Source organism: Nansenia antarctica, assembly GCF_963989245.1.
Source record: "Nansenia antarctica genome assembly, chromosome: 2".
Lineage (NCBI taxonomy): Eukaryota > Metazoa > Chordata > Actinopteri > Argentiniformes > Microstomatidae > Nansenia > Nansenia antarctica.
The window spans coordinates 37,682,819-37,754,907 of NC_137675.1; the positions used below are offsets into that span (position 1 = coordinate 37,682,819).

At 43.9% G+C, this 72,089-nt stretch overlaps 1 protein-coding gene across 1 annotated transcript; it reads right to left on the minus strand.

Moving 5' to 3' along the window:
- Positions 1-10,540: 10,540 nt before the first annotated feature.
- spsb3a (splA/ryanodine receptor domain and SOCS box containing 3a) lies at positions 10,541-46,262 on the minus strand (the record flags this gene model as incomplete). Its single annotated transcript, XM_080523987.1, has 7 exons — positions 46,131-46,262; positions 37,364-37,508; positions 36,415-36,610; positions 36,042-36,229; positions 11,544-11,646; positions 11,324-11,449; positions 10,541-10,932 (listed from the first exon to the last, which is right to left on the minus strand). The coding sequence occupies exons 2-7, from the start codon at positions 37,487-37,489 to the stop codon at positions 10,541-10,543; spliced, it is 1,131 nt and encodes a 376-aa protein (XP_080380113.1). The 5' UTR covers positions 37,490-37,508; positions 46,131-46,262.
- Between the last annotated feature and the right edge of the window lie 25,827 nt (positions 46,263-72,089).

Genomic DNA, 72,089 nt, shown 5'->3' on the forward strand with positions numbered 1-72,089 from the left:
GCCAAGTTAAAGGCAGATAGATGTTCTTTAAAAATATTCTGATCAACCTGTAATTTGCTCTTTCTCCATCTGCGCTCAGCTTTCCTACATTATTTATTTCACTGTTACACCATGGTGCTCTCCTCTTGGCTCCAACCTTTTTTAGTTTGGTAGGTGCCAGGGAATCTAGGGCCATTTTTACTTTATTGTTAAAGTCATATAAAGTGGGAGTTGTGTGATTACTGTTCATTAAAGCTTTGAAATTCTCAGCCACTGCAGGGGTAAGATAACGTTTTTTAATAACACGTTCAGCATTATTTTCAGCTTTACGTGTTACAATGGTAAAGAAAATACAGAAGTGGTTTGAGAGGGCCAGGTCGCTGATACCTGATATTGAGACCTTGAGAGCCTTTGTAATCACTAGATCAAGGGTATGGCCATGATTGTGAGTGGGTTCATTGATATGTTGGATAAAATCCATAGATTTCAAGAGGTCAATAAAATCCCTAGCCCTCGGGTCAGCCTCATTATCAAAATTGAAATCTCCAGCGATAATAATCTTATCATAATTGGGATGGATAATGGACAGGAACTCAGAGAAGTCAGATAAGAAGCCTGGTTTCGGCGGCCTGGTTAGGCGGCCTGTTTCTGGTAGGAAGCTAGGGGGGGGGGCCTGGTTTCGGCGGCCTGGTTAGGCGGCCTGTTTCTGGTAGGAAGCTAGGGGGGGATAAGTGATAAGTGATAAGTGAAGGACAGGAGTCGGGTTTGTTAGAATAGATTAAAGGTTATTGATAAAGTATTGTGTTGGACCTTGTCTCTGGTGGCTATCGCGGTGAGTACTGCTGTCTGATTGTCTGTGGTCCAGCCTTCAATAAGCACTGTGCAGCTTCCTCTGTCAGATTAGGTGGATGTCCAGCTAGACTTTTTTAGTTTTTCCTTCGGGCACCCTGTTATTATTTTGCCTTTCTTATTTTCGGAGCGAATCCTGGGTTGGGATACAGTTCCCTGTTGGGGGTAGACGCCTCGTGCCCGGCAAGCTCCAGAAGATAGGTAGGGATAGTTTTCTTCGGTAGGACGGGGGAAGTTGTTTCCGGAAGGCTGGGCTTGTTTACAATATCGTGTGATATCCGGCATCAGTATTTATCGCGTGGCTGTCGGTGGATACGGTCAGGAAGTAAAAAAATACAGGATAACTAAGCTATTTGTTTGTAGCATAGCATAGTTTTGCCTTTGATTGTTCACTGGGTGAGATGTCAGTGTTTGATTTAGACGCGTTTGTGGCTAATCCTACTCTGGGTCAGGTGGATGACTGTAGGAAGGAGGGTTTGCATGAGATTGCAAAATATTTTGGCATGTCTATTTCGCAAGCTCTTGTTAAACGGGAACTAAAAGCTACTGTCATAAATGGGCTCATACAGCAGGGGGTGGTTAGGGATATGGAAGTAGCGTCCTCTGGGGGAAAACAGGCTGAGCAGTCGCCTGGTCCTGCTACTCCCGCTGTGGCGCATAGGGCGGAAGAAAGGAAGGCGTTCACTTTACCACCCTATTACGCTCCCTCCACAGGAACATCTCCTAGCCCTACGCTAGATGCCCGGCTTAGGTTGCGTTTAGCTCGTCTCCAACTGGACAAACAGCGAGAGGAACGTGACAAGGAGCGAGACTTGCAGGACAGAGACAGGGAGCGAGCCTTTCAGCTTGAATTGAAGCGGTTGGAGGTGCGTGAGTTAGGGCCAATCCCAATTCCCTTTTCTACCCCTATGGCTCGTTTTCGAGTGTCACTCGATTCGAAGGCAAGGCGTTGTCCAAAAATCACGTTACCAAGCGCCTTTCTCAGAACAATTCGTCGTCTAGAATCCAAAAATCAATCCATCATAGTGGTGGTCAAAAACGTAGAAAGAGGATCTCTTGGGGACACGGCCACATTTGCCCGTGAAGTAGAGATGACAAATAAGCGGAAACATTTCTCAGTAGAGTCGAACGGTGATAGATCATCATCCTTTACGCGTATCCTTAACTGTTACATTTCGCGTGTCATATGCCATCAGACATGGAAATATGTCAATGCGCGGCTGTCATGCACAAATCAGCTTGTAACATTAGACACACTTATATCGGCATGATAACGTTTTGTTGTTGTTGTGCTTGTTATAAAGAAAAGGTCTATAATGCATTGAAATGAATGATACAACCCATTAATAATATTACATAATAACAACTGCTCGGATTAGATTGCGGGTGGAAATAGGTCAAAATGCGCATCATACAAGTCAGCCGAACGTTTGATAGATAACTTTACATATGTACCATCATCCACTGTCAAACGCCACAGGTAATAATTGATTTATGATTGTACATCTCTGAAATGCTCGTTGCGTTACTGTAACGTTAGACACAGCACCGACATAAAAGCGATTTTTGGGTTATGCGTGTTATAAATAAAAGGTCTATAATGCATTGTAATGACATTAAACTAAGACAATAAGATGGTTATCATAATTTTTCAAATCTTTATTAATAAGTAATTACAGAGAATTAAAATGACATTTCCGCATTGAATAGAGCGACATAAGATTTCTGTAGATGATTCGCAATGCATCCTGGAATCAAGGGGTAGCGTACCCCTATCCCTTCAAAGCTAGTCTGGTCCTGAAATCGCTCGAAACGAAGTAATAGTTAGCCCTCCCCCTTACCCCTAGCCCTCGATGAAATATGAATTGGGACAGCCCTCGCCCTAAACGTGAACGCGCAAATCGAGCCATAGGGGTGAAAACGAAGGGCTAGGGGTGAATTGGAATTGGCCCTTAGTCTAACCCTGGCGAGCGCCCTCCCTCCGGCTTCAATGTGAGTAAAAATGTTTGTTTGGTCCCTGTATTCCAGGAGTCCGAAGTAGAGTCTTACTTCGGGGCGTTTGAGTGTATGGCTGATGCCATGAGCTGGCCTAAGGACGTGGGCCACGCTCCTGCAATGTAAATTAATTGGTAAGGCTCGGAATGCTTACTCTTCTCTCTCTCAGGAAGACAGCCACGACTATGAAAAAGTAAAGAGCGCTGTCTTGCAAATGTATGAGTTAGTGCCGGAAGCTTATAGGCAGCATTTCCGAAGTGTCAAGAAAACGGCAGGGTCGTAACAGGCCACATATCTATCTAATATCTATTATCTGTACATTTTCACTATTCTATCCAGTGTGAATAGAAATAATCTAAATGATTAATAGACATACTGTATAGATAGACATGCATGCAGGCAGGTAGTCAGACAGATATTTTTTTTGACAGATTTCAGGGACAGACAGTGATGAGATTCCATGGGTGCAAGGAGAACATTTAACAGGATGACGAACCACCATGTTTTGGATCTAACGATGCTGCTGCTGCTGTGTTTTGTGCCTCACAGGAAATGTTTCAATGTTGCTCAACGAAAGGAGAATGAAATTCAAATTGAATTTGAATGAAATTAGCATATGACACTGCTGTTCCTGTGGTCAATGCTTCATTAGTTAGTAGTCACTGTTAAAATATTGCATCTCTTCAGTGATTTCCAGTTCTTTTTAACTACAAATGTCAATAAAATCTAGTTGTGAGATTTCACAACTGTTCGGACTTAACGTCCATTGCAATGGACATGAAATAAAGCAAATAAAGTTGACTTAGTGTTAAATAAACTTAAAGCAAATAAAGTTGATGAAAATAAAAAATAAATGTACATATGTAGTATGAGTAAGAAAAAAAGAAACATGTATGTAAGCCATCATCAATTAAGTTTCAGGTGTGATTTGGCATTACAAGTTGTCAAGCTGGCACCAACCTTTATGCCACCATGCTACCATAACAGAAGGTATACAATAGGTTACGATGGCACAAATTTAAAAATCACAAACTAAAAAGATGGTTGCAAGAATCATCCAGAAAATGGTCAAATTCTACTTTTTCAATACATGGAAATTACCAAATTACCAATTTAGCAACCATGGCTACTAAAAACATAGTGTTGCGCAGCACTCTTTAAACTGAGGCCGTTAGTCTCTTGCTTCGGGATACAACACAACAGTCTAACCATTTGATGTGGGGCATCTGCTGAATGTAGCTCACCAAAGACAACGCAATATACTTTCTGACTGACACACCACATCAACTATCAAGCAGGAGGAGAGCACTTGACCCCTCCCCTAGACCATCGTTTCTCAACGGGGGCGTTCAGACAACATCGGGGGGCGCTGGAACAGATATTTTTAAAAGGGGGGCGTTGAGGTGTTCGTGGGGGGCGTTCGCGCATTAAGTGGTGAGAGAGAGAGAGAGAGAGAGAGAGAGAGAGAGAGAGAGAGAGAGAGAGAGAGAGAGAGAGAGAGAGAGAGAGAGAGAGAGAGAGAGAGAGAGAGAGAGAGAGAGAGAGAGAGAGAGAGAGAGAGAGAGCCACAGCAGCAGCAGCAGATCCTGAAAGGGGTGTGTAGCGGAGACACCGCGGAGAACTATCCCGGAAGGGGAACAGCTGGGCGGGACGCGGAGTTCGAGCGGACATTATTATTATGATTATTTTGGATCATCTCTCTCTCCAGCACGCCTGTGACATTGACTAGCCTGTGAAACTTAATAAATACGTGCTTAATACACTCTGTGTCGACCTCCCTTAACGCCGGTGACGTAAGCCTGTCGTGCCAAATACTCACTCCCCGCGTATACACACTACCCTCTGCGCTTACGCATTCACTTTATTCGCTTCCTTTCAATACAGCTTATTTAATTTAGTTACAATTAGTGCTAATACCATACCACCATATCAGAACATCACAGCAGGAACAACCTATCTCAAAAAAGCGATCGTAGTCCGGAAAGGGCTCTCTCGCTTACCAATAATCGAACCTAGAGAAATCAGCTACGAATGTCCCCTCCCCTCGCAGGTTCATCACAGTATATTACATAAATGTATTACTGTTAAGTGTTGTTGTGGATGTTATCCCTAGTGCCATTCTGAGGTTAGCATTGCGATGTGTTCGTCTTAACGTTTACAAACTAAAATATACGATCGCTTTTTTGTGATATGTTGCTTCTCTGATGTCCTGGAAACTAACACATAAGCACTCCGAACAGCTGTCAGCGTCTTTTGTTGCTATAGGAAACCACTACTCTGTCTGCTTGCGATTGATCAGCTGTCAGCAGTGTTATTACGGGTACGTTCGTAAATGCATGAACGGTCAGTTCGCTCGGACAAAACCGTGTTTTCAGTCAGAGCACCCATCTCTGAGCGCTCCCAGAGCGCAGAGCTCTGAACTTTGGAACTTTGTTAAGTTTTGATATGTTTTGATATGAGAAATTCGAACTAAGTGGTCAGTTTATGAAAATAATACCTTAGAATACTAATAAATATTAAAATAATAGCCCCCTAGCGTTTGCCGCCATATTGTGACACCACCGCCCCAAAGTCCAATAAAAAATGAATAAATATTAGCATCATAAAACAGCAATTTGGCGAAATGCAACACCAGCACACTTGAAAAAAAACTAACAATGTTAGTTGTAATGTACAGTTCTGCAGCCTACTGTTTGTTCTGCATCGGACATGTGTGAAATTGCTGCTGTTCCGTAGCGTCTGTTTGTATTCTCTGATCTTGTCTGAGTTGTCTCTGGCCCAAAAAAGGTTGAGAACCACTGCCCTAGACCCTTCGCATTTGTAGGCCCAGTGTTTCGAAACGGATTGGATTGGATTAAATCGTATAATTGGGAATTTCAAAACTGGAAAAATCCAGATCAAGATTGCTGTTTTTGCGTTTTTCAAAACTCAAAGTAGTGATTAGAATTGTTTTCATGACGAGAATCACAATAATCTTGATCCCACTGAAATGGTGGATACAGGGTGGATTTTGATGGTCAAAGTCAAACAACAGATAAAATAATGTTGGGGGAAAAAATAATATACATGTTAAATACAGGTTAGTAATAGTATTTCATGTAGTGTGAATTATCCAGTGAGATGTTTTTTGTTGTTGTTAAATATTTTATAGTATGAGTTATGCAGATAAGTGAATACATTTACTTACAAGTGACATGCAACCTGTCTTTTTTATGCCTTCGCTACCTTTCTTCACTCATGTCTTTTTGGTTAAACAAAATGTTGCTACATTACCTCACCAGTAGATAGCAAGATAGAGAGACCTATACAAAGTACAAAACATCCAGATTCTGTAATATTGATCTTGTGTTATCTGGGTCAGAATGACCTATCCTTTAAAGTTTTGAAATAACAAAAAAAATGACTAAAACTCAGCCAAATCAATCTGATCCTGTATAGCAAAGAATGGGATTGGGCCCAGTATTTCAAAACATTTATTTTTTACTGTTTTCCCCTGCTTTTATATCCATTATATATATATATATATATATGTATGTTTTTATATTCACTTTATGTTCTTATTCCTGTTGTAAAGCACTTTGAGCTGCATTTCATGTATGAAAGGTGCTATATAAATAAAGCTTTACTTACTTACATTTAATCTAGATTATAATGATCCAAATTAGTTTTTGTGATCAGGATCGTTCAGTCTGTCAGATTTTGACAAGTATAGGGGAAATCAGACAGCTTGATTTGATCCTGGATAACAAACATGTAATAATAATAATAATAATAATAATAATAATACGTTTTGAATTACTGGGCCCTGAAGATCTGGAAGGATTGGACAGGTATACTGAAGATGGTTCCACCTGGCCAATCAGAGGGCAGGATGGAGCTCATGACCATGTTGCTGATGTTACAAACATAGAAGATTAGCCTGACTAACGGCCAAGCTCCACCTGCTGCGTTGCGTCAACTCGCCATCGACGTTGCGTCAACTTCCCGTTGTCCAAGCTCCACCTGCAGCGTTGCGTCAACGTTGCGTCAACGTCAACGTTCTACTCTAGCTCCACTGGCATTTTTTGTATACGGGAGTAATTTCACCCTTGACTGCAATTATGTCCACAACAATAACAACATCATACAGAACATTTTCCAATCAGGGTAATATTTTATCTACATATTCCCAAATAGATAGTTGCTAGTTCAGTAGATGTTCAACTAACTGTCAACAACATTTCAACTAACTAACCACTAATCCTAAACCTTGCCCTAACCTTAAATCTAACCCTATCCTTAACCATAAATCTAGTTACATATCAACAGAGTTGCAGTTGATAGTTTGAGCAGCTGTGGATCATCTATAAGGGAATAAAGTGTGACCCCAGTCAAGTAGGAATTGTCATACTGTCATATGCGCCGTTCGTCGTCCATTCCTGCAACAAGCTTTCAAGCACCTGTGGTGATTGACGCCCCACGTGGGCGCCGTGGGGCGTCTCATTGTGCCGTCTGCGTCCATCCACCGTCAAAAATCAAACTTTTTTGAATGTCTACTTTGGACGCAGCCATCGGACGCAACGCTGACGCAACGCAACGCAGCAGGTGGAGCACCTTTCATTGATTACAATGCATTTGATCCCAATTTCGGACGCAACGCACATTAGACGCAACGCTCGATGGCCATGGTGGAGCTTGGACAAACTACTCAGTCATGTCCAGTCCCCCTAGCCCTTACCCCTCTGATGTTCACAGATCTGACTGGACTGAGACAGAGTCAATACTGTGGAGATGATGCCATCTAGGGTAGTGGTGGATAGTGAGTTGAACAGATGATCAGAAGGTCATGAGTTCAAATCCCACCTGGGAACACCACCACTAGTGTGCCATTGACTAAACACATGAATGTCTAATTCTAAATTGCTTTGGATAAAAGCGTCTGCTAAATAGTTAAAATGTAATCTAGCCCCCATTTAACCCAATCCCTTCAGATCAATCAAACTTGAATGGTTAGAAGTAGAGAGTGACATATATGGCTCTGGTTCAAAGGAAATGTCACCAGGCCACAGCAAAGTGTAATTTGAGTTTTGCATGTAAATAAATCAATGCAAATGTCCTATTGACGTCATGGAAGATGTACCCATAAATCTGTATTACATGGAGATCTCAAGTTGGGATCCAGCCCAATATTTAAGAAATGCAATTCAGACCTCGGTATCAAATTACTTGATATTTGTTTGAAAGTGATGGGGATGACGTTTCAATGGCCAAGCCCTCACATGGAACACACATGTACCTATTCATAACTGGTTAAAAGGGCACATCTTTCCAAGTAACATTCTACGTGAGTCTATCTGTGGAATAGAGAGCCCAGTACATACATATCATCTCTTTCTCCAACACATAAAACACTGCACTTCTACACTAAAAAGCATATTCATAGAAGAGTCTTTAATAAAAAGAGATGTTTAGTCTCAGCCATTGCTGAATTTGTGTCCAGGAAACAGCCCCCCCCTAGAGCAACAAGAAAAAAACGCCAATATATTTGCAGAGACTTGTACTGATGTCGTTTTTACTGAAACGAGAGTGATGCAGTCATGTTGTGTGAACTTACAATGAGACAAGGAACTGTCCCGAGTATTTCGAAGTGAGGTGAAAGGCAGTAACAGTATGTGACCTTGTTGATACCTTGCTTCTTGTGCGCAGGCCAGGCGCCACTTGTCGTCACGGGATACTGAGGAAGTCAGTAACCAGGGTTCTCCCCAAATAATGGAGGAATGCTGTGAACTTGGCGGCGCCACTATGTAAATATTTCAAGGCAACATATTTAGTAATTAGAGTAACTATCTCTGATCTTTTTTTGTAAAAAAAAAGGAAAATCTTGAAAGTTGCTCAGTGATTTGCACATTTTGACATGAATACGCAAACCCTGGAGAGAACCCTGGTAACAGATACCATACCAGATACCAACTAGCAGTTAGACTGGACTCACCTTGCCTTTGGCCAGGTACAATACACAGACAAATAAAGATAAGGCTGCCCTTCACAAGCCTTATGGGCCACTTAAGATAGACTATCCATCGAGCTTTTCACATACAAGGAGAAAGCATAGTGAAAAACATGTACATTGCACTTTGTTTCTATTTGAAAATTGACTCCATGTTATTGTTGCATATACTGTAGTATACACAGAGGTTTAGGTGTCCTGTTCCTCATTTATCACCAGGTCACCTCTCTTCCGTTCCTCCATTAACAATATTGACACACCCGCAACTATGCTGGCTTACACAAGCAAGCAAGCTTTTCTCAAAAACATATACAGTGGGGGAAATAAGTATTGAACACATCAACATTTTGTCCAATAAATGTATTTCCAATTAGCCTATTCAAGTGAAATTGGCACCAGACTCAAACAATCCAGACCAAAAATCTAAACATTAAAGTCCATATGTAAATAAAGTTATGTGTAATCAAGTGGAATGAAACAGGACATTTTTTTTTTTTGTTACCAAGGTGCCACACAACAAACATCTAATGATGGGTAAAAGCAAAGAGCTGTCTCAAGACCTTCGCAACTAGATTGTTGAAAAACATGAAAACGGAATTGGCTACAGACGTATTTCATAACTTCAGAATCTTCCAGTAAGCACCATTGCGGGCATTATCCGTAAGTGGAAGCAACATCACTCCACCATCAACCGGCCACGCACAGGAGCTCCTCGCAAGATTTCTGATCAGGGAGTCAGAAGGATACTTAGAAGAGTATCCAAAGAGCCAAGGACCACTAGGAAAGAGCTCCAGAAAGACTTGGAGGCAGCAGGTACAACTGTGATAGAAAGGACAGTAAGCAATGCACTCCACCGCCATGGTGTCTGTGCACGCTCAGCCGGCAAGACTCCACTACTGAAAAAAAGACATGTTGAAGCTTGTTTAAGGTTTGCCACCCAACATTTGAAGCATCTGAAGATCCAGATTCACAAGAGGACCCCCGCAACCTTCAAGACAATCTGTGTAGAGGAATGGACCAAAATTACACCTGAATACTGCGGGCAATTAGTTATTTCATACAGAAAGCGCCTTGAAGCTGTCATTACAAACAAAGGCTTCTCCACTGAATTAATTTCAGTTAGTGTGTTCAATACTTTACACATTACTTTATTTACATATGGACTTTAATGTTTAGATTTTGTCTGGATTGTTTGAGTTAATACCAAAGTCTGGTACAAATTTCACTTGAATAGGCTCATTGGAAATACATTTACTGGACAAAATGTTGATGTGTTCAATACTTATTTTCCCCAAATACAATACTGTATTTGCTAGGACTTGGACACACCTTGGCTCGGATACCATAAAAGTGTGATACAGTTTTGGTGTATTCGCGGCCATACTGATTCAGAGTGGCATGACAATGCGAAGGAAGGATGCGCATGGTACGAGACCATATTAATCTCTGTGTTTCTCCCATTCTCTCCACATCGTTGCTCCTTCCCTCAGTATACCGCTCTTGGCTGCCGTGGAGCACGCCATGGGGTAGAACCTCCTGTTGTGAAGCTTGGTGGCAGCCACACCTACAGAACAGACATGAGACATGACACCACGTCAGACACCCTGGTGATACACTGGTGACACCCTGGTGTATGTGTGGGTGGGTGGGTGGGGAGTTTTTATTCAAGTGCATCTAGGTGGGGAAGAGGTCTGCAAGTGGGTTTGAAAGAGGAAGGTGGGTTTAGCCGAGTCACGTCCAGCGGCAGCGTTTCCTCTGGCAAGCCTCTGGGTCTGAGGAGCAGCTCTCACAGTCACTCTCTGAGGACAACGGTCCGGCCAAAGGGGGCGTGGGGTAACTACAGCGGTGCCCGGGGGCGTCCGAGCCCTCTTCGCGGGACCCGTTGTTGAGGCTGAGCACCCAGCCCAGCTTGTTGTGTAGCAGGTAGCGCAGGCCGGGGGGCAGGGGCAGCACGCTCAGGGTGTCGGAGCAGTCGGGCAGCAGCCGTCGCAGGCGGGCGCAGCAGAGGTACTGCAGGGAGGTGGGCGAGAAGCAGCTGCGGATCACCTTCATACCGCTCTTGGCTGCCGTGGAGCACGCCATGGGGTAGAACCTCCTGTTGTGAAGCTTGGTGGCAGCCACACCTACAGAACAGACATGAGACATGACACCACGTCAGATACCCTGGTGACACCCTGGTGATACCCTGGTGATACCCTGGTGTCGGAACAAAAAAAAGGTTTCGCCGAAGTCATGGCCACTCAAAGGAGTTCGGAAAATAATAATGTGAATTTACATATTTGTTGTAAGATTTTAAGTGATACTATTAACTTATGAGAATCAGCCAATACAAACCGTTAGAAACATTTACACAAGGTAATTTCGGTTTTCTATCCAAGATAGGCAGTGCTCAGGAAACACCTCAAAATAACCCTGAAAATACATTGACGGGGTAAAACGACCCTGTTTCCTACCCCCACCCAGTTCAGTTCTTTCCCTTTGACCCCTCAAGTCTGACGCTTGCTCTGTAATCACCTATACACTTGCGGTTCTTGAAGAAAGTAAGTGTGCCATGCCAAGTGTCCAGATGCACTCCGATGATCGATCCCTGGCCGAAGCGGGAGGAGAAATTCACTTTGTCTCCTTTATGATGCAACAGACCTGTGGGTGAAGACATATTTTTATGGAACACTGACATTTCGCCATGCTATGTTTTCTATGAATGAGAAATGCCATGTGAGCTGCATTATCTTACCAGTGTAAGAGAGACCCCAACTGTCATCATCTTTTCCCAACAGGCTGCAGAAGGTATGTCTGTACTTATCCAGGTTCACATCCGAAGTCCCGATGCCTACCATCTACACAACAACACACAGAGGTCTTTAAAATGATTGTCAACAGAAAATCACCTAGCGAAGCAAAAGGGTGCCAGTGTCAAGGAGTAGCCATAATACGGCCAACCACGACGCACATGTACTCTATCCTCACAGGTCCCAGGTTCACATGTACTCTATCCTCACAGGTCCCAGGTTCACATGTACTCTATCCTCACAGGTCCCAGGTTCACATGTACTCTATCCTCCTTAAATAGAACAAATAAAACAAAAACGTTTTATATAGTGGGACTGCACTGACTGATTTGTATGGAAGCCTGTTCCCGCCACCCAAAAAATAAAAATAAACTATGAGTTATGAGATAGTAAGTAGTAATTATGATACGTTTCTGAATTGACAGTACAGTATCCATCCTGCACAGACACATTCCACAAAGAAATGAAGCCTGGGCTGGTTCAGCCTCTACAGAGTTGTCCTACAGTTGAGTAAGTAAGTAAGTAAGTAAGTAAGTAAAGCTTTATTTATATAGCACCTTTCATACAAGAAATGCAGCTCAAAGTTGAGAACGGTTTTCTGGTTCCCCGTTCTCCACGTTGCTGCCACAGCACAGACTAAGGCCCAATCCCGATTCCCTTTTCTACCCCTATGGCTCGTTTTCGAGTGTGACTCGATTTCGAGCCAAGGCCTTCGAACAGAGCCACAAGCCGAAGGGGTTGAAATCTACCCCTATGAAATGGGACAACCCTTCAAGACTGATACGTCATCAGGAGTATCGTAGAAAAGCATTGACGCTCGCAACTCATTCACAACTTCACTTTTACGCTATCAATCGATCAAACAAGTCATCAAATAAAAAAGAACAATGCGTCATTATCAGACCATGACAGAATAACGGCGCTCTAACCTGTATGAAACCTGTGCTCCTACCCTGCCAGTCTGCACTGATTTAGGACAACAGTGCAACAACTTTGCAGCTGAACTTTAGTTAAATTTACGGCGTCATATACCATCAATGGGAAACATGGAAAAATGCATGACTTACATATTTAATTTTATGACGTTCCGAAATCCGAAGTGACAGGAACGCTGGAGAAACAGCCGCTGTCCACTGCATTAATTAACTACATGTCCTTGATGAGTCTCCCGCTCACTGCCCTCCATCAAAAATGGCACATCCATCGATAATATTACATAATAACAACTGCTCGGATTAGATTGCGAGTTGTTTTGGTATGCCGCAATACAATTTATACCACCAAGGGGGGGGGGGGGGGAATTCGCGCCTATCATGCACATATCAGCCTGTGGATAGAAAACTTTAGATAGATAACTTTACATTAAATATGTCTACCATCATCCGCTGTCAAACACCACAATTTATTTCTAAATAAACATGATTGTACATCTCTGAAATGTTAATCGCGCACATTTCTATGGGTCAGTTGCCAGGGCAGAGGAACAGGGTGACTGTCAGCCTGTGACAAACGCGCAGATATGAGTGCTCCGGTGTCTAATGGAAGTGATCAGGCATAACAGCGATTTTTTGTTATGCTTGTTATAAAGAAAAGGTCTATAATGCATTGTAATGACATTAAACTAACGTTTGATAGATAACTTTACATATGTGTACCATCATCCGCTGTCAAACGCCACAGGTAATAATTGATTTATGATTGTACATCTCTGAAATGCTCGACTGTCATGCAGCGTTGCGTTACTGTAACGTTAGACACAGCACCGACATAAAAGAGATTTTTTGGTTATGCTTTGGTTAGGTCTATAATGCATTGTAATGACATTAAACTAAGATAATAAGATGGTTATCATCATTTTTCAAATCTTTATTAATAAGTAATTACAGAGAAAGTAAAATGACATTTCCGCATTGAATAGAGCGACATAACATTTCTGTAGATGATTCGCAATGCATCCTGGAATCAAGGGGTAGCGTACCCCTATGGCTTCAAAGCTAGTCTGGTCCTGGAATCGCTCGAAACGAAGTCAGGGTTGCCACGTACTTTTCCAGGTACCATGTTTTGTGATGATATCTAGACCGTTAAAACTTTGCGCCCCCGCCCGTCCTACACACCCGCCCACCCCCAGAGGACACCTGACTACTTGATTTAAAAGATGAGCCGTCTAGATGTGCAGTCTAGTCTAGATGTGCGATCAGCTCTTAAATGCTTAGAGATAGTTAGCTGTCTAACCAGTGTTTTGATAGCTCAGTGTAGATCAGGGGTGCCCAATACGTCGATCGCGATCGACCGCAAAGGTAGTATGGGTAGATCGCTAGGCATTGAACAAAACGAAAGAATTATTTTTTATTTTTTTTATTTTTTTAAATAAACGGAAAAAAAAGTTTGCCTATCATCCATCCTCACTATGGCTTTTGCCACTTGATTGACGTACAGGTAAGCCAGTCTGAGATTTGATCTTTTCACCTACACCTAACACGCGGTTCACCACGCATGCGCAGTCAACAGCACCAACTACAAAATACAAAATACCGGCGAGACTAATTACCTAGTTAGCCTTCCAATTTCTACTATTTACTATATAATACTAAATAAAGGCTATACAAATGAGTGGGGAAGCTGGACCAAGAAAGAAACCAATAACGTATAACTTCCATCCAGAATGGGAGGAGGACTTTTTTACACGATGTGATATTGGAAATGCGTCTGTCTGATCAGCAAATCTACGATGGCTATTTCGAAGAAGGGAAATGTGGCAAAAGAGCGAAAACGTACGGCTGCAACGATAGCTTCTTATCGCGTCAGTCACGTTCTTGTTAAACACAAGAAGTCATTCAAAGACGGCGAAATTGTGAAAAAAGTTTCTCGAGGCTGCAGATTGCCTTTTCGATGACAGATCCACAGTGGCTGATGACACCTTGCAACCAGCTCCTACATCCCTGACTATTAGAAACTAGCTGCCTCCTCCCAGTGCTAGGTCTCCCACTAAGGTAGAGAAATGCATTTATTTCCTCCTTTCAAACTAGGGAACTACCTGTTTTGTATCTGGTTTACTTTTCTGTTTGTTGGATCAGTAGTTGGCTATGGTACTGCAGACTGGCTGTCAGTGTGTGAGTGAGAGAAAGTGAGTGTGTGTGTGTGTGTGTGTGTGTGTGTGTGTGTGTGTGTGTGTGTGTGTGTGTGTGTGTGTAAGAGAGTGAGAGAGAGAGAGGGAGAGAGAGGGGGAGAGAGAGGGAGGGTTTGTGCTATGGCTCCCTATGCAGACTGGCAAATGTGTGTGTGTGTGTGTGTGTGTGTGTGTGTGTGTGTGTGTGTGTGTGTGTGTGCCTGTGTATACTACTATGTGGGGACTGAGGTCTGACAGCACAACCACGGTGTGGGGACTCGAAATCGGTGTGGGGACCCAAAACGGGTCCCCACACCGATTTTCATTGAATTTGGTAGAAAAAGTGTTGCTGATATGTCTAGTGCAAATATTTCTATGTTTTAAATGTTGACCCACACTGCTACATAAGTCTGAAAAGAGTGCTTAATCAGTGTTTAGAGTGCGCCCCTGGTGGCGAAATCGCCATTTTTTACTATTTTTTTCACAGAAATGGCAGAAATTTTAACACACATTTAACACTCCTGCAGCCAATCATATGAGCTGCCTGTCTGTCACGTGCACTTTGCATCAAGCACATGATTGGGGGTGGAGACAGGTGTGCAGGTTTGGCTGAAGATCTAATTAGTGGGGACGGAGCACACTTCGTTTCGCGTTGTGCCGTTGGAGAATAATACAAGATTGTGCGCGAGTGTGCGCGCGAGACGAGTGTGTGCGCGCGACGCGAGAGTTTTTGCAGGGTGAAACGCTAGCAAATATACTGGCTGAGTGTTCTGACAGAGAACGCTGGTTAACATTGGTCTTATTATTGTGACTAGAAAGTGTGTGACTATAATTCCATGGTGTAAATAGCAGTGGCGGCTGGTTTTTGGGTGGGGCACAGGTTATGGCACTTGTTTTTATTACCTTTCCATGTTTTACAAAGCAAATTCCTTGTATGTGTGAACGTACTTGGCAATACACTTTTCTGATTCTGATTCTGATGGGGGCATGCTTTTAAAATCTGTACCTATTACAGTATTTCCATAATTTCCTAATTCATATTTCTCCATATTTTAATAACGCAGGGTATTTGCAACATAGCAATTACCAGGAAGTGAATTAAGATATAAGATAATATGGGACCTTTATTGTTAAAACTATACTGAGCACAGTTCCCTCTCGAAAAGGTTAAATATACACCTCGTTCCAAATTATTATGCAAATTATATTTTTATCAGATTTTCCTAAATAGTCGATGCAAATGACAATCAGTATAATTTTCAAGTCATCAACCGTTAGAGTATAATTCAAATGTTATTGAACAAACCTCCCAATGATAACAGTATATTTTTTTTTTATAAAAAACTCAAAATGCACTGTTCCAAATTATTATGCACAACAGAGTTTCAAAACATTTTATAGGTTGTAAAGAACAAACAATTGTGATGAATTTAGGGTTAGGAGGTCATATTAGGAGGTCATATTTACTGAAATCAAAAGCTATTTCAAACAAAAACATCTTACAGTTTTTCTCAATTGCTTTGGTGCATTTCTCTGATCAGAATTGAAATTCTCATAACTGTTAGTTCAACCTCCACAACATTTAGTCATTTGTGCACATCATAGTAGCAGTTTCTCATTCCTTCAAACAAATTGCAAATGCTTTTGGACATGCATCAATTGCTGTCATACAATTCTCTGCTGTTTTATAACATTATCATTTGCTTATGTCATGTCAGTCAAAATGAACTATACTTTTGGATGCTTAATAGTCATTCCCTATAAAACTAAGTCCTCATTTCATTGCTTGAGTCATTACATCCAAAAATGTTGAACAAGTTGTCAAAATCTGTCAAGCAAATTGTATACATTTCTTTATCATTTTTCCTGAAAATGTCTCCCAAATTGAACAATTTCTCTCTGTTATTGTTCACTACAGTAATATGGGTTAAAGCCGTATATCTCATGTTTACTGTACATTACTGTAATTTTACTCTGCACCACATAGACAAGACAAGGCAAGACAACCTTGCAGAGGTGGAAAAGGGCCCCTTTTTACTCCACAACAAGAGGAAGCCATGTGTGCAATGGTGATTGCAAACAATGCCATAAGGTTGAGAGAGATACAAAGCGCTGTTATAGAGGATGACAATATCTTTGGGAATATTGAATCCGTTTCAATCGCTACAATTGACTGCTCAGGAGAAATGAAATGCGCATGAAACAATTGTACAATGTGCCATTTGAACGGAACAGCGACAGAGTGAAGGAGATCCGTCACCAGTATGTACAGGTAAAACATTTATGTGTTCTATGCATACTCTAATGTCCAGTGCTGTAAACTGGTTACTTTGTGTAGTGCCATGCAGTACACTTACATGACAATTCATACTGTACAATATGTTGTCCAAAATGAGTTTTTTTCTCTCTCTCTCTATTCTGGGATAAAGTGTGTACTGGAGCTGGAGGCCAGGGAACCGCTGCACACATTCATATACGTTGATGAGGCGTTAATCTGGCAAAAGGTAGAAGGCGTGGCAGAAATCACATTGGACAGAGAGCAACCATTGATGTCCCAGGCCAACGAGGAGGGAATATTACAATGTGTGCAGCCGTCTCAGAAAACGGCGTCCTCACCCATATACCCTGTCTTGGTCCACACAACACAACATCTGCTGACTTTTTTAGACACTCTTTACAGGGACATAATCCCTGAGAATGAGAGGGGTCTAAATGGAGACCATCTGAACAAGTATGTTGTTGTATGGGATAATGTGCGTTTTCACCACTCAGATCTGGTCAGACAGTGGTTTGCAGCACATGAAAGGATGCTGGTGGAATATCTCCCTCCCTACTCGCCATTCCTGAATCCAATAGAGGAGTTTTTCTCTGCCTGGAGGTGGAAGGTATATGACCGGCATCCACATACCCAAATGGCCTTGCTAGCAGAGGGTGGATTCGCCACTCAGGGAGATACTTTCCTCGCTGCATTACCAGGGATGATATTCGCTGTGATGTCGATGAAAATATGTGGCCAGACAGACAGGAACGTCTGGATGTCAATGAATGATTTACAGTATGTTGGATGTTCCAATTCAGTTCCAATATGTACTGCAATATTGTTTACAGTTGTGCACAGCTCTACCCAAAGGGTGTTTCTTATGTTTGTGGTAAACAAGTTTGTATTTTTCTTTTGCACAATGCTGTGAACAAATTAGAATTGCAAAGAGCATATGCAGTAAAAATGTGAAACATAACTATTCAGCGTCTTGTACTCATTTACCTCACTAAATACAGTAATGTGTAACCCACTGTAGATTTCAAATGGCTGTGCAAATAGTGTATAGTACTGTCTTGAGCATTTTCAGGTAGTGTCACCAAGATCTGACTTTTTTGCATTGGAAAACACTTAGAGTGAACTGTCATAATGAAAACATGACAAAGCCATTTGACTATCTTGTTCATAAACAATGGTGTCAGGACTTTTCATTTTGATGACACTGACACTTTCATTGACATGAATACTTGCTTTTGAGGAATGAACTATCCATTTTGAGCAAGTGACACGCTTTTGCAGGTTAACACCTAGGTTTTGCAGTTTGTACTAATTGTTCTGAGAAATGCACTAACTGTTGTGCAAATGTTAATAGTGATGTGAGAAATGCACCAAAGCGACTGAGAAAAACTGTAACAGGTCAAGTTACATGTTAACATAGGACCCCTTCTTTGATATCACCTTCACAATTCTTGCATCCATTGAACTTGTGAGTTTTTGGACAGTTTCTGCTTGAATTTCTTTGCAGGATGCCAGAATAGCCTCCCAGAGCTGCTGTTTTGATGTGAACTGCCTCCCACCCTCATATATATTTTTGCTTGAGGATGCTCCAAAGGTTCTCAATAGGGTTGAGGTCAGGGGAAGATGGGGGCCACACCATGAGTTTCTCTCCTTTTATGCCTATAGCAGCCAATGACACAGAGGTATTCTGGTGATGTCTCCCCTCCCCCGCCCCAACCTGCAGCTGACCTGGCTGTGACCTTTCAGAGGGCCAAGCAGTATGGCACCAATTCAGTCTGAGAAACAGACCAACAGAAAATCTGCAGCAGTAGTTTTATTAACAGTAGACTGATTTTATTTTAAGTTTATATCATTCTAATAACATACTATTGTGATTTTCTTTTTTTTAAAATCTGTATTTCCTGTTTTTTCACTGTTAAAATATATTGAGCATATAATTGAGCGCTGTTTGGTGATACATTGGGCTAGAGACTAAAGTTCAGGAGGTCGGCAATGTTAAATGAACGGCTGAGGCCTGAGTGTGCTGCTAGCTGTGGAAGGTGCTGTGTGGGGGAGGGGGAGGCGAATAGTGAGTGACTAAATTGAGCGCTGTTTGGTGATACATTGGGCTAGAGACTTGAAATCACGTTTGGCTGAAAGCTGGCATCCCACTGATGGCGTGTGTCTTTTTCTGTTCCCCTGGCTACATAGGAAGTGTCCCTAAAGTTCAGGAGGTCGGCAATGTTAAATGAACGGCTGAGGCCTGAGTGTATTAGTAATAAGTACTATATTTGTAATTTTAAGGAGAGTTCTGTAAATGCGTTAATGTAGTGTACCAAAACTGTGTATTAAAAATGACAACATTCTCAATCATGCAAGCCATATAATGGTTTAAATTATAAAAACATTTAAAACTGTTGTTTTATCTTTAAATAATTACAAAACATAAAGGGATTAAGCAGTTCTACATTTATGAATAATAATTATTCATCTTGTTCCAGAAAACCAGTTATTCCCGTGTGCATTGAATGCAGCAGTAGCTTTGGGGAAAGTTTGGAGGTGCAGGTGGTTAATTGATGTCTCCCCTCCCCCGCCCCAACCTGCAGCTGACCTGGCTGTGACCTTTCAGAGGGCCAAGCAGTATGGAACCAATTCAGTCTGAGAAACAGACCAACAGAAATCTGCAGCAGTAGTTTTATTAACAGTAGACTGATTTTATTTTAAGTTTATATCATTCTAATAACATACTATTGTGATTATTTATTTATTTATTTTAAATCTGTATTTCCTGTTTTTTCACTGTTAAAATATATTGAGCATATAATTGAGTGCTGTTTGGTGATACATTGGGCTAGAGACTTGAAATCACTTTTGGCTGAAAGCTGGCATCCCACTGATGGTGTGTGTCTTTTTCTGTTCCCCTGGCTACATAGGAAGTGTCCCAAAAGTGAGCCTAAAGTTCAGGAGGTCGCCAATGTTAAACGGCTGAGTGGGGAGGGGTAGTGAGTGACTAAATTGAGTGCTGTTTGGTGATACATTGGGCTAGAGACCTGAAATCACTTTTGGCTGAAAGCTGGCATCCCACTGATGGTGTGTGTCTTTTTCTGTTCCCCTGGCTACATAGGAAGTGTCCCAAACGTGAGCCTAAAGTTCAGGAGGTCGGCAATGTTAAATGAACAGCAGAGGCCTGTGTGTTGCTATCTGTGGAAGGTGCTGTGTGGGGGAGGGGTAGGCGAATAGTGATTGGTTCTCAGTTAACAAGCAGGCCCAGGAATGCACAAAATGCATCCATTTTCCAAAAGCTACTGGCTTAATATGCTCCATCACAGTTTGATGACTTTTCAGGGTTTGACTTTTACAAAGGATATTGTATGTATTTATTTTAACCCTTTTAAGAGTATTGTCATATATGGTGAGATTACAATTATATGAACTCCAACTGCAAGTCTCACAGTGCTAAAGTTAACAAAAAGCATATCATAAACATTCTGGTTATTTTATTTTAGTAAAAAAAATCGCTCTCTGCATGGCTGACATGGTGGGAGAGAAGCTAAGAGAAATTCTCGATTATGGACATGAGTGCGCCAGCACGGCACGGGTCCCACCGTGAGCCGGTCATGAAGGAAGGTTAATTGAACAGAGCGAGGCAGATTTCAGCAGAACAGAAACTTAACTGTGTGGGGGAGGGGTGCAAATCAGTGCTCTGTCTGCATAGTGCACAACTAAATTGAGCGCTGTTTGGTGATACATTGGGCTAGAGACTTGAAATCACTTTTGGCTGAAAGCTGGCATCCCACTGATGGCGTGTGTCTTTTTCTGTTCACCTGGCTACATAGGAAGTGTCCCAAAAGTGAGCCTAAAGTTCAGGAGGTCGGCAATGTAATGTCAATGGAGGCCTATCCCCAATAAGTTAAACCCTGTTTGGCCATACAATGGACTAGAGACTTGAAAACAATTTTGTCTGAAAGCTGGCATCCCACTGATGGTGTGTGTCTTTTTCTGTTCCCCTGGCTACATAGGAAGTGTCCCAAAAGTGAGCCTAAAGTTCAGGAGGTCGGCAATGTTAAATGAACAGCAGAGGCCTGTGTGTTGCTGTCTGTGGAAGGTGCTGTGTGGGGGAGGGGGAGGCGAATAGTGATTGGTTCTCAGTTAACTAGCAGGCCCAGGAATGCACAAAATGCATCCATTTTCCAAAAGCTACTGGCTTAATATGCTCCATCACAGTTTGATGACTTTTCAGGGTTTGACTTTTACAAAGGATATTGTATGTATTTATTTTAACCCTTTTAAGAGTATTGTCATATATGGTGAGATTACAATTATATGAACTCCAACTGCAAGTCTCACAGTGCTAAAGTTAACAAAAAGCATATCATAAACATTCTGGTTATTTTATTTTAGTAAAAAAATCGCTCTCTGCATGGCTGACATGGTGGGAGAGAAGCTAAGAGAAATTCTCGATTATGGACATGAGTGCGCCAGCACGGCACGGGTCCCACCGTGAGCCGGTCATGAAGGAAGGTTAATTGAACAGAGCGAGGCAGATTTCAGCAGAACAGAAACTTAACTGTGTGGGGGAGGGGTGCAAATCAGTGCTCTGTCTGCATAGTGCACAACTAAATTGAGCGCTGTTTGGTGATACATTGGGCTAGAGACTTGAAATCACTTTTGGCTGAAAGCTGGCATCCCACTGATGGCGTGTGTCTTTTTCTGTTCACCTGGCTACATAGGAAGTGTCCCAAAAGTGAGCCTAAAGTTCAGGAGGTCGGCAATGTAATGTCAATGGAGGCCTATCCCCAATAAGTTAAACCCTGTTTGGCCATACAATGGACTAGAGACTTGAAAACAATTTTGTCTGAAAGCTGGCATCCCACTGATGGTGTGTGTCTTTTTCTGTTCCCCTGGCTACATAGGAAGTGTCCCAAAAGTGAGCCTAAAGTTCAGGAGGTCGGCAATGTTAAATGAACAGCAGAGGCCTGTGTGTTGCTGTCTGTGGAAGGTGCTGTGTGGGGGAGGGGGAGGCGAATAGTGATTGGTTCTCAGTTAACTAGCAGGCCCAGGAATGCACAAAATGCATCCATTTTCCAAAAGCTACTGGCTTAATATGCTCCATCACAGTTTGATGACTTTTCAGGGTTTGACTTTTACAAAGGATATTGTATGTATTTATTTTAACCCTTTTAAGAGTATTGTCATATATGGTGAGATTACAATTATATGAACTCCAACTGCAAGTCTCACAGTGCTAAAGTTAACAAAAAGCATATCATAAACATTCTGGTTATTTTATTTTAGTAAAAAAATCGCTCTCTGCATGGCTGACATGGTGGGAGAGAAGCTAAGAGAAATTCTCGATTATGGACATGAGTGCGCCAGCACGGCACGGGTCCCACCGTGAGCCGGTCATGAAGGAAGGTTAATTGAACAGAGCGAGGCAGATTTCAGCAGAACAGAAACTTAACTGTGTGGGGGAGGGGTGCAAATCAGTGCTCTGTCTGCATAGTGCACAACTAAATTGAGCGCTGTTTGGTGATACATTGGGCTAGAGACTTGAAATCACTTTTGGCTGAAAGCTGGCATCCCACTGATGGCGTGTGTCTTTTTCTGTTCACCTGGCTACATAGGAAGTGTCCCAAAAGTGAGCCTAAAGTTCAGGAGGTCGGCAATGTAATGTCAATGGAGGCCTATCCCCAATAAGTTAAACCCTGTTTGGCCATACAATGGACTAGAGACTTGAAAACAATTTTGTCTGAAAGCTGGCATCCCACTGATGGTGTGTGTCTTTTTCTGTTCCCCTGGCTACATAGGAAGTGTCCCAAAAGTGAGCCTAAAGTTCAGGAGGTCGGCAATGTTAAATGAACAGCAGAGGCCTGTGTGTTGCTGTCTGTGGAAGGTGCTGTGTGGGGGAGGGGGAGGCGAATAGTGATTGGTTCTCAGTTAACTAGCAGGCCCAGGAATGCACAAAATGCATCCATTTTCCAAAAGCTACTGGCTTAATATGCTCCATCACAGTTTGATGACTTTTCAGGGTTTGACTTTTACAAAGGATATTGTATGTATTTATTTTAACCCTTTTAAGAGTATTGTCATATATGGTGAGATTACAATTATATGAACTCCAACTGCAAGTCTCACAGTGCTAAAGTTAACAAAAAGCATATCATAAACATTCTGGTTATTTTATTTTAGTAAAAAAATCGCTCTCTGCATGGCTGACATGGTGGGAGAGAAGCTAAGAGAAATTCTCGATTATGGACATGAGTGCGCCAGCACGGCACGGGTCCCACCGTGAGCCGGTCATGAAGGAAGGTTAATTGAACAGAGCGAGGCAGATTTCAGCAGAACAGAAACTTAACTGTGTGGGGGAGGGGTGCAAATCAGTGCTCTGTCTGCATAGTGCACAACTAAATTGAGCGCTGTTTGGTGATACATTGGGCTAGAGACTTGAAATCACTTTTGGCTGAAAGCAGGCATCCCACTGATGGCGTGTGTCTTTTTCTGTTCACCTGGCTACATAGGAAGTGTCCCAAAAGTGAGCCTAAAGTTCAGGAGGTCGGCAATGTAATGTCAATGGAGGCCTATCCACAATAAGTTAAACCCTGTTTGGCCATACAATGGACTAGAGACTTGAAAACAATTTTGTCTGAAAGCTGGCATCCCACTGATGGTGTGTGTCTTTTTCTGTTCCCCTGGCTACATAGGAAGTGTCCCAAAAGTGAGCCTAAAGTTCAGGAGGTCGGCAATGTTAAATGAACAGCAGAGGCCTGTGTGTTGCTGTCTGTGGAAGGTGCTGTGTGGGGGAGGGGGAGGCGAATAGTGATTGGTTCTCAGTTAACTAGCAGGCCCAGGAATGCACAAAATGCATCCATTTTCCAAAAGCTACTGGCTTAATATGCTCCATCACAGTTTGATGACTTTTCAGGGTTTGACTTTTACAAAGGATATTGTATGTATTTATTTTAACCTTAAAGTTCAGGAGGTCGGCAATGTTAAATGAACGGCTGAGGCCTGAGTGTGCTGCTAGCTGTGGAAGGTGCTGTGTGGGGGAGGGGTAGGCGAATAGTGAGTGACTAAATTGAGCGCTGTTTGGTGATACATTGGGCTAGAGAGTACTGAGTTACATGCTAAGCTGTATCAGTGCTAACTAGAGTACTGAGTTACATGCTAAGCTGTATCAGTGCTAACTAGAGTACTGAGTTACATGCTAAGCTGTATCAGTGCTAACTAGTGTATTGAGTTACATGCTAAGCTGTATCAGTGCTAACTAGAGTACTGAGTTACATGCTAAGCTGTATCAGTGCTAACTAGAGTACTGAGTTACATGCTAAGCTGTATCAGTGCTAACTAGAGTACTGAGTTACATGCTAAGCTGTATCAGTGCTAACTAGAGTACTGAGTTACATGCTAAGCTGTATCAGTGCTAACTAGTGTATTGAGTTACATGCTAAGCTGTATCAGTGCTAACTAGAGTACTGAGTTACATGCTAAGCTGTATCAGTGCTAACTAGAGTACTGAGTTACATGCTAAGCTGTATCAGTGCTAACTAGAGTACTGAGTTACATGCTAAGCTGTATCAGTGCTAACTAGTGTATTGAGTTACATGCTAAGCTGTATCAGTGCTAACTAGAGTACTGAGTTACATGCTAAGCTGTATCAGTGCTAACTAGAGTACTGAGTTACATGCTAAGCTGTATCAGTGCTAACTAGAGTACTGAGTTACATGCTAAGCTGTATCAGTGCTAACTACTGTACTGAGTTATATGCTAAGCTGTATCAGTGCTAACTAGAGTACTGAGTTACATGCTAAGCTGTAACCCGAGTTAACAATAACTATACAATTATAGTGACAATAACAACAATAACAACAATAACATAGTGACAATAACTCACTATGTCAACCCGAGTGCGCTCCCGGGAGATTAAACAAACGCACCCAAAGTCTTCAAGGGTTCAGGGCTTGGATAAGGGCTCCATTTGGGATTCAACCAAAGTGTGTTAAGGTGTTCCCCAGAAAGATGGTAACATCTGAAAGTGTGTTAAGGTGTTCCCCAGAAAGATGGTAACATCTGAAAGTGTGTTATGGTGTCCCCAGAAAGATGGTAACATCTGAAAGTGTGTTATGGTGTCCCCAGAAAGATAGTAACATCTGAAAGTGTGTTATGGTGTCCCCAGAAAGATGGTAACATCTGAAAGTGTGTTATGGTGTCCCCGGAAAGATAGTAATATCTGAAAGTGTGTTATGGTGTCCCCAGAAAGATAGTAATATCTGAAAGTGTGTTATGGTGTCCCCAGAAAGATAGCAACCTGAGACTCCCCACATGGGTGGAAGAAGTCATGTCTTGAAAAAAGTATTGAATATTGCTAATTTGAAGTGAGATTCTGGTTCCTGAATTTTTTCTGATCATGCCTGATTTTTCTCAGTGCTGTACGGTGTCTAGAAAGGGGTGTCCCCACACGGGAGGTCCTAGTCATATTGTCCCACAATGTAGCATAAACAAGTATGTGTGTGTGTGTGTGTGTGTGTGTGTGTGTGTGTGTGTGTGTGTGAATGTGTGTGAGCGAGAATAGCAAAGAGGGAGGGTTTGTGATGGTCTTCTCCTGTGGCTGTGTGACAGAGAGAGGGAAAGTGTATTGTGAGTTTACTATGCAGGCTGGGAACTGTGTGTGTGTGTGTGTGTGTGTGTGTGTGTGTGTGTTTGTAGTACGTGCATGTACGTTTGCGATGTTGAAACTAGACTGGTAGATCTTGGCAGACTGGCTACTTGAAAAGTAGATCTTGGTTCCAAAAAGTGTGAGCACCCCTGGTGTAGATGTATTAAACTAGAACTAATTTCCAGCCTAGAACACCACTGGGCTGAAAAACTTGGTTCCCTAAAATGTATAGGTGATGGTGGTGATTCCAATTCGTCATATGTCATCTCCCTGTCATCAGAACGATCACGCCCCCTTTTGGGTGGTAGAATTGTTAGAAGTTTGACTTGCGGTCAATGCAAATTTATGGTCTTTGCTACTTTTATACTTTTTAGCTATTAGGAGCCCAAATACGATGGCCAGTCAGGCAAACAATTTTATAGTGTCGTTGCCGATTAATGATCTACGTCGTTATACATTTTAAAAATCATGAAATAGAGGTTGATGTGTGTCCTTTCAGTCTGCCTCCATCTATGTGGCTGAACGACCCGACGGCCTGAGATGTCATACCCTAACCCATATCCTGACATATACAACTACCTTATTGAATCTCCAGATAATGTATTTCTATCACTTGCTGTAGTTAAGATACTTTATTTTTCTGTTTTGGTAGTCTGTCCAATGTGACACTTGCCCTCCTCCACCGGCCCTAGTTTTGGATCTAGCTTGCTGTTCATTATTTTGATAATAAATCGTAGCTAGCTAGCTATAACATCTTCATATATATATTTATATATATATATATATATATATATATATATATATATATATATATATATATATATATATATACAGTACAGGCCAAAAGTTTGGACACACCTACTCATTCAATGTGTTTCCTTTATTTTCATGACTATTTGGTACATTGTAGATTCTCACTGAAGGCATCAAAACTATGAATGAACACATAATATTATTATTATATATTTTATTAACAACAACAACAAAAAATATTTTATTAACAACAAAAAAGCAAAGGGTGGCTACTTTGAGGAATCTAAAAGTAAAATAACAGGCTGGGAACTGTGTGTGTGTGTGTGTGTGTGTGTGTGTGTGTGTGTGTGTGTGTGTGTGTGTGTGTGTGTGTGTGTTTGTAGTACGTGCATGTACGTTTGCGATGTTGAAACTAGACTGGTAGATCTTGGCAGACTGGCTACTTGAAAAGTAGATCTTGGTTCCAAAAAGTGTGAGCACCCCTGGTGTAGATGTATTAAACTAGAACTAATTTCCAGCCTAGAACACCACTGGGCTGAAAAACTTGGTTCCCTAAAATGTATAGGTGATGGTGGTGATTCCAATTCGTCATATGTCATCTCCCTGTCATCAGAACGATCACGCCCCCTTTTGGGTGGTAGAATTGTTAGAAGTTTGACTTGCGGTCAATGCAAATTTATGGTCTTTGCTACTTTTATACTTTTTAGCTATTAGGAGCCCAAATACGATGGCCAGTCAGGCAAACAATTTTATAGTGTCGTTGCCGATTAATGATCTACGTTGTTATACATTTTAAAAATCATGAAATAGAGGTTGATGTGTGTCCTTTCAGTCTGCCTCCATCTATGTGGCTGAACGACCCGACGGCCTGAGATGTCATACCCTAACCCATATCCTGACATATACAACTACCTTATTGAATCTCCAGATAATGTATTTCTATCACTTGCTGTAGTTAAGATACTTTATTTTTCTGTTTTGGTAGTCTGTCCAATGTGACACTTGCCCTCCTCCACCGGCCCTAGTTTTGGATCTAGCTTGCTGTTCATTATTTTGATAATAAATCGTAGCTAGCTAGCTATAACATCTTCATATATATATTTATACAGGCCAAAAGTTTGGACACACCTACTCATTCAATGTGTTTCCTTTATTTTCATGACTATTTGGTACATTGTAGATTCTCACTGAAGGCATCAAAACTATGAATGAACACATAATATTATTATTATATATTTTATTAACAACAACAACAAAAAATATTTTATTAACAACAAAAAAGCAAAGGGTGGCTACTTTGAGGAATCTAAAAGTAAAATAACAGGCTGGGAACTGTGTGTGTGTGTGTGTGTGTGTGTGTGTGTGTGTGTGTGTGTGTGTGTGTGTGTGTGTGTGTGTTTGTAGTACGTGCATGTACGTTTGCGATGTTGAAACTAGACTGGTAGATCTTGGCAGACTGGCTACTTGAAAAGTAGATCTTGGTTCCAAAAAGTGTGAGCACCCCTGGTGTAGATGTATTAAACTAGAACTAATTTCCAGCCTAGAACACCACTGGGCTGAAAAACTTGGTTCCCTAAAATGTATAGGTGATGGTGGTGATTCCAATTCGTCATATGTCATCTCCCTGTCATCAGAACGATCACGCCCCCTTTTGGGTGGTAGAATTGTTAGAAGTTTGACTTGCGGTCAATGCAAATTTATGGTCTTTGCTACTTTTATACTTTTTAGCTATTAGGAGCCCAAATACGATGGCCAGTCAGGCAAACAATTTTATAGTGTCGTTGCCGATTAATGATCTACGTCGTTATACATTTTAAAAATCATGAAATAGAGGTTGATGTGTGTCCTTTCAGTCTGCCTCCATCTATGTGGCTGAACGACCCGACGGCCTGAGATGTCATACCCTAACCCATATCCTGACATATACAACTACCTTATTGAATCTCCAGATAATGTATTTCTATCACTTGCTGTAGTTAAGATACTTTATTTTTCTGTTTTGGTAGTCTGTCCAATGTGACACTTGCCCTCCTCCACCGGCCCTAGTTTTGGATCTAGCTTGCTGTTCATTATTTTGATAATAAATCGTAGCTAGCTAGCTATAACATCTTCATATATATATTTATATATATATATATATATATATATATATATATATATATATATATATATATATATATATACAGTACAGGCCAAAAGTTTGGACACACCTACTCATTCAATGTGTTTCCTTTATTTTCATGACTATTTGGTACATTGTAGATTCTCACTGAAGGCATCAAAACTATGAATGAACACATAATATTATTATTATATATTTTATTAACAACAACAACAAAAAATATTTTATTAACAACAAAAAAGCAAAGGGTGGCTACTTTGAGGAATCTAAAAGTAAAATAACAGGCTGGGAACTGTGTGTGTGTGTGTGTGTGTGTGTGTGTGTGTGTGTGTGTGTGTGTGTGTGTGTGTGTGTGTGTGTGTGTGTTTGTAGTACGTGCATGTACGTTTGCGATGTTGAAACTAGACTGGTAGATCTTGGCAGACTGGCTACTTGAAAAGTAGATCTTGGTTCCAAAAAGTGTGAGCACCCCTGGTGTAGATGTATTAAACTAGAACTAATTTCCAGCCTAGAACACCACTGGGCTGAAAAACTTGGTTCCCTAAAATGTATAGGTGATGGTGGTGATTCCAATTCGTCATATGTCATCTCCCTGTCATCAGAACGATCACGCCCCCTTTTGGGTGGTAGAATTGTTAGAAGTTTGACTTGCGGTCAATGCAAATTTATGGTCTTTGCTACTTTTATACTTTTTAGCTATTAGGAGCCCAAATACGATGGCCAGTCAGGCAAACAATTTTATAGTGTCGTTGCCGATTAATGATCTACGTCGTTATACATTTTAAAAATCATGAAATAGAGGTTGATGTGTGTCCTTTCAGTCTGCCTCCATCTATGTGGCTGAACGACCCGACGGCCTGAGATGTCATACCCTAACCCATATCCTGACATATACAACTACCTTATTGAATCTCCAGATAATGTATTTCTATCACTTGCTGTAGTTAAGATACTTTATTTTTCTGTTTTGGTAGTCTGTCCAATGTGACACTTGCCCTCCTCCACCGGCCCTAGTTTTGGATCTAGCTTGCTGTTCATTATTTTGATAATAAATCGTAGCTAGCTAGCTATAACATCTTCATATATATATTTATATATATATATATATATATATATATATATATATATATATATATATATATATATATATATATATATATATATACAGTACAGGCCAAAAGTTTGGACACACCTACTCATTCAATGTGTTTCCTTTATTTTCATGACTATTTGGTACATTGTAGATTCTCACTGAAGGCATCAAAACTATGAATGAACACATAATATTATTATTATATATTTTATTAACAACAACAACAAAAAATATTTTATTAACAACAAAAAAGCAAAGGGTGGCTACTTTGAGGAATCTAAAATATAAGACATATTTAGAGTTATTTCACACTTTTTTGTTAAGTACATCATTCCACATGTGTTCATTCATAGTTTTGATGCCTTCAGTGAGAATCTACAATGTAAATAGTCATGAAAATAAAGGAAACACATTGAATGAGAAGGTGTGTCCAAACGTTTGGCCTGTACTGTATATATATATATATGTGACAAGGTTTGATTAATAGGTCCCCATCTCGGCCATTGTGAAACCTCACAATCGAGCCAAACAAGTCTTGTTGTGAAAAAATGTGTTTTCCGGTTTTTGGCATAGGACGACAAACGAAGCGATGAAGAACCCACTCGATGTAATATCCAACAGTTTTACATTCACTAAATACCTACATTTAGTTAGCAAAGTCGGGTGGGGGGTATTATTCGTAATATTGTGGCAGTGTGTGTAGCCACGCCCACTCCAGCCGTATTTAAGTAGCCACCTGGACCTGTTGACAAGTTTACAAGATGGATGCGGATGCTCTAGCAAGCTAATGCTATAAACCGAATTTATGAAGCCGCTAGAAATATCGACAGTGGGCAATTAATGAACTCCTTCATATTGGACTATACATAGATGAAAGCACAGGTGGGTATACCTGCTGGGCATTGCTGCCTGTCGCACCTCCGACGGTGCCAGTGGGCTGATGACAAGAAGACAACGGAATGTCAGACATTGATCTCCACACCAGTTCACTTTCATGGGACAGTCGTCTGCAGACAGACCTTCTGCTGTGTTCTTGGGTAAGTTTTAGTGAGTTACATGTGTTGTATACTAGGATTTTGTGTTGTTTACTTAGGATAGCCAAACAGTTATTTGTTGTTTTGTTAATAAGGTAGATAGCGCCGTTGTTGATTTCTGTCATTTCTAACTGCAATTGCGGCGTGGTGGCGGGGGCGCTGTTTCGCAAATAAGTTAGCTTTCGTTTTTGCTAGCGAAACAGCTGATAGTTGATGTTGACTGCTCAAGGAGAATACATATTTGAAAGTACAGAATGCCTGAGAGCCTTATATTGCATTATATTACATTATATTTTGATTGGTCATCTGGTGCCTGAATATTGTGTTTTCCTTTACATAAATAATGACATTTCCACCATAAGTTGATGCAGAAAGATCACAAATTGGTGCATATCAATTCACCAGAATGCAAGAAATTAAGTGTTTGATGCTCGTTTAAGGACCCCCAGACAGCCCTGCTTCATGGGTCCCCCCCGATGTCAAACACCACTGGTACCACCTCCGCCTCATTTTGAGCCAGGAAAAACCCTGGTAATGTTATGTGGAATCAAAAAGAATGATTAATTCATTGATATGTAGATTTGCTGTAGAATAATACTGTGATTTGAAATGATTTCACTAGCCTACTTCAGTAGCCTACAAGTACAGTACACTGAGTCTATGGAAAACCTACACTAGAGAAGTGTCCACACCTCTGACCTGAAATGTGTGTTACAGAATGAGGAGGTGAGAGGTTCTGAGAGATGACACCTTGATGAGTCACCAGCACTTCAGGTATTTGTCATTGTCATTGTATAAGCAATTCTATTTTTATGAAGATAGTAGTAGGCTATTTCGTAAAAGTGGTGTTGGTAACAGTGGGCAATCATTTGAAATGTACTGTCTTCTTTTTTTATTACAGCTTTGATGCCCAGATGGGATGGGAAGGAACTACGCTGAAGTCCCACTAGATGCTTTATGGACTATAATGATAAATGCATGCACACGGACAACATTATTATTTTTTACCATTCTATTATTGTATTGCTCAATTGTATCTTGCCTAATTTTTTCCATTGCCATGAATTTTACTCTCTTGTACTTGTAATGGGATGTAATACACTTTTGGCACACATGGCAATAAAATGATGATGAATCATGAATCTTGAATTATTATTATTATTATTATTTAGCTATTTAAACGTATCAGCCCTGCAATTTTGCTTCCTGAGGGTTAGCTGACAACCCCATTGACAGATGACAGGTAGGTAATGACAGGTAGTGTAATGGGGAAGTGGTTGTCTTGAAGGTGTGGTTGTCTTGAGGGAGTGATTAGGGTGGAGTTAACCAGCTATTGTTCCCACCCATTACCTCTGTGAAAAACGTCTCTGAAGAAGTTTGAGGCTAGATATCTCAGTACGGTGGTTCAGGGGGTATCGCCATTAAACTATCCATGACTTCTTCAACTTGTTTCAGATTTCAATGTATGACACATCATTTTAAAGCTTACAATCTACCCTTTCATAATCCGGAAAAAACAGAAAAAAGATTTTGCCCTAGTTGAGGACTTTTTAACCATGCCCTGTCACATATATATATATATATACTGTATATATGCACACACACATACATATACTACCATACAGGCTAAATACTGATCACTTGGCAAATGAATCATCTATTAAAGTAGCAAAGATCACACATTTGCATTGACCGCCAGTCAAACTTCTACCACTTCTTGAGTAAATCCAACGTTCCTACGCTGAGATACGACCGTTTTAACTTGCGCCCCCCACTCACGGATATCAGGAAGTATTAGCGCTATAGCGCTATAGCGCTATTGGCCGTTACCGTTAGCAACACATTCCAAGCGCTAGCTAGCTAGCAAGCACATCAATGTTTGTTTGCAACAATGAACCATGTGCTTGCCAACCAACATTGATAAAGCCACATTTAGAACAGCCACAGACAGTTCCAAGCCAACTACTTAAATTATTAAATGTTTTAGAAAGCCTATCAAATTTTCCAGGACAACACAAGATTTCCATGTTAATTTTCAATTTTGCTCAGTTTCCATGCCTTTTCCAGGTATGGAACAGGGCTCACTAATTTCCATGTTTTCCCTGTTTTCCAGGTAGCGTGGCAACCCTGGAAGTTATAGTTAGCCCTCGAAATGAAGCCATGGCTCGATGAAATATGAATTGGGATAGCCCTCCCCCTAAACGTGAACGCGCAAATCAAGCCATAGGGGTGAAAACGAAGCCGTAGGGGTGAATTGGGATTGGCCCTAACAGTGGTCAGCACCCTCTCCACTAGACAGGTTCAGACTAACAGTGGTCAGCACCCTCTCCACTAGACAGGTTCAGACTAACAGTGGTCAGCACCCTCTCCACTAGACAGGTTCAGACTAACAGTGGTCAGCACCCTCTCCACTAGACAGGTTCAGACTAACAGTGGTCAGCACCCTCTCCACTAGACAGGTTCAGACTAACAGTGGTCAGCACCCTCTCCACTAGACAGGTTCAGACTAACAGTGGTCAGCACCCTCTCCACTAGACAGGTTCAGACTAACAGTGGTCAGCACCCTTCTCCACTAGACAGGTTCAGACTAACAGTGGTCAGCACCCTCTCCACTAGACAGGTTCAGACTAACAGTGGTCAGCACCCTCTCCACTAGACAGGTTCAGACTAACACAGGGTTTTTCCTGCATAGAGAATTATGAGGCGGCCGCCTCCTTCATATTTCTAGCCGCCTCCAGCTCTCAACAAAACTTTGACGGTCGTATTTTCTACAAGCGTTGCACTCTGTGGATTTCTGTCATTTCTAGTTAGAAATGACAGAAATCCACCGAGTGCAACGCTCTGCAATTGCGGAATTGCGCCGACGTGGTGGCGGGGGCACTGTTTCGCAAATAAGTTAGCTTTCGTTTTTGCTAGCGAAATAGCTGATAGTTGATGTTGACTGCTCAAGGAGAATACATATTTGAAAGTACAGAATGCCTGAGAGCCTTATATTGCATTATATTACATTATATTTTGATTGGTCATCTGGTGCCTGAATATTATATAGTGTTTTCCTTTACATAAATAATGAAATTTCCACCATAAATTGATGCAGAAAGGGCACAAATTGGTGCATCTAAATTCACCAGAATGCAAGAAATTAAGTGTTTGATGCTCGTTTAAGGACCCCCAGACAGCCCCGCTTCATGGGTCCCCCTGATGTCAAACGCCTCTGGTAGCCTACCACCTCCGCCTCATTTTGAGCCAGGAAAAACCCTGTAACAGTGGTCAGCACCCTCTCCACTAGACAGGTTCAGACTAACAGTGGTCAGCACCCTCTCCACTAGACAGGTTCAGACTAACAGTGGTCAGCACCCTCTCCACTAGACAGGTTCAGACTAACAGTGGTCAGCACCCTCTCCACTAGACAGGTTCAGACTAACAGTGGTCAGCACCCTCTCCACTAGACAGGTTCAGACTAACAGTGGTCAGCACCCTCTCCACTAGACAGGTTCAGACTAACAGTGGTCAGCACCCTCTCCACTAGACAGGTTCAGACTAACAGTGGTCAGCACCCTCTCCAATAGACAGGTTTAGACGGTACTTTGTTTAACATTGTTGAAATTACATGCCAAAATCGCCTCAGAAAAACATCAAACAAAGTTTAGTAGCGGCTAAATACTAACTATATGAACCTGAACATGCTTTTATTGTAAGCACAAACAACAGCGTTTTGCAATAACACTGTTTTATTGTTAAGGGAATCCACATAAAAAAGAAAGAAAGCATAACTCGCAACTAAACTTTGTTTGAAGTTTCTCTGAGGAGATGGCATGTCATTTCACAAGGTAAATCTTCGTTCAGAGCTGCTGCAGCCAATGACTGGAACAATTTACAGAAAACACTCAAACTGGACACTCTTATTTCCAAATCAGCTTTTAAGGACTCTATCATGGACATTCTCACTGACACAGGAAACTGTTTTTTAACCCTCTAGTGCTTTTCCAAACCCCCCCTGTTGGCTGCTTATGGCGCTTTTCCATTACCGGGCTGAACCAGGCCGCATTTGTATCCGAGCCGCGCCGAGCCATGCCGTACTTTCAGAAACGTTTCTCCATTATACGGAGCGACCCGGGACTGTAGGAGGAGTTACGTGTCATAAAAGCACTTCACTGTAATAAGTGCCACTATACAGCTCAACGGGGGAAAATGCGATAAGATTTATGTTAAAATGCAGCACTATCATGCACAGATCAGTCTTAAAAAAATAAGAAATAATACCTTAACCCATCCCGAACAGGAACTAAAAATGGTACGGGTACTGTGGCCTGGTTCAGCTCGGTTGGCAGTGGAGAAAGGCAAAAGAACAGGGCCAGCTCAGGCCAACCCGGGTCGGCCCTGTAGTGGAAAAGCGCCATTACTGTCTGTCCCATGCATGCCTGTTTGACTTCCTGTGTCTGTCCAAATTATTGTATGTATTGCTAATTCTATAATGCTGTTAGTGTTCTTTTAGCTGTGCTTAATGTTGTGCGGGTTGATGTGGATGTGTGATGCTGTCCCTTTAACTTGATGCTGTGACTGTAAGTGGAGGAGGTGTGGAGATGTATGTATGTTTTTACTCTTTTAACTGTGCTGGAATTTTGGATGTGTGCCGCTGTCTGTCATGTGTGTTCTTTGTTTTTGACATATAACCTGATTTTCTTTTCAGCCCCTCCCCCCCCACCCCCCAAGAGGCTTTTGTCTTTTGCCAGGCCACCAATGTAAATAAGAATTTGTTCTTATTGGCCCTGCCTGGTTAAATAAAGGTTAAATAAAACCAAAAAGAATGTCTGCGGTAGCAAAGCAGATACCAGAGAACCAGAGAAGCTTTCATTACTGGCCGATGAGGACAACTCAGCGTGAGATGATATTCCATCTGAACATGAACATGGGTGGAACCATCCCTTCAAATCGGAGATTCTTCAAAATGATACACAACCATAACATTGTTGAATTAATAATTGTTACCAAAATACAATCTGATAAGGCTTTGGGGACCTATATGCAAAGCTTTAAATCCAGCCCAAGATGCAACGATTCACTGTTATTGGGGGCAATTACAATCCGTGTTGATAGGTTTACTAAACTATCTGATGACAGATAAATAAAGAACATACTATGTACATATAATGTTGTTATCTTAAATCTTGTCTGTATAAACTTACATAAATATAGTGTAAGAACAAACTAAATAATCTAAAATAATCTTAAAACTAATAATCCTACATCAACCCAACTATTGAAGAGATAAATTATCTTGTAAACCCATTATCCAATGAATCCCAATATCGTTCATGAAATAAAACTTCGGGTAATCTTTATTCAACAAGGTGTCAGTAGAATCAATGTGTGGGATAATGCACACACACGCACTGATTAAAGGATGACTTATAGAGAAGATCCTCACCATGTCTGTCCCATACACGGGAGATGTCATCTTGATCTCCCAGAAGTGCTGCCCATCAGCCAGCTCCTTGGACCCGCGCACAGCCGCCGTGCCGCAGCTGTACTCTGTGTGGAAGTTCACTTTGCGGTTGTCGCAGCTCAACAAGGTGGCTGTGGAGCGGCTGCGGTCATCCCACACCCAATCAAAGTCTGCAGCGTCAGAAGCCGGAGGTCAACAGATCCCATCACACACAACCCGTCTTTTTATTTGATTTTGAATCATTCATCTGACGGCACTTAAGAGGAGCTGCATCACCATCGTCCAATTGAAATCTATAACAATTAGCATTATTATATTGTTGTATAATGTATATATTCATATTATTATTCCTCACCCTGGTCGTCCTCTCCACAGTGGCAGTCTTTGTCGCGGTGGAACCCTCGGAGGCGTGGGTTGAAGCTGGGCTCAGCCTGGAGGTCACAGCTGCAGTAGGACTCTCCGGTGACAGGAACGGCACTGGGGACCGGTGGCACCGCCGCCGCCGCCGCCGCCGCCGCCGGGAACTCTGGCTCCGAGTCAGAGTCACTGTACTGGACACACACACACCAGGCACCAACGTCCAACGTGAAATCATTGAATAGGAATAACAGTGAAGTCTCCACCTTTTTTGGAGCATGAAGATGTGGATGCAGTGGTTTGTAACCACTGCTGTGTGATTTCCCTGTTTAAAAGGCTTCTTCTGTTTAAAAGGCTTCTTCTGTTTAAAAGGCTTCTTCTGTTTAAAAGGCTTCTTCTGTTTAAAAGACTTCTTCTGTTTAAAAGGCTTCTTCTGTTTAAAAGACTTCTTCTGTTTAAAAGGCTTCTTCTGTTTAAAAGACTTCTTCTGTTTAAAAGGCTTCTTCTGTTTAAAAGGCTTCTTCTGTTTAAAAGGCTTCTTCTGTTTAAAAGGCTTCTTCTGTTTAAAAGACTTCTTCTGTTTAAAAGGCTTCTTCTGTTTAAAAGGCTTCTTCTGTTTAAAAGGCTTCTTCTGTTTAAAAGACTTCTTCTGTTTAAAAGGCTTCTTCTGTTTAAAAGGCTTCTTCTGTTTAAAAGGCTTCTTCTGTTTAAAAGGCTTCTTCTGTGCAATCATGCAGCAACGTTAGATGATGACCGTCAAATACCAACCTTACATCAACGATGAAAAAATAATATCACATAACAACTAATAAACTGTTAATTCTAACCTACAGGTTTTCACTGTTGCACAACATAACATGCCCGTGATGTCCAAGGCCATTTACAACCAGTGAATAGGGGGCAGTATGTGTGTGAATATGAACACTAAAAGCAAAAACACTCCTCACCTGTAAGCGTTCATAGTCCCAGCCCTCGCTCTCAGACGCCATCGCCAGCGCCCGAGTGTCAGCATCCCATTGTATCCCGCTCCACACGTAGCGCCACACCCGACTGTTCCTGCTCCGCCTTGACATGGCAGCACCAGCTGTAGGCCTGTGGGTCACAATCACAATCACTTTCATTACATCTTACTGTACAAGTACACAAGAGTAAAATAATAATAATAACTAACGTAAGTAAGTCAAACAGTAATAAAGTGATGGATTTTACAGCGGCTTCAATAGTGCAAAAAAAACTGTGCAGAGTACGATGATATGAAATGCAATATTGTAGGAGTGACGGCAATAACAGGACGATGTAGTCGGTTTGCCGGTAGAAAAACAATCATGTGCTTTATTCTCACTCTCTGCATGCGTACTGACAACAACAAACATTCATTCAACTCTGTCCCACTTATATCCCGTCATATCACCCGCTAAGCAGTCTGGGTGATTGAGTCAACACCAACATATAAGAATGCTTTATACAAGGCTGGAACGCCGTGAATAAGGAATACTTTGCTCGCTAGCGAGCGGTCACTACACACGTCCCCCCAGAATTCACAAGAACCGGCCCCAAAAAACGGTCAGGGACTCTGATAACTCGCCCAAAGCGACTCTGGCGCCCTTGAGCAGGCACAGGAGACCGAGGCAGGGGAAAAACCACAGGCGAACGTTTGGCCGGCCTCTGAAGGCAGGGCAGGGGGTCTGCAGGAGCTAGGGTCGGGGCTGTTTTAACAGGGGGGCGACCGCGGCGGGGCGGGAGGGCCACCTCGACGGGACGGTCCATGTCCAGATGAGCTGGCTTAAGGCGATCCACCAAGATGCATTCCTTACTACCCCCCATGTCGATAATAAAGAATTTGTCGCCTGTCTCCACGACCCGGTAGGGACCATCATAGGGCGGTTGCAGGGGGGCTCGATGGGCGTCTTGGCGGATGAAGACATACCCCGATGCCTTCAGATCAGGCGGGACACGTACTTTAGGAACGCCGTGGCATGAGGTAGGGATCGTCCGGAACGACTTGGCCTTGTCCAGCAGAGCACTTCGCTGTTCTGGTGCTGACCAGGGGACCGTAGCACAAGGGAGGAAATCCCCCGGAACCCGGAGGGGTTGGCCGTACACCAGCTCAGCAGAGGATGAAAGAAGGTCCTCTTTAGGTGCAGTACAGAGTCCCAGCATCACCCAAGGAAGCCTGTCGACCCAGCCGCTGCCCCGGAGATCGGCTTTAAGAGCAGCCTTCATGGACCGGTGAAAACGTTCACACAGGCCATTAGCCTGTGGGTGATAAGCCGTAGTGCGGTGGAGGGAGACACCCAGCTGCTGAGTAATGGAAGTCCATAAGCCAGAAGTGAACTGGGCCCCCCGATCAGAGGACAGGTCTGAGGGGACCCCAAACCGGGCGACCCAGGTGCCGAAGAATGCCCGGGCCACCTCAACTGTGGTAGTCTCCGTCAGTGGGACGGCCTCTGGCCAACGGGTGGTTCTGTCCACCATCGTCAGAAGGTGAGTGTACCCCCTGGAGGCGGGAAGGGGACCCACCAGATCAATGTTGACGTGGTCGAAGCGTCTTTCAGGGACCGTGAACCGCTCCAGCGGGGCCTTAACATGACGATGGACCTTTGCCCGTTGGCATGGCACGCAGGTCCTGACCCACCCACGAATGTCAACCTTCATCCTGGGCCAGACGAATTTCGCTGCAATCAGGCGCTGCGAAGGTTTCCTGCCTGGGTGTGAGAGGCTATGTATGGCCTCGAAAACTTGCCGTCTCCAAGCATGTGGAACCACTGGGCGCGGCTGCTCCATGGACACGTCACAAAGCAGCGTCGTGCCGTCGTCGCTGAAGGGGATGTCCGCCAACTGGAGGCCAGAAACTTTAGTCCTGTATTCCTGGATGTCTGGGTCCGAAGCCTGATCCGCAGCCATACGGGCGTAGTCGATGCCGAGATGGACAGCCCCGATAGTGGCACGAGAGAGGCAGTCAGCTACGGGGTTGTCCTTTCCCGCCACAAGCCGAATGTCTGTAGTGAACTCTGAGATATAAGCCAGATGACGCTGCTGCCTGGCAGACCACGGCTCCGACACCTTAGCCATGGCAAAAATCAACGGTTTGTGGTCCACAAAAACCGTGAATGGACGAGCCTCCAGCAGGAACCTCACTGGAGCGGAGTTGTCGGCTGAAAAATGCCAGGGGTTGCCAAACCCCCTTGACCAGCTGTTCGTAAACGGCTCCGACGGCATAATCTGAGGCATCAGTTGTCAAGGCCACGGAAGCCTCAGGCACGGGGTGAGTCAGCATGGTCGCGCTCGCGAGGGCTTCCTTGGTGTCTGAGAACGCCTTTGACATTTCGTCGGACCATGCGATGATGTGCTTAGGGGTCTTGCATTTACCACCACCACCACCACCAACAGCAGCAGCAGCTCCTCCAAACTCTACAAAACCGCAAAGGACCACAAGGACAAGCCTACTGTGATACTGTGATACTTAGAGTGTGTGCGGCTGCATGCTGGGGACACAGAGAGAGGGCGAGAGAGAGAGAGAGAGAAGTCGAGAGAGAAAAAGAGAGAGAGAAAGGAAAGCGGAGATAGAGAGAGAGAGAGAGAGAGAGAGAGAGAAAGGGAAGCGGAAAGAGAGAGAGCGAGAGAGAGATAGAGGAGCGAGCTGGGGACACAGAGAGAGGGCGAGAGAGGGCGAGAGAGGGGGAAAGAGAGAGAGAGAAAGAGAGAGAGAGAAGTCGAGAGAGGGCGAGAGAGGGGGAAAGAGAGAGAAAGAGAAAGAGAGAGAAAGGGAAGTGGAGAGAGAGAGAGAGCGAGAGAGATAGAGGAGCGAGCTGGATGTGGGGGAGGGCTTATATCTCTGAGAGCCCCATGCAGGGGGCGCATTAGGTGGGCAGCCTGAGGGATGAATCGATGGTAGAAATTCACCATCCCCAGGAACTCCTGTAAAGCTCTAATGCTGGTAGGGCGTGGGAGCTGCAGCACAGCGTCCACCTTTGATGGCAGCGGGACCGCCCCAGCAGTAGTGATGTGGTGGCCGAGGAAATCCATGGCAGGCAGTCCAAACCGGCACTTTGCTGGGTTGATGATTAATCCATGTTCCCGGAGGCGACTGAAGAGGAGACGGAGGTGGGATAGGTGCTCTGCCTTGGACGTGCTGGCTATCAAGATATCGTCTAGGTGGACAAACACAAAAGGCAGGTTGCCCAGCATGGCGTCCATCAATCTCTGAAAGGTCTGGGCGGCATTCTTGAGGCCAAACGGCATCCTCAAAAACTCAAACAGTCCGAATGGTGTTATAACCGCTGTCTTAGGGACGTCCTGAGGGCTAACTGGCACCTGGTGGTATCCCCGTACCAAATCCACTTTAGAAAAAATAGACGCGCCCGCTAGATGGGCTGAAAAGTCTTGAATGTGTGGAACGGGGTAACGGTCAGGTGTGGTGACATCATTTAGGCGCCGGTAGTCGCCGCACGGACGCCAGCCTCCGTTGGACTTGGGAACGAGATGGAGAGGCGAGGCCCAGGGACTGTCAGAACGGCGAATGATGCCAAGTGTCTCCATGGCTGCAAACTCCTCTTTCGCGATGGTGAGCTTGTGTGGGTCGAGGCGACGGGCCCTGGCATGCACTGGTGGGCCTTCCGTGGAGATGTAATGCATGACGCCGTGTTTGGTGGCAGCGGCCGAGAAGGTAGGTGTTGTGATGTCTGAGAACTCCAATAGAAGAGGGGAGAACTCATCAGCCGGCGAGACAGCACTGGACAGCTTCATTGTGGCTGCGTCACTGCGCTCACATGACAAGGAGCCGAACGTCTCAGCATTGACGAGTCGGCGGTTCCCCACGTCCACCAGGAGGCTGTTAGCGCAGAGAAAGTCAGCGCCTAAGAGGGGAGTAGACACTTTGGCCAACACAAAACTCCAGGTAAAACGCTGGTCAGCAAAACACAAACCTACAGTGCGCCTGCCGAAGGTAGCGATTGCACTGCCATTGGCAGCCTCAAGGGAGGGCCCTCGTTTCGCTGTTTTAATGTCTATTGCCGATACAGGCAGCACGCTCACCTGGGCCCCCGTGTCACATAGAAACCGGCGGCCAGAGAGGGAGTCAGTGACGTACAGCAAGCCTGCAGAATGGCCGGCACCCACAGCTGCTAATGAGTGGCGGCCTGTGCGTTTCCCGACACACTGAAGTTGCATGGTGGTAGGCACTTCTTAGCTTTGTTCCCGAATTTTGCATGGTAAAAGCACAACCCCGCCGGCCTCACCCGGCGGGCCACAGCAGTAGCGGAGATGGACAGTGGTTGGAACCCATACTCATCCATGGTGGCTGTAAAACACCTCTTCCCAGCTGAGAAAAATATATCCGCTTCCTTGGCTAGCTGACGAAAGTCTGTTTTGATTGAATTAGCCATAGAAAAACGAACCTGGTCTGGCAACTGTTGCAAAAAAAGCTCTTTAAAAAGAAAACACGGCTGATGGTCGCCCAGCAGAGCTAGCATGTGGTCCATCAGTTCAGAGGGTTTTGTGTCACCGAGCCCAGGGAGAGAGAGGAGCTGGCGTGCAGCCGTGCACGTTCAGATTCAGACAGACAAAAAGTATCTATGAGGTGTGCCTTCAAGGTAACATATTTGTGCTGTGCGGGTGGGTTTTCAATAAGACTCACCACTCTCGCTGCCGTTGAATTGGTAAGAGCTGCTACCACGTAGTAGTATTTGGTATTATCCACGGTAACATCTCTGAGGGCGAATTGAGCTTCAGCTTGTGCAAACCATGCTATGGCATTTTGTTCCCAAAACTCGGGCAGCTTGAGTGAAACTGCGTTTGTTGTCATGTTCAATGATCTCCGAAAACGTTCGAGAGAAATTCAGGGTCACCAATGTAGGAGTGACGGCAATAACAGGACGATGTAGTCGGTTTGCCGGTAGAAAAACAATCATGTGCTTTATTCTCACTCTCTGCATGCGTACTGACAACAACAAACATTCATTCAACTCTGTCCCACTTATATCCCGTCATATCACCCGCTAAGCAGCCTGGGTGATTGAGTCAACACCAACATATAAGAATGCTTTATACAAGGCTGGAACGCCGTGAATTAGGAATACTTTGCTCGCTAGCGAGCGGTCACTACAATATAATACAATACAGTACGGTAGTAAATGAGTCCAATAGTAGTAAGTAATCCAGCAGAGTGAGGTAGTTATAATACTGTAATGGTATTATGGGTTGGTTAGTGGGTGGCAGGCATTGATATTCAAGTAATGTAATTATCACCATGTGCAGAAAATAATTGTTGAGATTAGTCTGATTTTGTGCAAGAATGGATAAATAGAAAGAATCAAATAAGGCTTTAATAATACTGTATACAACTATTACAAGGCAAATACTTAATAGAAAATGTTTACATTCTACCCTCAATGGCAAACGATAGATAGAGAGAAAGAGAGAGAGAGATGACCTCAGGTCAGTCTTACAACACTACTGAATAGGGATGCACCGAACATTCGGCCACCGAATGTATTCGGCCGAATATCGCAAAATAAAGCACATTCGGTATTCGGCCGAATGTGTGAAAACACCGAATGTTTACCACCGAATAGTGGCCGTGTTTTGATGACGCAATACAATTAAATATAACTCTCAACAGGCGCGCGGCGCGAGGCGACGCGCTTTCAAAACAGGCTGCGTTCGTAAATTCACTCAGGAAGTCCGATCAGCACTCGTGGAATGCCTCTCGTCCAATCAAAGGACTCGGTTTCTCTATGACGTCGGGCCCAGTGTGCGCTCCAGCGCTCTCAGAGCGACTTTACGAACGCAACCTTACACTCATCTAGCTAGTTAGCTTAGCAGTCGTAGCGGAAGAAGCAGAGTTGTTGCCTTGTTGAAAACATATTCAGACTCCCAGCTGTTCTACACGAGTTTATGACATGCAGCTGTATCATGCGGTGGTTTCTATGCAAACCAGAGACTATAAAAACAAAAGATATTCATTCTGAAATAACATGAACTATTATCCTTACACTCAGGTGGACTCAATTCAACTTGTTGAATGACTTGTTGAAGACATTTAGCATTTGACCTAATTTTAAGAGTGACAAAGGGTCTGAATACTTATGTACATGAGGTATTTCTGTTACAGTATTTACATTTTAATACATTTGCAAACATTAAAAAACGTTTTTACTTAGATTATATTACTGTGTGTGGATTGATGGCAAATCTATTCAAAAATGTGAAAAAAGTGAAGGGGTCTAAATACTTTCTGAAGCCTATGTAGAGACAAATCATGAATATCATTAACTTGAACCCTGGAAAGCAGTAGAGATTAAATCCCACGATAATTAGTTATAATAAGTTATATATAAAAGTTCTTTTTTTTCAATCTCAATTTCTTTCTTTGAGAAGCATGAATAAAAAGCAAAATGTATTTAGTTTATGCAATGATAAAATTAAAAACTGCCGATACACATTCGGTATTCGGTATTCGGCCAAGTGTTTCCTTAAATTCGGCTTCGGCCTCGGCCAAGAATTTTCATTTCGGTGCATCCCTACTACTGAAGCAAGCCCACTAATTCTGAACGCTATTGTCCTGCACGCCAGACATCAACCACACACTACTACACCCTGTGATGCCTACCAGCCAACATTAGTTTATGTCAACACAAAGTAAATGTAGATGAAAGATCTAACGTCAATTTCGAAACAGATCACTCTGTTTAGCTAACTAGTTTCAGATCACTCTGTTTAGCTAGCTAGTTTCCAATACAAGCAACTAAAAAAAGCAGAAGCTGCTGTACAAGATGTGGCCGAATAACATCACTCCCTTCAGCCAGAGTAACAACACTCCCTTCAGCCAGAGTAACAACACTCCCTTCAGCCAGAGTAACAACACTCCCTTCAGCCAGAGTAACAACACTCCCTTCAGCCAGAGTAACAACACTCCCTTCAGCCAGAGTAACAACACTCCCTTCAGCCAGAGTAACAACACTCCCTTCAGCCAGAGTAACAACACTCCCTTCAGCCAGAGTAACAACACTCCCTTCAGCCAGAGTAACAACACTCCCTTCAGCCAGAGTAACAACACTCCCTTCAGCCAGAGTAACAACACTCCCTTCAGCCAGAGTAACAACACTCCCTTCAGCCAGAGTAACAACACTCCCTTCAGCCAGAGTAACAACACTCCCTTCAGCCAGAGTAACATCACTCCCTTCAGCCAGAGTAACAACACTCCCTTCAGCCAGAGTCAATAACAACACTCCCTTCAGCCAGAGTAACAACACTCCCTTCAACCAGAGTAACAACACTCCCTTCAGCCAGAGTAACAACACTCCCTTCAGCCAGAGTAACAACACTCCCTTCAGCCAGAGTAACAACACTCCCTTCAGCCAGAGTCAGTATTGCTGCACTGGTTCAAATCGTCAGATCGTCAGGATAGCACCCTTCTCTATACCAGACCTATGATAAGATAACATCCTCTATACCAGACCTATGATAAGATAACATCCTCCTCTATACCAGACCTATGATAAGATAACATCCTCTATACCAGACCTATGATAAGATAACATCCTCTATACCAGACATATGATAAGATAACATCATCTATACCAGACATATGATAAGATAGCATCCTCTATACCAGACCTATGATAAGATAACATCCTCTATACCAGACCTATGATAAGATAACATCCTCTATACCAGACCTATGATAAGATAACATCCTCTATACCAGACATATGATAAGATAACATCCTCTATACCAGACCTATGATAAGATAACATCATCTATACCAGACATATGATAAGATAACATCCTCTATACCAGACCTATGATAAGATAACATCCTCTATACCAGACCTATGATAAGATAACATCATCTATACCAGACATATGATAAGATAACATCCTCTATACCAGACCTATGATAAGATAACATCCTCTATACCAGACCTATGATAAGATAACATCCTCTATACCAGACCTATGATAAGATAACATCCTCTATACCAGACCTATGATAAGATAACATCATCTATACCAGACCTATGATAAGATAACATCCTCTATACCAGACCTATGATAAGATAACATCCTCTATACCAGACATATGATAAGATAACATCCTCTATACCAGACATATGATAAGATAACATCCTCTATACCAGACCTATGATAAGATAACATCCTCTATACCAGACATATGATAAGATTACATCCTCTATACCAGACCTATGATAAGAGTCGCAGACATAAAATGACCCTGTCAAGACAGTTTGTAAAATAGCCTACTTCTTTCACTCTGGGTCGTAGGGCATCATTCACGCTTGTCAAATGTCTACTGCAAAGTAATCTAATAGCGACCTAAGGCATTAGAGTCGATGACAAACGGATTTGATTAGAAACGTAGTGTCTTAACGGGTTCATTTTTATTTCGATACATGACAACGTCATGCTATCCGGTCACATACTACTAGGCTAGCTGTTAGGCCTGTCTGCTCGCAACAACAAAGATAGTGCTACTAGCTAGCCTGGTTAAAGCCAGAAAAGGCAGCAAATTGGGGTGTGCCTTGGCCTTAGGACTAGCAGCATAGCTAAATGGTTTAATCATCACTGAATATAGCTAACTATTGACAACTGTAGCCTTTCCCGAAAGAAATGTTTTCTAGCTACGTAGTTAGCAAGCTAGCTAGTTATGTTCCAGTTCGAAGTAAGAAAGTGGATAGCAGCGTGTACTGTACCAGACAGTTTGACAGTCGTCCAAGCTGGTTCTACATGTCTTCAAAACAATTGCCACAGAAACGTGTAGGTCATAATGTGCAGCAAGTTTCGTAGCTATTTATTTTACAAACATGATGTTGCATGAACTGCTGAATATCTATCGACCGACTTCCAAGACAGACGTAAACAATGCCGTCATACCCCGCCCACCATCATTCATCAGAGCAGTTGCGCGTCATCTCCCTGTCATCTGAATGATCACGCCCCTTTTTGGGTGATAGAAGTGTAGAAGTTTGACTGGCGGTCAATGGGAATTTCTGGTCTTCGCTACTTTAATCCGATAAAATAAGAAAACCGTAGTGCTTTTTAGATATTAGGAGCCCAAATCCGATGGCCAGTTAGGCAAACTATTATATAGTGTCGTTGCCGATCAATGATCGACGTCGTTATATAGAGAAAATTAATGAAATAGGGGTTGATTCATCAGAGCAGTCATACGTCATCTCCCTGTCATCAGGGATTTGGAGTTCTTCATTTGATTTGCCGTGTAAATCCCCAGACTGCCTAGATCCGATGGCCAGTCAGGCAAACAATTATATAGTGTCGTTGCCGATCAATGATCGACGTCGTTATATGGAGAACATTTATGAAATAGGCAATGAATGTGTGTCCTTTCAGTCTGCCTCCATCCATGTGGATGAACCACCCGACCTAAAGGCCTGAGGTGTTGTAGGAGGTATGAATATGATTTAGGGGGTATTTAGTATAACAGGCTAATGGGTATATTGTGAGTTTACTTTGATTGTTTGTTTATTGCCTAGATCACCGTATTGAGAAGTCATAATGGTTATGGGTGGTGATATTGCAAGATTTTTTTTTTTTTTATGATTTATAGTTTTTATTATTTTCAATAAACAGACAATGAACAGACATACATCACAAGTAACAGTTGACGTTGGACAATAAATTAAAAAGACAAAAAATAGACACAACAAAACATAAAGGTGATGTACAGCAATGTAAATCTACAGCATTGTCTAACAATCATACTTATAGCAGTTTACTTTCACGTTTTACATTTGGGGTATTGCTATTTATAAATAAATAAAAGTAAATAAAAAATAAAAATGTTGCTATTTACATGAGCTGGAGTTGCCATTATTTCTCAATATATGAGTGATACTGCCCCCATTTCAAGCGGTAATCCTCCACCTTATCTAGCAGCCTATATGATAATTGTTCTAGGGCTGCCAGCTGCCCAAGAGAAATGTGCCACAGAGACGGTGCTGGTGCTGATGAGGCCTTCCACTCTTTAACCAATAGTTTCCGTCCTAGCATTAACGCAGTCTGGATCCAATTGGCGAGTGGTGGAGTCACCTCACTTAATGCTTTGGGGTCACCCAAAATAAAAAGACTGGGGGTGAACGGAATGTCAAGGCCAACAATTTTTTCCAGAAAACCATGTATGGCTAGCCAAAACTCCTGGGTTTTTGGACATCCCCAAAGCATATGCACTAGAGTACCATTCCTGTCACTACACCTCCAGCACTCCGAACTGTCGACCAGACCCACTCTATGTAGCCTGGATGGTGTCCAGTAGATTCTGTTAATAATCTTGAATTGGATCAGTCTCGTTCGGAGTTCCCTTGACATTTTTTTCCCATTCTTGAGAATTCTTCCCCATTCTGCCTCTGTAAATGATACATTTAAATCTGTTTCCCATGCTAGTTTAAGGGACCATATGTTTGGGTCTGAGGCCACTAGGATCCTCGAGTAGTAAGCAGAGGCTTCATGACCTAGTCCAAAATGTTTCCAAAACCATTCAAGTGTATCACCACTAGGTGGGGCAATTGTGGGTGATATGTTCAATAACGGAGACTGATACTCAGAGCTTCAAGTCGGAGCGTACTCCATTTATTCAACATCGTGTTAACCAACTAACATAAGTCATTCTAACACGTAACATAACACGGCACTGTAGTGAAGTCCAAACTGTCGTAAAACTACAGACGTAACAGTGGGGGAGCCAAATGTTTGCACCATTAAGTGTCTTAGCTGTAAATACTTCCAAAATTGATTGTATGGTAAATCAAATTCCCTTCTAAGAGCCTCAAAAGATTTTAGCGTTCCATCCTGATATAGGTCTCCTAGAACTTCGATACCTTTTTGAAACCAGGGCTTCCAAAAGAAGGGCGATTTATCTATACACAGCTTGGGGTTCAGCCAGATCCCAGCAGACTGGTGAAGATAGGGGTCAAATTTAAAGATGTAAGCAACTCTCTTCCAAACCCATTGTATATGGGACAAAACAGGGTGCGATCGATTCTCTTGGGCTAGTCTGGCCGTAATACAGCACCTGAGTGCCAGAGGGGTGCAGATGGCACTTTCAATATGGAACCACGGGGGGGCTCTCTCTGGAGGCAGAGTCCAGTGTGCCATGTGCCTGAGAGTGAAAGCATAATGGTAATATAACAGGTTAGGAACACCAAGACCTCCTCGGTCTACAGGCCTCTGCAGTTTCCGCAGGCTCATTCTAGGACGTTTGTTGTTCCATAAGAATGTATTACAAATTTGATCAAATTGTTTAAAATAGTGTAGTGGGATTCGGACTGGGTGAGCTTGTAACAGGTAGTTACATTTAGGAACACAGGTCATCTTTATTATATTTACTTTGCCCCACATGGAGAGAAATAGTGGAGACCACCGCTCTACATCTGCCCGCAGTTTATCCAATAGGGGAACAAAGTTTATTTTAACTAAATCAGCCAATAAGGGGGGGAATGTTAGGCCAAGATATCTAATGCCTTTCTTAGGCCAAGAAAAGGTGCCTGCTTGAAAGAGGGATTTGGGACAATATGGCGAAAGAAGAAGAGCCTCCGACTTTGTCCAGTTCACTTTATAACCTGAAATAGATGAAAACTTGTCAATGATTCTAAATAGGGAGGAAAGAGAGCGTTCTGGATCTGAGACAAATAAAAGAATGTCATCCGCATATAGCATCAGTTTATGACATCTATCACCGATTTGAATACCTGGAAATGTGGGTTCTCTCCGGATAGCCATTGCTAGCGGTTTGAGAGCAACAGCGAAGAGCAGGGGGGAGAGGGGGTCCCCCTGTCTCGTACCCCTACCCAGCTCAAAGGGAGATGACATAATGCCATTGGTAAGCACTGATGCCGTAGGGTTAGTATATATAAGACTAATCCACTCTATAAACTTCTTGCTGAAACCAAAGCCTTCCAGGGCGGAGAGCAAGTATTGCCACTCCACCCTGTCGAACGCCTTCTCAGCGTCCAACGAGATGGCGGCCATGGGAGAGGCATTGTCCCGAGTGGCCCACATAATATCAACAAATCTCCTAACATTGTCTGCGGAGGAACGGGAGCGTATAAAACCGACCTGGTCGGGGTGAATCAGAGAGTTTATCACCTTGTCAAGGCGGTTAGCCAGAATTTTTGATAATATCTTACTATCGCAGGAGGTTAAACTGATAGGTCTGAAATTCTTACAATCTAAAAGGTCCTTCCCTTCCTTCAAAATAAGGGTAATAATGGCCTCCGATAGAGTAGGAGGAAGTTTTTCCTTTTCCAGGGCTTCATTATAGGTGTTTAGTAGTAATGGAGCAAGTTCTTTGGAGTAGGCCTTGTAGAACTCGGCCGTGAAGCCATCTACACCTGGCGCTTTACTTGAAGGTAGGTGCTTAATAACGTCAACTATCTCCTCAATAGTAATATGCGAGTCAAGACTCTCGAGCTGGTCCTCAGATAACGACGGAAGATTGAGAGTTGATAAAAAAGAAGTGATGTCTGTTTTGTTCACCTTTGACTCAGAAGTGTATAGGTTTACATAGAAGTCTCGGAATGCACCATTTATTTCTTTGGGGTCATAAAGAAGATGCCCATCGCCCCCCCCTAATGGCTGGAATAGTGCTCCGTGCTTCTCTTTGTTTAATATATCTGGCGAGTAGTCTACCGGCCTTATCTCCCTCCTCAAAATATTTGTGTCTAGCCCGAAAGAGACAGAATTCAGCCTTTTTGGTCATAATTGAATTAAATTCAAATTTTAGTTTAGTCAACCTGGTAAGATTGACAGATGATGTATTTTTTTTAAACTCTGACTCTGCGACTTTGATCTGTTTCTCTAGTTCCTGTAGTTTAGCATAGTGTTCCTTCTTTTTAAACGAAGAATGTGTTGTGAATCCCTCTTCGGCTCCGCCCCCTCCTGCCTCGTTGGCGCTCGTTGAGCCTCATCAGGCTCAAGTGGAGACAGCTGGACCTTCCACAGCAGGCTATCAACTCAGGAAGAGGCAGCCCTATAAGAAGCCCCAGAAACCTTCCTCCGACGCTTGATTATTTTGACCCATATGGAACCTGCCTTCCCTGCCTAGACCCCTGCCTGCCTATCGACTACGTCTCCTGCCTATGCCCCAGCCTGCCTGCCGACTACTTCTCCTGCCTAACCCCCAGCCTGCCTGCCGACTAATCCCCCTGCCAAACCCCCCCCCCGTCTGCCTGCCGACATCCTCTCCTGCCTAACCCCCCCCCTGCCTGCCTGCTGACTATTCCCCCTCTCTGCTCTGGACTGGTTAGTACACGTACATATTTCAACACTTCACTCATCTACATATCTACACCACACTAGCTCTTGCACGCTAGACACTCACACTCAGACACATAGAGTACAGTCCCACTCACACCTCATTTACATTTTCTAGTTTTCCGGCATCCACACATTCCCCCACTTAGGTCCCGTTAGAGTAGGTTTATTATTTTGTCCATTTTAATAAATCCTTTTATTGTTATTTGCCTCTTGTGTCCGTCCGTTCTGGGGTTCTGCCACACTTGACTCTTTTCTTAGTTACATCATAACAGAATAATCAAGCCATAATGAGTCAAGGCAGAACCTCGGGGCAGACGCCCGCAGTTAAGCCCAACCCAGTTTCCCATTCTGTTGACGAGCTTGTTTCCACCCACGCGGCTGAGCTCGCGTCCCTCCAGGCGGAGTTGAGTAAAGCTTTCCCCTCCGTTCAGGGTAACATCGCTGAGCTCCAGGAGTCGTCCACCTCCGCCTCAGCTGCTCTCACCTCCCTTGCTGTCCAGATGGGCACTCTTGCCTCTGCGGTGGCTTCCATCCAGCTGAGGCTGAACACGCTCCCTGGAGGAGCTGCAGTCCCTGCTCCCCCTGCTGATTCACCGGGGGTTCCAGCCTCCCCAGGGCGAGCTCCCGCCCAACCCGAGCCCAACCTGGTTACCCCTCGACCCTTTGGAGGGAACTTTGATCTGGGCAGAGGGTTCCTGACCCAGTGTGAACTTTTTTTTTCTTTCCAACCATCCAAGTATGGGTCAGAAGAGGCTAAAGTAGCCTTCGTTATGTCCCTCCTGGTGGACAAGGCACTAGACTGGGCCATAGCCGTGGTGGGCAGAGACCCACATCTTGCCCAGGACTACGAGGCGTTCCGCCGGGAGTTTTCCTTTTTATTTGACCACCCCTCTGACGGCGCGGACGCCGCCTCCAGGATGCTGGAACTCCGGCAAGGCTCCAGGACCGTCGCGGACTACACCCTAGAGTTCCGGATCCTCGCCGCCGACAGTGGGTGGGGAGACATAGCGCTCCGTTGCGCCTACCGGCGGGGTCTGAGTGAGGCGGTGAAGGACCTTATCGTCCGGGACCGCCCAGGCTCCCTTCAAGAACTGGTCACCTTGTCCCTTCAAATGGATGAGCGCCTGCGGGAGCGCCGCCAGGAGCGCAGCCAACGCGCCGTGGGGCCCCCTCACTCGGTCCTCAGCCGCACGTCCTCTCTCCCCCGTTTTGCGGCCGCCCACTCGGCCCTGCCCCCTCGGGTTCCCATGCTCTCCCCAGCCCCATCCACCTCCGAGTCAGCGGAGGAGCCCATGCAGGTCGGCCGGTCCCGCCTCTCTCAGGAAGAGAGAGAGCAGAGAATGCGGGGCGGGCTGTGCCTGTATTTCGGAAGACCCGGACACGTCCTCCGAACCTGCCCGGCGCGGCCAAAAGACCCGGCTCACTAAAGGAGGGGTTTTTGGTGAGCCGTGCCTCGATCCCCCAACCCATCAAGAACCACAACCGGCTGTTCCCAGCCACCCTCTCCTGGGGTGAGGAGTCCTTTTCTGCCGGCGCCCTCATTGATTCCGGGGCCGACGAGTGCTTGATGGACATCTCCCTCGCTCGTCAGGCCGGCATCCCGCTCGTTCCCCTCGACCATGCCTTGTTCCCCCAAGCCATCGATGGTAGGCCCTTAGGTAGGATCACTCACAGCACTGAATCCCTCACCCTCACCATGTCCGGTAATCACGTCGAGACGGCACGTTTTCTTGTCCTCCACGCCCCCACTGCACCCCTTGTATTAGGTAGGCCGTGGTTGGAGAGACACGATCCCCACATCTCCTGGACCACTGGGCGGATTTTGGGCTGGAGCATCCCCTGTCATGCCAACTGCCTACGCTCCGCCCTCTCTCCGTCCAGCGGTCCCAGGCCCGTAGTCTCTCCCCCGGACCTCACTGGTGTCCCCTCTACGTATCTTGAGCTGGCCATGGTATTTAGTAAGGACCGCGCCCTTTCACTTCCTCCTCACCGGCCGTATGATTGTCCCATCAACCAGCCCTTCCCAAGGGTCGTCTCTACAACCTCTCGGTCCCGGAGAAGGAGGCGATGCGCAATTATATAGCCGAGTCCCTAGCCTCGGGTGTAATTCGACCATCGTCTTCCCCCCTCGCGGCGGGCTTCTTCTTTGTGGCGAAGAAGGATGGTGGCCTGAGGCCCTGTATAGATTTTCGTAGTTTAAACACCATCACTGTTAAGAATAAATACCCACTCCCCCTTATGAGTTCCACTTTCGAGCCACTCACTCACGCCCGGGTGTTCACTAAACTTGACCTCCGCAACGCCTACCATTTGGTTAGGGTCAAGGAGGGGGACGAGTGGAAGACCGGGTTCAACACCCACCTCGGTCACTTCGAGTACCTGGTCATGCCCTTTGGCCTGTCCAATGCCCCCGGAGTCTTCCAGGAGCTGGTCAATGACGTGCTGAGGGACATGATCAATGTTTTCGTGGTTGTTTACCTGGACGATATCCTGGTCTTTTCCCCGACCATGGAGGAACACCACCAACACGTGCGCCTGGTCCTACAACGGCTCCTGGAGAATTGTCTCTTTATCAAGGCGGAGAAATGCGTCTTCCACTCCTCCTCAGTGACGTACCTGGGTTACGTCGTGGAAGAAGGGCAAATGCGCGCCGACCCGGCTAAAATTAAGGCGGTGGTAGAGTGGCCACGACCCACCGACCGAACACAACTCGGGCGCTTCCTCGGATTTGCCGGGTTTACCCGGCGGTTCATAAAAGGGTTTAGCCAGGTGGCGGCCCCTCTCACCGCTTGTACCTCCACTGTTCGCCCGTTCTCTTGGACCCCTGAAGCTGAGGCAGCCTTCTCCACCCTGAAGGGCCTTTTTACGACCGCGCCGGTGTTGGCCCACCCGGATCCAGCCAGGCAGTTCATCGTGGAGGTAGACGCTTCAGACACGGGCGTCGGGGCCGTTCTCTCCCAGCGGTCGGAGGAGGACCAGAAGGTCCACCCGTGTGCCTACTACTCTCGCCGGTTTGACCCGGCCGAGAAGAACTACGATGTGGGCAACAAGGAGTTGCTGGCCATCCACGCTGCCCTCGGAGAATGGAGGCACTGGCTGGAGGGGGCTAAGCTGCCGTTCCTTGTGTGGTCTGACCACAAGAACTTGACTTACATGAGGACGGCAAAAAGGCTTAACCCTAGACAGGCACGCTGGGCCCTGTTCTTCAGCCGATTCGACTTCACCCTCACCTACCGCCCGGGGTCAAAGAACGTCAGGGCGGACGCCCTCTCCCGGCTGTTCCCGGGGGAGTCCTCGGATATGCCGGTGACCCAAGACACCATCCTCCCCCCTACCCGGGTGGTAGGGGTCGTCACCTGGGCCATCGAGTCAGTGGTCAGACAGGCCCAGCGTGCCGAGCCGGACCCAGGTACCGGACCCCGGCACAGACTTTTTGTTCCCTCCACTGTCCGGCCGCAAGTGCTAGAGTGGGGGCACTCTAGTCACTTTGCCTGCCACCCTGGCTCACACCGGACGGCGGAGTTTATCAGCCGGCGATTTTGGTGGCCCACACTCCGGGGGGACGTTAAGGAGTTTGTGGGTGCCTGCACCACCTGCTCCCGGAGTAAGGCCTCCCATCGGCCCCCTTCAGGCCTCCTATGTCCCCTCCCTATCCCCGGTCGTCCTTGGTCCCACATCGCTTTGGACTTCGTTACGGGGCTCCCCTTATCCAAAGGTAAGGACACCATCCTAACCATTGTGGACAGGTTTTCCAAGGCTGTCCACTTTGTCGCCCTTCCCAAGCTCCCCTCCGCGGCCGAGACTGCTGACCTCCTCACGCTCCATGTGGTGAGGCTTCACGGGATTCCCCACAACATTGTGTCCGACCGGGGCCCCCAGTTCATCTCCAAGGTGTGGCAGGCCTTCTGTAAGGGAATTGGGGCCTCAGTCAGCCTCACCTCTGGATACCATCCACAGTCCAACGGACAGGCCGAGCGGACCAACCAGGCCCTGGAGGCAGCCCTGCGTTGTGTCACCACCAGCAACCCCGCCTCCTGGGCCAAGTACCTACCATGGGTGGAGTATGCCATTAACACCATGGAGAGCTCTGCCACGGGTATGTCCCCTTTTGAATGCTCCTTGGGCTATCAACCTCCTCTCTTTCCCCAACAGGAGCTGGAGGTGGCAGTCCCGTCCACCAGGGTCCACCTCCGCCGGTGTCGGCGCATCTGGAGGACCACCCGGACCGCTCTGCTGCGGGCCACTGAGCGGTCCCGTCGCTGTGCCGACCGGCGGAGGGTGCCAGCCCCGGCCTATCGTCCCGGCCAGAAGGTCTGGCTGTTGGCCCGGGACCTGCCCCTCCAGACCGCCCAGACCTCCTCCCGTAAGCTAAATCCCCGTTATGTTGGGCACTGTTGACCGGATTATTAACTAGGGATGCTCCGATCTGGATTTTTGGGGCCGATACCGATCACCGATTTGTTTCCTCAAGATCAACCGATACCGATACCGATTTTTTTTAAAATACATAACTGACTGGATAGCCTAAGTATTTTTTGCTTTTTAGACAAAAGTTTTGATCCATTAGGCACCAAGCAAACGCAGACCCATTTTTATGGCATAGTAAAGGTCTGGCCTATCACCCAGTTAGGGCCTGAAGCCCAAGTCAGTCGATATGGCTGTATAAAAGACATCATAAACGTGGCCTTCATGGTTTACATACTTTTACGTCCTCCTATGTTTTCTGTTCAGTTATCTGTCTTCCCCAGGAAAAAAAAAAAAAAAAAAAAAAGATCGGTTTTTGCGATCGGCCATTTTTGCCGATCACCGATCGAGTCATTTGGAGTGAAATCGGCCGATTTAAATCGGTGGCCGATAAATCGGAGCATCCCTATTATTAACCCTGCAGCGGTTCGATTAAACCTTCCCCCTGCTCTCAAGGTCCACCCAGTATTTCACGTGTCCCTCCTCAATCCTGTTTCCACTAGCCCCCTGTCCCCCCCCGTTCCAGCCCCCCCACCTCCCTGGGTCCTGAAGGATGGCGACCAGGTGTGGACGGTTGACCGCCTACTGGCTGTCCGCCGTAGGGGACGGGGGTTCCAGTATCTGGTGGACTGGGTGGGTTACGGCCCCGAAGACCGGAGCTGGGTGCCCCCGTCCTACCTCGCCGACCCCACACTCCTGGAGGATTTCTATCAGGCCCACCCGGACGCTCCAGGACGGTCGTCAGGTGCCTCCCCTAAGGGGGGGGGTACTGTTGTGAATCCCTCTTCGGCTCCGCCCCCTCCTGCCTCGTTGGCGCTCGTTGAGCCTCATCAGGCTCAAGTGGAGACAGCTGGACCTTCCACAGCAGGCTATCAACTCAGGAAGAGGCAGCCCTATAAGAAGCCCCAGAAACCTTCCTCCGACGCTTGATTATTTTGACCCATGTGGAACCTGCCTTCCCTGCCTAGACCCCTGCCTGCCTATCGACTACGTCTCCTGCCTATGCCCCAGCCTGCCTGCCGACTACTTCTCCTGCCTAACCCCCAGCCTGCCTGCCGACTAATCCCCCTGCCAAACCCCCCCCCCGTCTGCCTGCCGACATCCTCTCCTGCCTAACCCCCCCCCTGCCTGCCTGCTGACTATTCCCCCTCTCTGCTCTGGACTGGTTAGTACACGTACATATTTCAACACTTCACTCATCTACATATCTACACCACACTAGCTCTTGCACGCTAGACACTCACACTCAGACACATAGAGTACAGTCCCACTCACACCTCATTTACATTTTCTAGTTTTCCGGCATCCACACATTCCCCCACTTAGGTCCCGTTAGAGTAGGTTTATTATTTTGTCCATTTTAATAAATCCTTTTATTGTTATTTGCCTCTTGTGTCCGTCTGTTCTGGGGTTCTGCCACACTTGACTTGATTCTTAGTTACATCATAACAGAATGTTGAATTATATGACCTCTCGAAACAGCTTTCAAGGCTTCCCAGGCTATCCTTGCAGATGGGGCTGTTGGTAAATTTGTTTCTATATAGAGCTCGATTTGTGATCTAAGTGATTCCTTAAAAGTCTCATCCAGTAAAAGACTAGAATTTAGTCTCCATCTAGTCGACCTATTCTGCCTATTAACGGACAGTATATGGAGAAATATTGGACTATGATCCGACAAGATTATATTGCCGATGTCACTCGATGCTACAGCGGACAACAATGACTGAGAAACCAGAAAGAAGTCTATCCTAGAGAAAGAACTGTGGGGGGAAGAGAAGAATGTATAATCCCTTGAGGACGGGTTTTGTAGCCGCCAGACGTCCACCAGACCAGACGCCCTGGACAAATCTTTGAGCACCATATGCGCTCTAGAAGTGCGGGTTAATGAAGAGCTACGATCCAACACCGGGTCCATTACTTCATTAAAATCGCCACCCATAATAATGGGATAGTCTCCCATGTCATTCAATTTATTTTCAAGTAGTCCAAAAAATGCAGGGTCATCTATATTTGGGCCATACACATTTGCTAGTATAATATAGTTACCCTGAATCTCACATTGCATCAGTAGAATTCTCCCTGCCTCATCCGTACTCTCTCTTAGACATTTGAATTGTAGTTGCTTATTAATTAATATTGCCACCCCTCTGCTGTTACTACTGCCACAAGCCGCCCCCACATAGCCCACCCAGTCACAACAAAGTCTCCGAGATTCTTGTACTAGTAGGTGGGTCTCCTGCATAAATACTATGTCACATTTCTTTGCTTTAATAAAAGTTAATACTTTCTTTTTCTTGACTGCATTATGAAGGCCTCTGACATTCCAGCTCATGAACTTCAAACCGTTTTTCCTACTAACTGATATGATGAAAAGTTAATGTTACACAAGTCCTGCTGTAATTTCCATAATAACATTTTTTTTAATGTCCTCTCTATTCCTGACATCACCAAATTATGAGAGACAACAAACAGAATACAACTACACATACATACAATTAACACTACAAATACGTGTCTGTATAGACAGACACATAACCCACCCTCATTTTGGTCCGTGACTCTCTAACTAACAGCTGCACAGAATGCCCCGCCCCTCCCCGCTTCAAGGCTCGTGGCCGAGCCCATCTCCTCTCTACCTGTCTAACCCAATCACACGAGCCCATCTCCTCTCTACCTGTCTAACCCAATCACACGAGCCCATCTCCTCTCTACCTGTCTAACCCAATCACACGTCACAATAATAACCAAGTACACACCTCTTAAACTGTATAGCGGTGGTTTTAAACATTGACGCGGTCTGGTATGTGAAGAAAACTAATTGCTGGAACTAAAACACCCATGCTCAGGAGTCAGCATAATGGGCGAGCCGCCGTTATAGGCTATAGGCTATAACGCTGTACATTAACAAACTTCACATCCAAAGTTTAACATCCATAGACGGTAACCCACTGTGAGGTCGGAGCAAGGAAAGCGCCGATTTGACGACCATAAAGCGGCTATGGACTACATTCACTCCCTGTGATAACTGTCGCGGCGTTTGTGCTCCTTTTCCCCTGGGTTTACGAGTACCTGCCTCAGAGAAATCACGGGGGTGAGGTTAGTAAACTCTTTATATGAGGCGAAGCTGATATCGTTACGGATTTACACTGTTAAATGTTAAAGGTTAAATTCTGGATGTGAAACTTATCAACGTGTTTTATTTTACTTTATTTTTCATTTTTTCTTCTCTTTCTTTTAATATACTATACATATAGGCCCAATGCATAGAGTTATATAACCTATACTTTGCATACACAACAGGGTTGTGTGGGTTACCGTCTATGGATTGCAAGATAATTTAATCACCTGCGCACCTTGCATGGCGGTAGTGGAGAGAGAGGGGAGCGATGTATTTTTGTTAACCGCATTATACGCATATTCTATACGCATAGTTTGTTATTTTTCTGGTTTTGCTCGCTTATGGATTATTTTTGTACGTCGCCAAGTTTGATTGTTCTATTCAATAAATGCTCTTGTCGTGTATTTCTACTTAAACACACACACATGCATAGATAGTATGATAGGGGCCTGTATATATGCTGTAGGGGAATGTTGTGCAATGTTGTGCAAATAGCCCCCTGAGTGTTGTGCAATGTTGTGCAAGAGCCCCCTGACTTAAGGCCATAGTGACATCACAGGGGACGGCCCTCTGGACCATCTAGGTGACTGATAGGATCACTGGTAGATATTTGCATAAGAGAAGGGGGTTCTATGGCAACCAGATGACCAACAGAGACCTCTGGGGGTTGGGACCCTTGTAAGCACACACACACACACACACACACATACACTCTGGCCCCTCCCCTCTTGACACAAAACGAGCAGGGGAGGGAGAGATCTTTCTCTTTACCAGCCCAGCGAGAGAAGAGCAGACGTATGTATGTATGTATGTCTGTTTTGAACTTTGATTAAATCGTCTTAAACTCAATAACTGTTCTTTGATTCATAACCAACAATAATCAACATCACTCTAAAACGTACTTTTCATCTCAGCGGATTGTTTGGCGCGTCATACAATTACCAGCCCAGACCCTGCTTGCGTCTCTCAGTGACTTTTTACTTTTGGCTCTATCTATCTATCTCGCTACAGGTGTCATATAACCCTAACCCATATCCTGTCATATAAAAGTACCTTATTGAATCTCCAGGTAATGTATTTCTGACATCCATCACTTTTGCTGTCGTTAAGATTATATTTTTCTTTTTTGGTAGTCTGTCCAATGTGACAATTGCCCTCCTCCACCGGCCCTAGTTTTGGATCTAGCTTGCTGTTCATTATTTTCATGATAAAACGTCATAACATCTTCATATACACCATACAGGATAAATACTGATTAACAGTAGGCTACTTTGGCAAATGCCCATTGAACAGATTTGTTTATTAACCTATCTTGAGAAAACTAATGTAACACTCATCTGGGGATTTACACGGCAAATCAACTGAAGAACTACAAATGCCTGATGACAGGGAGATGACGTATGACTGCTCTGATGAATCAACCCCTATTTCATTAATTTTCTCTATATAACGACGTCGATCATTGATCGGCAATGACACTATATAATAGTTTGCCTAACTGGCCATCGGATTTGTGCTCCTAATATCTAAAAAGCACTACGGTTTTCTTATTTTATCGGATTAAAGTAGCAAAGACCAGAAATTCCCATTGACCGCCAGTCAAACTTCTACTCTTCTGTCACCCAAAAAGGGGCGTGGACATTACGGGAGGGGAAAGTACCCGGATGCGTTGCTCTGATGAATGCACTGTCATACCCCGCCCACCACCATACACTGTCATACCCCGCCCACCACCATACACTGTCATACCCCGCCCACCATCATACACTGTCATACCCCGCCCACCATCATACACTGTCATACCCCGCCCACCATCATACCCCGTCTTACGCCGCCCACCAGCAGCCAGGGGGGAGTGGGCTGATGTAGCTATGTGCTGTAGGCTATGTGCTATAGGCTATGTGCTATAGGCTATGTGTTATAGGCTATGTGCTATAGGCTATGTGCTATAGGCTATGTGCTGTAGGCTATTTGATGTAGGCTATATGCTGTAGGCTATGTGCTATAGGCTATGTGTTATAGGCTATGTGCTGTAGGCGATGTGCTGTAGACTATGTGCTATAGTGTGAAGTGAAGTGGAACTTTATTTATATAGCGCCTTTCGTACACGGATGCAACTCAAACTATAGGCTATGTGCTGTAGGCTATGTGCTATAGGCTATGTGCTGTATGCTATGTGCTATAGGCTATGTGTTATAGGCTATGTGCTGTAGGCTATGTGCTGTAGGCTATGTGCTATAGGCTATGTGCTGTAGACTATGTGCTATAGACTATGTGCTATAGGCTATGTGCTATAGGCTGTGTGCTGTAGACTATGTGTTATAGGCTATGTGCTATAGGCTATGTGCTGTAGACTATGTGTTATAGGCTATGTGTTATAGGCTATGTGCTATAGGCTATGTTGTATAGGCTATGTGCTGTAGGCTATGTGCTATAGGCTATGTGCTGTAGATATAGGCTATGTGCTGTAGACTATGTGTTAAAAGCTATGTGCTATAGGCTATGTGCTATAGGCTGTAGGCCATGTGCTGTAGGCTATGTGCTGTAGGCTATATGCTGTAGGCTATGTGCTGTAGGCTATGTGCTGTAGGCTATGTGCTGTAGGCTATGTGCTGTAGGCTATGTGCTATAGGCTATGTGCTGTAGACTATGTGCTATAGGCTATGTGCTATAGGCTATGTGTTATAGGCTATGTGCTGTAGGCTATGTGCTATAGGCTATGTGCTGTAGGCTATGTGCTGTAGGCTATGTGCTATATGCTGTGTGCTGTAGACTATGTGTTATAGGCTAAGTGCTGTAGGCTATGTGCTATAGGCTATGTGCTATAGGCTATGTGCTGTAGACTATGTGTTATAGGCTATGTGCTATAGGCTATGTTGTATAGGCTATGTTGTATAGGCTATGTGCTGTAGGCTATGTGCTGTAGATATAGGCTATGTGCTATAGGCTATGTGCTGTAGACTATGTGTTAAAAGCTATGTGTTGTAGGCCATGTGCTATAGGCCATGTGCTATAGGCCATGTGCTATAGGCTATGTGCTGTAGGCTGTGTGCTGTAGGCCATGTGCTATAGGCTACATGCTGTATGCTATGTGCTATAGGCTATGTGCTTTAGGCTATGTGCTTTAGGCTATGTGCTGTAGGCTATGTGCTATAGGCTATGTGTTATAGGCTATGTGCTGTAGGCTATGTGCTATAGGCTATGTGCTGTAGGCTATGTGCTATAGGCTATGTGCTGTACACTATGTGTTATAGGCTATGTGCTATAGGCTATGTGCTATAGGCTATGTGATGTAGGCAATGTGCTTTAGGCTATGTGCTGTAGATATAGGCTAAGTGCTATAGGCTATGTGCTGTAGACTATGTGTTATAGGCTATGTGCTATAGGCTACGTGCTGTAGGCTATGCGCTATAGGCTATGCGCTATAGGCTATGTGCTGTAGACTATGTGCTATAGGCTATGTGTTATAGGCTATGTGCTGTAGGCTATGTGCTATAGGCTATGTGCTATAGGCTGTAGGCTATGTGCTATAGGCCATGTGATATAGGCTATGTGCTATAGGCTATATGCTATAGGCTATGTGCTGTAGGCTATGTGCTGTAGGCTATGTGCTATAGGCTACGTGCTGTAGGCTATGTGCTATAGGCTATGTGCTATAGGCTATGTGCTGTAGGCTATGTGCTATAGGCTATGTGCTATAGGCTATGTGCTGTAGGCTATGTGCTATAGGCCATGTTCTATAGGCTATGTGCTATAGGCTATGTGTTATAGGCTGTAGGCTATGTGCTATAGGCTATGTGCTATAGGCTATGTGCTATAGGCTATGTGCTGTAGGCTATGTGCTATAGGCTATGTGCTATAGGCTATGTGCTGTAGGCTATGTGCTATAGGCTACGTGCTGTAGGCTATGTGCTATAGGCTATGTGCTATAGGCTATGTGCTGTAGGCTATGTGCTATAGGCTATGTGCTATAGGCTATGTGCTGTAGGCTATGTGCTATAGGCCATGTTCTATAGGCTATGTGCTATAGGCTATGTGTTATAGGCTGTAGGCTATGTGCTATAGGCTATGTGCTATAGGCTATGTGCTGTAGGCTATGTGCTATAGGCTATGTGCTATAGGCTATGTGATGTAGACAATGTGCTTTAGGCTATGTGCTAAAGGCTATGTGCTATAGGCTATGTGATGTAGACAATGTGCTTTAGGCTATGTGCTGTAGATATAGGCTATGTTCTGTAGGCTATGTGCTGTAGGCTATGTGCTGTAGGCTATGTGCTGTAGGCTATGTGCTGTAGGCTATGTGCTGTAGGCTATGTGCTATAGGCTATGTGCTGTAGGCTATGTGCTATAGGCTATGTGATGTAGGCTATGTGCTGTAGGCTATGTGCTGTAGGCTATGTGCTATAGGCTATTTGCTATAGGCTGTAGGCCATGTGCTATAGGCCATGTGCTTTAGGCTATGTGCTAAAGGCTATGTGCTATAGGCTATGTGATGTAGACAATGTGCTTTAGGCTATGTGCTGTAGATATAGGCTATGTGCTGTAGGCTATGTGCTGTAGGCTATGTGCTGTAGGCTATGTGTTATAGGCTATGTGCTGTAGGCTATGTGCTGTAGGCTATGTGCTATAGGCTATGTGCTGTAGGCTATGTGCTGTAGGCTATGTGTTATAGGCTATGTGTTATAGGCTATGTGCTATAGGCTATGTGCTGTAGGCTATGTGCTATAGGCTACGTGCTGTAGGCTATGTGCTATAGGCTATGTGCTATAGGCTATGTGCTGTAGGCTATGTGCTATAGGCTATGTGCTATAGGCTATGTGCTGTAGGCTATGTGCTATAGGCCATGTTCTATAGGCTATGTGCTATAGGCTATGTGTTATAGGCTGTAGGCTATGTGCTATAGGCTATGTGCTATAGGCTATGTGCTATAGGCTATGTGCTGTAGGCTATGTGCTATAGGCTATGTGCTATAGGCTATGTGCTGTAGGCTATGTGCTATAGGCTACGTGCTGTAGGCTATGTGCTATAGGCTATGTGCTATAGGCTATGTGCTGTAGGCTATGTGCTATAGGCTATGTGCTATAGGCTATGTGCTGTAGGCTATGTGCTATAGGCCATGTTCTATAGGCTATGTGCTATAGGCTATGTGTTATAGGCTGTAGGCTATGTGCTATAGGCTATGTGCTATAGGCTATGTGCTGTAGGCTATGTGCTATAGGCTATGTGCTATAGGCTATGTGATGTAGACAATGTGCTTTAGGCTATGTGCTAAAGGCTATGTGCTATAGGCTATGTGATGTAGACAATGTGCTTTAGGCTATGTGCTGTAGATATAGGCTATGTTCTGTAGGCTATGTGCTGTAGGCTATGTGCTGTAGGCTATGTGCTGTAGGCTATGTGCTGTAGGCTATGTGCTGTAGGCTATGTGCTATAGGCTATGTGCTGTAGGCTATGTGCTATAGGCTATGTGATGTAGGCTATGTGCTGTAGGCTATGTGCTGTAGGCTATGTGCTATAGGCTATTTGCTATAGGCTGTAGGCCATGTGCTATAGGCCATGTGCTTTAGGCTATGTGCTAAAGGCTATGTGCTATAGGCTATGTGATGTAGACAATGTGCTTTAGGCTATGTGCTGTAGATATAGGCTATGTGCTGTAGGCTATGTGCTGTAGGCTATGTGCTGTAGGCTATGTGTTATAGGCTATGTGCTGTAGGCTATGTGCTGTAGGCTATGTGCTATAGGCTATGTGCTGTAGGCTATGTGCTGTAGGCTATGTGTTATAGGCTATGTGTTATAGGCCATGTGCTATAGGCTATGTGCTGTAGGCTATGTGCTGTAGGCTATGTGCTATAGGCTATGTGCTATAGGCCATGTGCTATAGGCTTTCTGTTATAGGCTATGTGCTATAGGCTATGTGCTGTAGGCTATGTGCTATATGCTATGTTATAGGCTATGTGCTGTAGGCTATGTGCTGTAGACTATGTGCTATAGGCTATGTGCTAAAGGCTATGTGCTGTAGACTATGTGTTAAAGGCTATGTGCTGTAGACTATGTGTTAAAGGCTATGTGCTGTAGGCTATGTGCTATAGGCTATGTGCTGTAGACTGTGTTATAGGCTATGTGTAATAGGCTATGTGCTGTAGACTTTGTGCTATAGGCCATGTGCATTAGGCCATGTGCTGTAGACTATGTGCTATAGACGATGTGCTGTAGACTATGTGTTATAGGCTATGTGCTGTAGGCTATGTGCTATAGGCTATTTGCTATAGGCTGTAGGCCATGTGATATAGGCCATGTGCTATAGGCTATGTGCTATAGGCTATGTGCTATAGGCTAAGTGCTATAGGCTATGTGCTGTAGGCTATGTGCTGTAGGCTATGTGCTGTAGACTATGTGTTATAGGCTATGTGTTGTAGGCTATGTGCTATAGGCTATGTAATATAGGCTGTAGGCTATGTGCTATAGGCTATGTGCTATAGGCTATGTGCTGTAGGCTATGTGCTGTAGGCTATGTGCTGTAGGCTATGTGCTATAGGCTATGTGCTGTAGGCTATGTGCTGTAGGCTATGCGTTTTAGGATATGTGCTATAGGCTATGTGTTATAGGCTATGTGCTGTAGGCTATGTGCTATAGGCTATGTGCTATAGGCTATGTGCTATAGGCTATGTGCTATAGGCTATGTGCTATAGGCTATGTGCTATAGGCTATGTGCTGTAGGCTATGTGCTGTAGGCTATGTGCATTAGGCTATGTGCTGTAGACTATGTGCTATAGGCTACGTGCTGTAGGCTATGTGCTATGGGCTATGTGCTGTAGTATATGTGCTGTAGGCTATGTGCTATAGGCTATGTGTTATAGGCTATGTGCTGTAAGCTGTGTGCTAAAGGCTTTGTGTTATAGGCTATGTGCTGTAGACTATGTGTTAAAGGCTATGTGTTATAGGCTATGTGCTATAGGCTATGTGCTATAGGCTATGTGCTGTAGGCTATGTGCTATAGGCTATGTGCTGTAGGCTATGTGCTGTAGATATAGGCTATGTGCTATAGGCTATGTGCTGTAGACTATGTGTTATAGGCTATGTTCTGTAGGCTATCTGCTATAGGCCATGTTCTATAGGCTATGTGCTATAGGCTATGTGCTGTAGGCTATTGTTATAGGCTATGTGTTGTAGGCTATGTGCTATAGGCTATGTGCTATAGGCTGTAGGCCATGTGCTATAGGCCATGTGCTATAGGCTATGTGATATAGTTTATGTGCTATAGGCTATGTGCTGTAAGCTATGCGCTATAGGCTATGTGCTGTAGACTATGTGCTATAGGCTATGTGCTGTAGGCTATGTGCTGTAGGCTATGTGCTATAGGCCATGTGATATAGACTATGTGCTTTAGGCTATATGCTATAGGCTATGTGCTGTAGGCTATGTGCTATAGGCTATGTGCTGTAGGCTATGTGCTATAGGCTACGTGCTGTAGGCTATGTGCTGTAGGCTATGTGCTGTAGGCTATGTGCTATAGGCTATGTGCTGTAGGCTATGTGTTATAGGCTATGTGCTGTAGGCTATGTGCTATATGCTATGTTATACAACAGTTAGTTCCGACCAAGTAATTTGATTGGACAAGAGGCATTCCATGAGTTACGATATATAGTATAACAGCACTGGGACTTTTAACTATATGTATCACTCCGCCGCACAGGTGTTCTATTAAATGACCGTTAATTAGACTACATTACGATACAAAGTAGCTAGCCACGATACAAAGTATGCTAGTTTGTGTTCTGGCCTGGGTTGCACCAATTTGGCGTAAGTCATTACTAAATGTAGACATTTAGTGGTTACTAAACCCCTAGTAGTTACTAGCTAGTTTCAAACTAGTTGTTTACTAATTTCGGTTGCACCACGCCAATCGTTTGTCAATCTTAGCTAGTAAATACTTAGTAATGCGCAAGTTGTTACTAAAAAGACATTGTCACATAAAACGTAGAAGAAGAACATTATAGCCAATCAGCAAGCAAAGCAAAACCCTCCGTTTTTAAATCCTCAATTTTGGCCGCCATTGGCTAAAAGCTTTAATTTGGCTCTACAAGTGTTAATATGTCATTTTATGAAGTTTTAATATGTTTTCAGACGAGAAAGTAACCATATATATTCACAAAATATGTCCAGTTTATCAAAATAACCCGTTTATGTATCTGATCTGACGTTTTTTTCCCCACTTCTGTGGGAAACTTCGCTTCCCGTTGCGGAACTATTTTTTCTTGACGGAGCCAAAATAAATGATTAAATAAACAAACAAATCATAATCTGTTGTCACTTATTACTGTTAACTAATAAATCTGCGCTGTAGAACTGTTGTATAAAAGCAATATCACACTCGAGGTCGTGTGTTATACTGAATATCAGCACGGCTGTGATTGTCTTCGGTACTCGGCCTGCGGCCTCGTACCTATGACCGAATCACAGCCGTGCTGATATTCAGTATAACACACTCCCTCTCGTGTGATATTGCTTAATTATAGGCTATGTGCTATAGGCTATGTGCTGTAGGCTATGTGCTGTAGGCTATGTGCTGTAGGCTATGTGCTGTAGGCTATGTGCTATAGGCTATGTGCTATAGGCCAGGGGTCGGCAATTAGGTTTGGCCTCGGGCCAAATTTTTTTTGAGCCACTAGATGGCGGGCCCGAACTTTTTTTATTTTATTTTTTTATTTTTTTTCCTAACACCAGGGGAGCCACCCCTCCGAAATTTCGTTGTTTGGTACCTGTACTGTAGCAATGACAATAAAGACCATTCATTCATTCCATTAATTCATTCATAAGTAATTGATTGTTAAAAAATGTGACACATTCTAATGCTTTGACTTTTCTTTCGAAAAATGTACACATCGCTAGTCAACTAACACAGCTTGTTTTGTGAGCCTGCTAACAATGTAAAGTAGTGTTGTAGTTAACTAGGTAACAATGTAAAGTAGTGTTGTAGTTAACTAGGTAACAATGTAAAGTAGTGTTCTAGTTAACTAGGTAACAATATAAAGTAGTGTTGTAGTTAACTAGGTAACAATGTAAAGTAGTGTTGTAGTTAACTAGGTAACAATGTAAAGTAGTGTTGTAGTTAACTAGGTAACAATGTAAAGTAATGTTCTAGTTAACTAGGTAACAATGTAAAGTAGTGTTCTAGTTAACTAGGTAACAATGTAAAGTAGTCTTGTAGTTAACTAGGTAACAATGTAAAGTAGTGTTGTAGTTAACTAGGTAACAATGTAAAGTAGTGTTGTAGTTAACTAGGTAACAATGTAAAGTAGTGTTGTAGTTAACTAGGTAACAATGTAAAGTAGTGTTGTAGTTAACTAGGTAGCAGTCCAATCCATTACGTTGCAGTATTTTGGCTTGACTAGCAAGTTTGTGTTGTGATTCTCAACAACGTTGAAACGTAGTTTCACCCTTTTCCATAGTTTTGAATAATAAATGTGTGGACTGACGATGTAGCGCAGCCTAGCTTATTCTAATAATTATTTAACATACTTTCATTCTGAATGATTCCCCCCTCCTCCCAGACAAGGTCACATTATTATTGGATTGGTTGTTTGCCTGCCGGGTGAAGTTAGCTAAACATTTAACCTGCTAACTAGCAAGAGAAACATCATGTCACTCTCCAAAGGTGTAAAGAGGAAAGTTGACGGTGAAAACAGGGCATTTAAAGAGGAATGGACAGCGAACTATAATGTTCATCCTACCTGGTTTCATCAACGCAAAGCCGTTGTGAGACTCACATCTTCCGTGCTCACAATGTTCCCTTTCTATACATGCGAGTTGTCCTTTTCCTCAATGAATGTGATAAAGACGCACGAGAGGAATCGATTGATGCAAAAAAAAACTTGAGAACTGCCTGCGGATTAAAGTGACGTCCATATAACCAGATATCAAGCAAATACTGACCGATGGGAGATGCCACTTTTCACATTAAGTGAGTACCAAGCCTGTCGTTATTGTATTTAATAACCTAATTGTATTTTGTATATTTTGAATGAATGGCTCATTGTAATTATTATCCCTAATAGCGTGTTTGCTCTGTCGTTTCAGGAGCATAGGCCTATGCACCACCACCCCTCGCATAAGCGGATTACTTTTCTTTCTTTTCTTTTTTTCACCGATTTTGTTGTCAATGTTTTTCAGAATATTAAACAGAATTTGCTTTGTTACTGTTCATATGTGTGTTGCAGTCACATATACGTAAACATTACGTTTGAATTATTTACTGAGCTGGTGTTATTTTTTTCAAACCACACACGGCTATTTCAGCACTACACGTTGTCCACCTACTTATGATTCACTATGAGGGGTTCAGCGTCAGTGCGCTTCGGTGCACCCCGCTGCCTGATTGTCTGTCCCTGTGTCATTCACTCTCAACATGGATAAAAGTACAATAAGCATTATTCAGGTGGAGGTAGATTCTCTATTCGGACATTATAGGCGCTATATGTGGGACTGTCGGTCGGATATTGTAAAAAAAAAAAAAAAATGGATTCTCCAAATATTCTGCTGGGCCAAATATTATTGGTGATGGGCCAGCAATGGCCCGCGGGCCGCCTATTGCCGACCCCTGCTATAGGCTATGTGCTGTAGGCTATGTGCTGTAGGCTATGTGCTGTAGGCTATGTGTTCGTTTTGATATATCTAGAAACAATTTATCACTCAGCAAATGCTAGCAACATGCTAACGTAATTATGCTAACCGCTTGCCGCGATTAGCTATACAGTCAAATATAACATACTACAACGAGTAGATGTAGCTTATAAACAAACACCAGACATATGTATTTACCTCTGGTAGCTTCAATGTGCACCAACATCCAAAGGAATAACTGTTCGTTGATCCCGAAATGTTAATACACACAGCATATACACGTCTTACTTCACTCGACGATGTCCTCAATCATTCTGACACGTTACTTAGTGCAACCTAACGCTATTAGTACAAAGTCCCGCCCCCCTCTCTCTCAGCATACATTACAGTTGGCTAGCTCTTCCCGATGGACCAATGAAATAAAGAAATGAATGAATGACATAGCCAATGTGCGAACTCACATTAGAGCTTGTAAACAAGTACACATTATAAACTTCTAACCATGTTAATAACCGTGTACATAACCATGAAATGATGCTTATTTATTAAATGGACTTATTTATTTAACTTATTAAATGGACTTGTGTTATGAAATGCTCATAGCTCACTTTAGTAGCTGGGCTACAGCTATATGCTATGTTATAGGCTATGTGCTATAGGCTATGTGCTAAAGGCTATGTGCTGTAGACTATGTGTTAAAGGCTATGTGCTGTCGGCTATGTGCTATAGGCTATGTGCTATAGGCTATGTGCTGTAGACTATGTGTTATAGGCTATGTGCTATAGGCTATGTGTTATAGGCTATGTGCTATAGGCTATGTGCTATAGGCTATGTGCTGTAGGCTATGTGCATTAGGCTATGTGCTGTAGGCTATGTGCTATAGGCCATGTACTATAGGCCATGTGCTGTAGGCTATGTGCTGTAGGCTATGTGCTATAGCTTATGTGCTGTAGGCTATGTGCTGTAGTCTATGTGCTATAGGCTATGTGTTATAGGCTATGTACTGTAGGCTGTGTGTTAAAGGATTTGTGTTATAGGCTATGTGCTGTAGACTATGTGTTATAGGCTATGTGCCGTAGACTATGTGCTATAGGCCATGTACTATAGGCCATGTGCTGTAGGCTATGTGCTGTAGGCTATGTGCTATAGCTTATGTGCTGTAGGCTATGTGCTGTAGTCTATGTGCTATAGGCTATGTGTTATAGGCTATGTACTGTAGGCTGTGTGTTAAAGGATTTGTGTTATAGGCTATGTGCTGTAGACTATGTGTTATAGGCTATGTGTTATAGGCTATATGCTATAGGCTATGTGCTATAGGCTATGTGCTGTAGGCTATGTGCTATAGGCTATGTGCTGTCGTCTATGTGCTGTAGGCTATGTGCTATAGGCTATGTGTTATAGGCTATGTACTGTAGGCTGTGTGCTAAAGGCTTTGTGTTATAGGCTATGTGCTGTAGACTATGTGTTATAGGCTATGTGTTATAGGCTATATGCTATAGGCTATGTGCTATAGGCTATGTGCTGTAGGCTATGTGCTATAGGCTATGTGCTGTCGTCTATGTGCTGTAGGCTATGTGCTATAGGCTATGTGTTATAGGCTATGTGCTGTAAGCTGTGTGCTAAAGGCTTTGTGTTATAGGTTATGTGCTGTAGACTATGTGTTAAAGGCTATGTGTTATAGGCTATATGCTAAAGGCTATGTGCTATAGGCTATGTGCTATAGGCTATGTGCTGTAGGCTATGTGCTATAGGCTATGTGCTGTAGACTATGTGTTATAGGCTATGTTCTGTAGGCTATGTGCTATAGGCCATGTTCTATAGGCTATGTGCTATAGGCTATGTGCTTTAGGCTATGTGCTATAGGCTATGTGATGAAGATATAGGCTATGTGCTAAAGGCTTTGTGCTGTAGACTATGTGTTATAGGCTATGTGCTGTAGGCTTTGTACTATAGGCTATGTGTTATAGGCTATGTGCTATAGGCTATGTGCTATAGGCTATGTGCTGTAGGCTATGTGCTATAGGCTACCCAGCTATCAATTTTTTGTTCTAAAAATGTTCAAAGAATGTTACCTAGAATGTTCTCGTAACGTTTTCAGCTGGAAGTTTTCTTTAGGTGCCCAGAATGTTCTAGGATAATGTTCTCTAAAAACATTTTTAAAATGTTGTGTGATAACCTTCTTAAATTAAATGTTAAGTGACAACATTGCTAGAACTTTATGCCCTAATGTTCTTGAAAACGTTTTCAGCGGGAAGTTTTCTTTAAGTTCCCAGAATGTTTTAGGATAATGTTCTCAAAAAACATTCTACCAGTGGTGGGCCTCCAGGGCCAGCAAGGCCTTCTCTGCTGGCCTAAACATCATCAGAATATAAATGTAATTTTGATATATTTTTTCCACAAATATGTATTAAATTATTCCCTAGTCTATTCTCTTAATTTCATAGCTTTCCTCTTGGTTGCGCTGCTTCCAGCCATTTGGAGGGCTGTTAGAGCTTTTATCCAATCATAGAATTTCAGCCATAATGTGTTGCCAGGGTACCAAGAAATCTGCCCGCCTGCAGATTCAACAGTGGCGCGAGTACAGATTGTAATTTAAAGTGAGCGAGAAAAGAGCTGTGGCGTACCGTGGTCAGATCTCGAGTTGGCGAGCAAATCCAAGCAAATCCGACGACGGCGCCTGCTGGATGGCGGAGCACCTGATCAGCACCTGCACGTCTTTTGATTGGATACAAACTATTGGCGGAGCTAGCAAACTGAACTTGATCTCGCTAATTTCTGTAGATGTAAACTGTTGTTCTACAAGCAGCCACAATGGCTGAAGGAGGAGAAGAGGTAGATTTGGTGGCAGATATTATAACAACAAAGAAGAACCTTCTAAGAAAAGCTAGACATAATCAAAAGAGAACGGCCAACCCCGACTTTAGCGACGCTATCCATGTAGAAAATGACTTATTGGTGGAACTGATAAACTGTACAACAGAGACATTGAAGTCTTCTTGAGGAAAGAAAGGAGGATGGATTTTGTGTTCAAATAATCAGTTGTTTTGGTGAGTACAAAGCATTTAATTTTTTCTGCAAGAGATGTACTGAGCGACCCTGGGGTCCGTAGATACGGTATGTGTGTTGTGTTGCCTGGCTCAGCTGTGTGAGTAAGTGGGGCTTCAATGCGATCTTTTAA